Source organism: Vitis vinifera, chromosome 14 (assembly GCF_030704535.1).
Source record: "Vitis vinifera cultivar Pinot Noir 40024 chromosome 14, ASM3070453v1".
NCBI lineage: Eukaryota > Viridiplantae > Streptophyta > Magnoliopsida > Vitales > Vitaceae > Vitis > Vitis vinifera.
Genome location: NC_081818.1, coordinates 19,214,118 through 19,286,206, shown reverse-complemented (window position 1 = coordinate 19,286,206; position 72,089 = coordinate 19,214,118). Strand labels below are relative to the sequence as shown.

The 72,089-nt window shown below is 35.6% G+C and overlaps 2 protein-coding genes across 2 annotated transcripts; both read left to right on the top strand.

Moving 5' to 3' along the window:
* The first annotated feature begins 41,772 nt into the window (after positions 1-41,772).
* LOC100261629 (UDP-glycosyltransferase 89A2) lies at positions 41,773-43,589 on the top strand. The gene has a single exon (XM_002268305.5). It carries the CDS (start codon positions 41,807-41,809, stop codon positions 43,307-43,309), a length of 1,503 nt encoding a protein of 500 aa, XP_002268341.4. The 5' UTR covers positions 41,773-41,806; the 3' UTR covers positions 43,310-43,589.
* Positions 43,590-66,458: 22,869 nt separating this feature from the next.
* On the top strand, positions 66,459-68,061 carry LOC104881599 (extensin-like). Its single transcript, XM_059742717.1, has 3 exons — positions 66,459-66,842; positions 67,720-67,802; positions 67,926-68,061. Exons 1-3 carry the CDS (start codon positions 66,459-66,461, stop codon positions 68,059-68,061), a joined length of 603 nt encoding a protein of 200 aa, XP_059598700.1.
* The last annotated feature ends 4,028 nt before the right edge of the window (positions 68,062-72,089 follow it).

The window sequence follows — 72,089 nt, the reverse complement described above, 5'->3', positions numbered from 1 at the left end:
CTCCCCTTCCCTGAGTATATAACATTCACTACCAAAAGTCCTAAAATATTTAAGATTAAGTTTTCTCACAATCCATAATTCATAAGATGTCTTCTTTGTGCTAAGCCTGAGAAAAATCCTATTAGTAGTGTAGCACGTTGTATTAATAATTTCTGCCCAAAATTGCATAAAGGTATTATGTGAGTCATCACCCTAGCCATTTCTTGTAGCACTCTATTCTTTGTTTCAACTATTCCATTTTGTTGAGAAGTTCTAGGGGCTAAATATTCATGTTTAATTCCTTTAGACTTGAAAAAGAGGTCAACATCCACATTGTCAAACTCTCTCCCCATATCTCTCCTAATCCTAGCAATTGGATGACCAATTTCCATTCATATTCTATTAAATAAAGACTTTAAATGTTTTATGGCCTCAAATTTATCCCTTAGAAAACTCATAAAAGAGTATCTTGAAAAATCATCTACTACCACCAAGACATATCTCTTGCCACCTTTACTTTCAACTTACATTGGACCCACAAGATCCATGTGAAGAAGATCTAAAAGTCTAGTGGTCCTTACCCTCTTAACCTTTTTTTTTTTTTTTTTGTGAATTCTTAGTTTGTTTTCATTTCATATACTCACTACAAATGGGTTTAGGTTTACCACTAAGTCTAGGGATACCTCTAACCTTTTTAATATTCACTAAATGCACATGACCTAGTCTTTTATGCTAGAGCTTAATAGGATTAAGTTTCACCTTACTACATATTAGAGGTGTTTTAGAGTTAGAATTGATGACATAAAGTCTTATTTATATGATGACAACCTTTCTCTCTTTATTAACTTTGCATAAGTCTTGATGAAAATTTACTTTATGGTATTTGTCACACATTTGACTAATGCTTAAGAGATTTGCTCTGAGTCCTTTAACATATAAAACTCCATCTAGTTTGGGACAACCAGGGATCACTATACTACCTTTACCTTTTTACTCAAGCTAGGCTTCTATTTCCAAGAGTAACAATTCCACCATTATAACATTTAAGAGAAATAAAATATGTTTGTCTCCTATCATGTGTCTAGAGCATCCACTATCAAGGTACCACTCACTAGAAGATTTAACTTTAAGAGAATTGAACATAACTTGAAATTTAGAATTATCATTTCTCAACCAAACTTGCTTAGTCCTAGGTAGTGACTTGGAGAACCTAGATTGACTTCTAGGTTTTTGATTGGTTTTATTCCCTTTCCCATTCAAGATGTTATTTTTAAGGTAATTAAATTCAATCATAAGTCTATTCATTTGAGTTTAAAATCTTTCTAGAAACCTATAGTGTAGCATCTAAGTTGAGTATGTCCAGTTTTCTTATAGCATGTGCATAGTGATGTCATTTTAGGATATTCTACTTGGTTAGTTGTATCATCCTTACCTTTGGCAAACACAGTTTCCCCACTAAAGGGAGTTTCATCTTTGTTAATGCACCCCAAACCTCTTTTATCACCATGGGTTTTGCATTTATCAAGAATTCATTAAGCACTTTAGTTTCAAGGTAAAAAATTTCATTCACAGATGAAGAAGGCTTATTATTCTTGATATCTTGAGTAAGAGCATTATTCTTCTCAAGGAGAGAATTATGTTCAGATTCAAGAAACCTAATTTTTTCAAGTAAATTAGTCTTTTCAACACTAAGCACATCAATCATGTTTTTATGAGTTTAAAGAACATCATGATTTTTCATATAACTCTTAATTGATGTTTCATTCTCAACAACAAGATTATCCAAAAATCCAGCCCTTTGTTCATTAATAAACTCATTATCATCACTATCACTCACAGCATCCATTGATGCAACAAAAGCTAACATGTCATAATTGGAACATACCTTGCATCTTCAAAAACTATGAAAACACTTTTCTTAAAATTTGTGTCACTTCATGTTGCTTGCATAGACTTTTTGATATTTTTGGAGCTAGGACAATCTTGAGCATAGGGTCTCAGACCTTCACAAATAAAGCATTGAATTTTCTTATCTTTGGAGGAACCTTTTCCTTTCTCATTAGGTCTTTTTCTTCTTTTTTTTTCAAATTATTGGTGCTTATATAACCTTTTATTGAATTTTGTGACCCTTTTAATATTTTTAGCCATATAGGCCAATTCATCACTAGTTATATCATATGACATTTCAATATCTCTTACCTCATCCTTTGAAGCCTTAAAGACAAAGTCTTTAGGCTTTTGGAAACTAGGTAAGATCATCTCATATGATTAAATGGAGCCTACAAGTTCATCAACTCTCATTGAAGAACCTGTTCCTGATTCTCATTATTTTTCTAACTACCTTAGAATCAGGAATAGGCTCTTCAAGGTTTGAACGGAGATTTTACAATATCACTTAATTCAAAATAAAAGGAAGAAAAAGTTTAATTTTCATGCATCTAACATTCTCAAACCATATAGCAAGCATATGTAATTTCGAAATCTTTATAGTTGACATACCTTCATGAGTGACTTGACGAATATCCTACACTTCCTTTGCACATTTACAATTTGCTATCTTGCAAAACTCATCTGGACAAACTTCATTAAAAATACTAAATAAAGCCCTATCATTGGCTTCACTACCTTCATTGTTGACTTTGTCCCATACATGTTTAAGTTTAAGTTCTCTTGTTGATCTTCCTTAAGCATCAAAGATTAATGGTGGTCCCTAACCATATTTAACTAATTATCACACCCTTTCATCTTGTATTTTAAGGAAAACCATCATTCGTGCTTTTCAATGGGAGTAATTATTCCCATCCAAGTAGGGTGGACTATTCAAAGGAGCATCACTTTTTTATTGTTTTATATTGGACTTATAGGATTAATAAAAATTGGATTTCTAATCAATAGGATAAAGAATCAGTTTTTTATCCCACTCTGATACCAATTGAAAAATAAGTATTGCTCTAAATACCACGACAATAATAACCAAAAGTCCAACACAAGACACCCAAAGAGGGTGGAGGGGGGTGTCAATGGGTGATTTAAAAATTTAAAACAATATTTACAAATTATAGAAAATTTTTCTTACTCCAATAGATATCAAGGATGTCCCTAATAAATAAATGGTTATATTTAGAATTTTTAAGTATAAAAATATGATTTTTAACTTTTAGGGATACCCTGCAATTGGTTAATAATAAAATAATATAATTATTAATATCCAAAATATATCGTGAGAGGTCAAGGAAAATAATAATTTGTTATATGTATAACAACCATAACCTCCAAGTAACCAACCCAACAAACTCAATAACTAACTAACCAATCAATCAAAAAGTTTATAAAGATCATCAATCATAATATAAGCAATAGTAAAAAAATATGCAATGAGGTACAAGATTTTTACATGAAAACCCCCCCACAAATTGTGGAGATAAAAAACCACGAGGTCTAAGACCTACCAATCTAAATCCACTATTTGAAATCAAGTTACACAGATTTACCTGACCGCTTTACCTTAAAGACTTACTCTCCACTACCTGCAACTTGATTTACGTCCACAACGTAGTAACTTCCTATTTCTCCCTAGTAGATCTTTCAGCCACTTTGTAGGGATTAAGGCTTTCAACCCACAATTCAAATATTCAAATCCTTGAATGAGAGATCAAAAAAGATGTGGCACTTTAGGCTTTCTCTCTAGGAGATCTAAAATGATCTTGTCAATGAAAACCTCTCAACTAAAGTGAGATCTCTAACCTTCAAGGGGTTATTAGGGAGGTATGTATAGGTACAAGCCAAAAGAGCCTCGATTTCTTAAGTTTCCAAATTAGAGTTTGAGTGAAATTCATTTAAAATATGTTTTTAAACTCAACAGGACCGTCATGACCGCTTGAACGAGATTAACTGCTTTAGCGAGATTAACCACTTTAGAGGTCCCTGTTCTTCGAAAAAACATTTTAAAAACATTTTAAGTCCAAATATGATACTGAACCTTTTTATACCTCAAAGAAACCTTAAATGCCACAAGTCAAACCTTTTTAGATGTATTTGTGACTTCTTGGTTGGACGAACAATAACCTTTGATCTTCAATAGAAAGTAAGTCACTATTTAAAAAAACTTCTATGGTCAAACATTAATTGGAACAAAATTGTTAACAAATAAACAAGACTCAATGTCCTAATATAGGCTTTGTTAGAATACAAAGATTTTAACTTTGCCTTTATAGTAGCTTCTTACTATAGATGAGCATCAACACCTCTCATTGCTTCATTATAATTCATTAGATCTATCTCATAGTCCTCTAGGATAGACTCAAAAGAATTTCCCAAATATATGAATTTATTTGGTTATATAATAACCCTCTCACTATGACAAGGCTCTCATGTACTAGAATTACTAGGAATGGTAGGTATAGAAACCTCTAGACTCATGGTTCGTTGTGTTATTATAGGAGTGTCTTTAAGTGCTCTCTAGTTTATATCACATTTTGCCCTACTAATCATACAAAAATCTAGTGTTTGTGCTTACAAATATTTTCTAGTCAACCTAATTATAAAAGTAATGCCCTTTCATTCTTTTTGGATAGCCTACAAATTGACACTTTCATTCTTTTTGGATAGCCTACAAATATCTTGTTTACCTTTGATTTCAACACATGTGTAAGGCATCCCCAAACACGAATGTGTTGCAAACTAAGTTTATGACCTATCCCTATCTCAGTGGGGGTAAAAGGTATTGACTTGGAAGACACTAGGTTAAGTAGATAAGTTGCAATCTCTACGACAAATCCCCAAAAGGATATAGGAAGTGATAAAAAAACTCATCATAGATCTCACCATGTCTTTTAATGTTCAATTTTTTCTTTTTACTACTCTATTTTGCTATAGAGTTCCTAGAGCACTCAATTAAAATATAATCTTATGCTCCTCAAGGAAAGAATCAAAATAGGTGGACATATACTCACTACCTTGACAAATCGAATTGCCTTAATATGTTTACCTAATTAGTTTTGCGATTTTGTCGTAAATTTAATGGATTTATCTAAGGCATCAAATTTCCTATGTCTTAGGTAAATATATCTAAACCTAGAGTAATCATCTGTAAAGGTGATGAAGTACTCATACCCTTCCTGTCCATAAATATTAAAAGCTCATACAAGTCAATATACACTAACTTCAAATATTCCTTAACTCTATATCTTTTTGCATTAATGAGTCTCTCAATCATTTTACCTTCTATATAAGATTCGTAGATTAGATGATCCATTGGAATGAAAGAGTGTAATATGATAGACTTAATTACTCTTTGCATCCTATTCAAATTAATATGACCTAGGCGTTAGTACTAAAGTTGTGTTTGAGTAGTGCTAGGTTTCATTCTCTTTAGTAAGATTTGATTATTTTATTACTTGGAAATAGTGAGAATGGAGTAACATGATAAAGATTATCAACAAATGATCTTAAGCATATAAATGAATCATTCATTCTAATAATAACTTGTTTGTTGAATATTAGATAATTCTATTTACATAAACTAGAAACTAAAATCAAACTCTTTCTAGACTCAAGAACATAAAAACAATCTTTCCGTTTTAAAAGATAATTATTCTCTAAGGTAAGGGTAACGTCTTCACTTTATGCATAAAAATCCTCGCATCAGAAAGCTAGATCAGGTACATGTCCTTATCATTCAAACTTCTTCATATTTGAAACCAATGTAAAGAATTACATATATGATTAATTTGCCTAAAATCTATCCATCATTAGTTAGTGGAATCCACCACTAAATGTGATTCAACTAGAAGTGAATAATACACACTTGGCTTTTTCTTAATGAATTTAGGGCACTTCTTTGTCTACTGGCCTTTCTGTCTACAAAGGAAGCACTTGTTGTAGGGAAACTTGGATATCTTCATTCCCAACCCTAGATCATTTAGTGTGCATGAAATATATTCTTAGGACTTTGTAGATCTAATGCAATGGAAAAACATGACAATAAAAACCATTAAAAACATAGATATAGAGAGATTTAAGATATCATACCTATGATTTGTATGTTCTCGTGTCAAATCCAATCCAATGAAAAAACTTTATAGGCTTTGTAGATCTCGTAAAGCTAACAATCTTTTATCCAATCGCTTTTTTCATGGATTTTGATACAAAAGAATGATGGTATTCTCTTTAAAAGGGAAGGTTAGGGTTTTCTCTTTATAATATCTAAACAGAGATTGGGAGACTAAAACCTTAAACCCTTAAAGAGGTTTATATAGGCTTTTCCCATAGGCATAAGTGACTTGAGCCCAATTTGGGCTTTGGTCACTTAATTTTGCCCACTTGGGTCCAAATTAATTAATTAGCCAATTAAGCTCTAATTAATTAATTACCTAAGTCCAAAAAGACCATTCATATGATCTAGTACAATCTTATATTTTGCCAAATTACCTTTATTCACAAATATGAATTTAAAACCAATAAATAAAATAAAATAAAATAAAATACCCTTAAAATTGTGTCACCATGAATTTGGAGCTCAAATGGAGACCACTAAGACCCATAGGAAAATCTTGGTTTCCTTAGTATTCAAATGTAAAAGTATACTCAACATCTCACTATAGAGAGTCAACTGAACTCCAATATCCTATGTATATTACAAGGAGATAAAACTTGGGTCTATGACCTAACGTCCATTGTATGGAGACTTATCATGAACTAATGCTCATAATCTAACAAGGTATGTGTTATCAACCTCTCAAAATTATTTCTCTAATCCTTGAGTTACAAATTCTCCTATTAAGTGATTAAATGACATACTTTAGCTTATGAAGAGCATACATTAAATTCCACTAAAGGAATTATTACGATGCCATAGATTTCATGATCACATGTCCTTAGTATCACCTAAGGGGACATAATGTCTCAATCCCATGAGATATCATGGTGCTTTTATTGAGAAACATGTTACTCGTAGCCTCCATCAATAATGACCTAATCCATAGGGAATATATGACCACCTTAGGGTCTCACCTATAAGTTTAAGCCTCTTGATGACTTCATCACAAGCTTTATATTCTCTAAAGGTTGAGATTTTGTGTAGCTTGGTGAATTATTGCTACCTAGTAGCCAATGTTTAATAATACACACTAGTGTACTCATCATGGGAAACCCATTGATTACTACTCAAAATGTGCTATTTCATAGCTTGTAATTAACTCTTTTAAACACTTTTGAGTAGTAGTTATTGCCTTTTAACCCAATTAACATATTAAGGACCTTTGCAAGCACTTCTAATCAATATGTGTTAAGTTTTGGTGCTTTGATAGTTTTTTTTTTATCACCAAAGCAATCCGAGATTGAGGAGAGTTGTTTGGAATCTTTAGCAAAGCAAATTGAAGCTCAGAAACGTGAAGAACTAAAGCTTTGAAGTCCTTTGCTGCCATGAGTAAATCCGGAATGTAAGGAGAAGAAGCAAAGAGAAATCTATCATGAAGCATATTCTTGATGACAGTCATGTCAGCCACTTTTGGAGCACTTCCTGAAGTCCAATTTCTGCATGCTATATGTCGTTTCGAAGCTCAGGAAGTCAAAAATCCAATGCTTCAAATGGTGCACAATTTGGAGTTGAAATGAAGGAGTTACAGCCATTGCAAGCAGATCACTCCAAGCTGAAGGAAGAATTTTGCACAGCGCTGCGAAATCACCCTTTTGTTGCGAAATGATTTCGCAGCCTTTTTGCACAGTGCTGTGGAATTCCTCCTAAAGTTTCCCGATATATGTGACACGTTGGAAGCCGAACACCACAAGATGAAAGATCACTTCGCAACATTGCGAAATGAGCCGGTTGCTGCAAAGTGATTTCGCAATCCTTCTTGTGCCTCTGCGAAATCTCGCAGACATCATTTTCACTTGCGAAATGGTCCCTAGTGCTTCCCGATATTTGCTACCGACATTGGGAGATATTTTTCATCAGATTTTTGTTGTCTAAATCCCAAAATTCTCCTTGAAAGCCACCAATTATAAGATTCCTTAGTTTTTAAGTTAGTAAAAAGAGTAAATATCCATGTAATAATTAGTTTTTGTTTTTGTTGATATAAATAGCTCTTGAAAGCTTGTTCTAAGGGAGGAACCCTTTTGTAAAAGTGTGAAAGCAAGTAAAATTCAGGACCTTTGTTTTGCCTTACCTTCTCACTTTGTATCATTTATTTTTTCTAAGTTATGCACTCTCTGAGGAAGTTTCCCCAAAGAATGAGTAACTAAACCTTTAGTTCCTTGGAGCTAAGGTTGCCGGGAAAGGTTCCAAGTGCAAGAATGCAGAACTTTGTGGTTTCAGCCATGAATGAAGAGGAAGAGAAATCCTTTAGTGATTTCTATGTTTTTAGTTAACTTAAAACACCTTAGAGTCACTTGGGCCAACACTTGGTAAGGCAAGTGATCTCCAACCATAGAGATGCACTAGTTTACCCCTTATGAGCCTCTGGGAGGTGACTTGAAGGTAGGATTTTCTGGAATTGCCAACACTTGGTAAGCTTTTGGACTCCAAGGAGACATCCATTAGTTATCTCTTGCGAGCTTGAGAAGGGAAGTCCAAGGTTAAAGATCACCTTGAATGGTTAAGGCTTAGTGAGAGACTCGAACCGTTGCAAGTTGCATCAGTGAGAGAATTAAAGCTGAAATCTAATTAAAGGATGTATCTGTACAACACCGGTTAGAGAATTGACTATATGTTGATTCTCTCACGCGAGGAAATGAACCAACTGACCTGAGCTATGTCTTTTGCATGAGGAACCTCTCCTGTGAACCTAAATCTCCAAGGAATGTTTTCTTCATAAGTAATTTCCATTACTTGTTTTGCCGTTAGCTTAAATCTAAATCTTTTTAAACCAAAGTTTGTGTTTTATTTCTTGAACTAACCTTGAAATGAAAAGGCACCAATTCACTTTGAATTGGTATCATTTGTAATTTGGAAACCCTTCCTAGTGAACGATCCTAAAGCCGCTATACTATAGTAGCTTTGTCTTTGCTACCCTAGTATATGGAGTAATAGGTTATAAATTTTGTTGATTACTCCCTCAATTAAGGAGCACCAGCTGGACACGAATCAGCTGAGACACCAATTGGGCACGAATCACCCATCCCAATAGCCAAGACCAACCATCCCTCCAATTAGAAGGTAGTGCATTATAGCCTCTAATGGATTGTCGAAATCCATGAACTAGTCATGAACAAATCATCTACTTGAAAAGAACCCACTACTTAGATCTTCCTTGCAACTCCTAATGCACCTAAATCATGTATAAAGTAAGAGATGTAGGCTTGAATGCTCATATGATGTAATATATGGAGCAAGCATAGATTGAAATATGTTTTGAACTTTATTAAATAAATAATAAACCCTTAATTTGTTACATTATGTCATACTTTTTAGGGCTCTATCCTAACAATCTCCTACTAGCCCTCAAAGCATCATGCTACTTAAGCAAACTAGGTACATATCCGATACCTATGCTATCCCTATTGTAGGGAACCTTAAATCTCTTCATTCTAGACCTTGGATCTTATAGGTATATGCAGATCTACCCTAGACTTCCCTTGAAATTATTCTTGTAGAAACAATGCCAATGAAAAGCATTTAGAATAATAAACTCAAGAAGATAGTAATCACACCTAAATCTAGATGTTCACAATAAATTCTTCACAATAAAGAACATGCATGAATACTTTGGAGATCTCATCCACCCAAGGTCTTCTACCTGATAACTCGAACCATGATCTTAGTACTCCAAAGTGTGGGCTTTGGAAGGGTGGAAACCTAGGTGTAAACCCTTAATTTTGTCTTCCTAGCACATGTCTTATTACATACTTGTTCGATACTTTACAGTTAGCTCCTTGGTGGCCCATATCTACTCACGCTACTTACCTTTCTTGAGCCACCTTGGAGACTCTGGTTAAGGGATTGCCTAACCCCTTTATTGTGACCCTTGGCAGTTTTGATTTAGACTTAAGCTTTCCATTCCTTTTTAGGATAGTTCTTAGGTATGTTTAGGCCACTTAGACAATATCCCAATCACTTTAGGACACTTAGTTCATTAGGCACCCATTTAGGCCCGTTTAAACACTTCATCGGGCTTAACTTTTATATATATATAACTTTTATTATTATTATTATTATTATTATTATTATTATTATTATTATTATTATTATTATTGCATGCATTCGATAATTATATATATTTTGTTTATTATTATCATTGTCATTATTATTATTATTACTATTTTTATTTTTTATTTTTTATTTTTTATTTTTTATTTTTATTCTTATTTTATTTATCTACTTACTTAATAGAAAATTGTTTGAACTGTTTAGATTTAAAATATGCATACGACCCCCTTTGTTGAAAAACGAAATTATATAATCTAGTCTCTCCTAGTTCTCTTCATTTTATTTTAAAATCATGTTTTATTCTATTATTTCCATTGGTTTCTTTTCTTTTCTTTTAATTTTTTAATTTTATTTGATTTTGTTTTGCATGAGGAGACAAATTGCATGATTGGGAATGGGAGGCGCGACACATTCCTCTCATCTCTCATTCGGAGAGTCCAACCTAGTTAGGCGTTCTTTTACAATTGAAGCGGTATCCAAGATGAATCACTTTAACCTTCAGCAGATCGCCTTTGCTGCCGGTGAAGAGATGAGGGACTTTGCTTCCATCGCTGATGGGAAGGAGCCTGTTGTATGCCCGACGTGTCAGCTTGTTGAGTAACAATCAGGGGAGGATCCGCGTGAAGAACACGTGGACATGGGAGCATGTATACCACGCCTGAGGGTGAATGACAACTGGAGTTTTAGTGACTTCTAATGCTGGTATAAAAAGAAGCCACAACACCGATAGAGAGGGATGAACACACTCTCACATAATGACTTCAAGCTTCCGTTACGTAAGCATGGCCAGTTGGAACCTTTTAGCTCCACTTTCCTATGCATCAAAAGCTGAGACCCATGTCAAGCATAAGGGGGTGTTCATGTCATAGACCGGAGAAGGAAGCCAGAGAGAAAGAGCGAGAAAAGGAAAGAGAAAGTAAAAGAGGAAAAAGGAGCATCAGATCTGTAGGGATCCCTCCCCCTGATAACACGTGGCACACATCTCCTGATGACGCGTGACACACATTCTCATCTGGGTTAACCCCATCCGAATTTCCCTAAGAGTACACGTGGCGCGCTTCTCCTACCCAGACTACCTCGAGGAGAAGGACACGACACTCATAAACATGACATCCGGACGACTCCCACAAATGCATTCGGACGACCAACATAGGCCATCCGGATACGTTTGCCTAGATCATTGACTGAATTAAGCAAGTCTTGCACGTTATCACAACAGCCTGCCATGGCCCACGTTCCGCCACCTACAGAGTGAAAGGACAAGATGAAGTGACAACAAGTCACTTCCCACGATCACTTCACACAATCACCTACCACGATCTCTGTCAGCCACCTATAGGGTGATGATGGCCCTGCCACCACCTAGTGTCATCATGACAACACAAAATATCTCCCCACCATTAAAGAGGGGAACAAAGCTTCTGGTACTATATATACAAACCTTCACACAAAGAGGAAAGTAAGCTTGCGATACCTAGTAAAAGGCCAACTGATTTATCTCTCTCTCTCCAACCATGGCTGACAAAACCATCGAAGGATGCGTCCGGACACCCCGTCCGAACGCCTTTTGCAAGTGGAACGACTGAATCAAGAATTTATATTGGTTGAGATCATGCGTCCATCCATTTGGCAACTACGTGGACTACCAGGGACGCGAGGCCTCAACAAGATCCATCTCAAGCAAAACCATTTTTTTCTCTCTATCTACAAAATCCACATACAACAGAGAGAGGTAGCATTTTCTCTAGTGTCTGAATATGGGTACTGGTCGGCGAAGAGCCTTTTGCACTACCATCCATCGAGACTCTCAGGCCACTCATGGGGATAAGCAGCAGTATACCACTCCTAGCCCCAGTCCCAGCCCTAGAAGCGGTACGAAGTTGGGGTTGTTTTCCAGCAGTAGCAACACCTCCACGCCTAGGCTGCAGTCTCAACCTGTTTTAGTCCCAGTTTGTGCTGCCGAACCACTGTGGTAGCGGCTCAAACACCTTCCATCGACGAGAGTCCCAAACTCCAAGCCAAAACCACTACGCCCACCGACACCGCCAAAACCCCGAGATCGCTACTGGGCTCGAACCCGTCTTCTCCTAGATCCCCTCTAAAGTTATCCATCTTCAGAAACAGTTTCAAGCTTCGGAATAGCTATGGAATCTGCTTGCAAAGCGTGAAGACTGGTCAAGGAATGACCATTTACACAGCAGAGTGCTCACACGCCTTTCACTTCTCCTGCATAGCAGCTCACGTTAGAAAGCAAGGAAACCTCATGTGCCCAATCTGCAACACCACCTGGAAAGACGAGCCTTTACTCATGATCCATAAGAACCGAAAGCCAGAAAAAGACGAAGTTTCGCATCGGGAACACGAAGAAATGGCATAGGCGGCTGTGTCTAATGGGAAGAAAGAAGATGATATGACCATGGGACCTACCAGACAACTCATTGGGTTAACAGGTTTCTTTTATTCAGTCAATTGAAATGGTAAGTGCCATCAGAAGTTTAGAAAGTGGGATTTCCTTTAAGGTTGGAAATACATCTCCCAAAAAGAAACAAAAATATTCCATACAAAGGTGGGCTATCATATAAAATATGGCAAGGAACGGGCAGAAAGGAGGAGGACACGGAGAGAATATATATATTTTTTTTCTTTAGCAGAGAGATCGACATAAAAAGGGCACTCTTTTTTAGAGAGAGGGGGCGGAAGAGTTTTTTTTTTTTGGGGGGGGGGGGGGGGGGGGGACTTTTCTTTTGGGGAGCAGAGATCCACATAAAAAGGCAATTTTTTTTAGAGAGAAAGAGACACGGAGAAGGACAAGGGCTTTGGAGGGAGGAGAGCATTTTTTCCGATACAATACAGGTTAGTTTTCGATTTTTGATACAATATTTCTTTTTTTAGTTGATTGGTTTAATTAATTGTTTGTGATAAATTCTTTTAAATCTCGATTTTGAACAATCTTTTATTTTTCTTAGATTAAATGTCTCTCTTTTATGATTGCAATTCATTAGTTCTATGCTAGTTTATTTTCATCTACATGAAAGTTTAAATAAAGTTTATATTTTTAATTCCGATTAAGTTTAATTCTAGTTTATTTTAAATTTGAATACGTTAATGATCTTAATTCTTTAGTTTAATTGATCTTGTGAGGTAAAATTCTTATTTTTAATTTCAATTAGTTTAATCCTAGTTTACTCTTAATTTGAATACGTTATTGATCTTAATTCTTTAATTTAATTGATCTTATGAGGTAAAATTCATATTTTTAATTTCAATTAGTTACATTCTAGTTTATTTTAAATTTGAATATGTTAATGATCTTAATTCTTTAATTTAATTGATCTTGTGAGGTAAAATTCGTATTTTTAATTTCAATTAGTTTAATCCTAGTTTATTTTTAATTTGAATACGTTATTGATCTTAATTCTTTAATTTAATTGATCTTGTGAGGTAAAATTCATATTTTTAATTTCAATTAGTTAAATTCTAGTTTATTTTAAATTTGAATAGGTTGATGATCTTAATTCTTTAATTTAATTGATCTTGTAAGGTAAAGTTTATATTTTTAATACCAATTAGTTTAATTTTAGTCTATTTTCAATTTGAATGAGTTATTGATCTTAAATCTATTAGTTTAATTGGTCTTGTAAGGTAAAGTTTATATTTTTAATTCAGATTAATTTAAAATCTAGTTTATTTTTAATTTGAACGTGTTATCAATCTTGATTCTTTAGTTTAATTGATCCTGTGAGGTAAAGTCTACATTTTTTTAATTCCAATTAGTTTAATTCTAGTCATTAATCATGTGTTTCTTGAAATCTAAATGTCAGTTTTTTGGATGATAATTTTGTTAGTTTAAGAAGTCATAAATTTGTTGCCTTAGTGATTGTTGGTCAAATTTTTTTGAGGGCCACTGGAAAACCCATGAAGGTTGGCCTTTACCCTCACCACTTTAATTGACAAGATTTTCTAAATCCTTTATTTCGTGATCTTTGTTTCCTTTTGTTTTGATTGATATTTTGTTTTCTATTTTTGTTATTTTAAAAATTAATTTCTTTTATTTTAAAACAAAACTCTTTTTCTAAATAAAAAAAAACCTTTTAAGAAATTTTTATTGTTCATTTAAAGCCTCTAGAATCAAAATCTCTTTTCTATTTAAAAAATAACATGCAACCATATCTCAATCGGTTTGCATCCTTCTCAATTTTCAACAAAAATTTTGGTTTTAAACAAAACACGAATCAAAGCTTGTGGTCCCAAATAAATGGGAAAATTTTAGGCTAAATTCGTGTATATTAATTTGGGGAATTGGTGAAACCCCTACATAAGAAAATATTTTTCAAAATTTATTTTTGCTACCTCCCTACTATTTATTGTAATTATATTTACATTTTTCTTTTTAGGAATTGTATACAAGATATGTATGATAATCAATTATTCCGAATTCTGATAATTTTTGCTAATTAATTAGATAAGCATGCTAGGATTTATTATTTATTGTTTATTATCTAATCCCCATGTCTTGAGGAAGCGCATTAGGAGTTATATATGCTATCCAGGTACGTTGCCAAAATTTCATGAATATGCATGTCATTGCCCTTGTTTAATGTCATACTTGATTGTCTCGATGCTTGTTTGATCATCCTTGATAAAATGCATGTCGTGTGTCATATTTTTGAATTAACCATTGATGTTTTATGATAGCGCTTAAGAAGTGGTTCAGGTACGCACCCTAACTCTCCTTTATTGTGATTGATCTCCTTATTTAGCATGCTACTTTCTGAAAATCACCTAGCTTACTTAGTATCTACAATTAATCAATTAATTGCCCCATTTCCCCAATTTAGTCAGTAAAGACCTTTTTAGGGCTTAGAGGGGTGCTACCTCCTAGAGGTACCTTCCCAATAAGTAACCTGATCCCTGGACCTAGACTCGAGTTTTTTCAAAGACATGTTTTTTCCAAAAATTATGGAGTCACATTTTAAGGTTTTTATTTCTTGTTTTATTTTCCCTTTAAAATAAAAATAAAATAAGTGGTGGCTCCAACTTGTCCAAAACTAAATAATTTTTCACAAATAAAAAGCGAGTCTCGCCGATCGAGTGAGAACGCACGTGAAAAATGCGGGTCCACACTAGGCTTTCTTTCTCTCTCTCTAGGTGAAGACAACTATCTCTCTAAAAGTCATAAAAACCCTAACCCCTAAAGGGCTATGTATTGGGTCCCCCTAATGGGCTTAATCCTAACCCCTAAAGGGGTATGTATTGGGTCCCTTTAATGGGCTTAAGTGACTTGAGCCCACCATGACTTGGGTTACTTAATTTAGCCTAATACAGATCTTAATTGATTAATTAATTCCACAAGGCCATCTAATTAATCAATTAGCCTAATATAGCGATATTGTTCACTATCCCTTATTCAACCTTACGTGATTATCAAAATGCCCTTACGCACAAAAATGAACTAAGACTTGATCTAATCCCTCATAACTTATGCGATTGTGGTAAATGAGCTTAGAGCAGGAACAATGTGACTCATAAGAGTATTAGCTCCCTTAGAATCCAATTCTGAAGTTGATTCAATATTTCACTAAATAAAATCAATTGCACTTTAGTATCCTATGTTAATAACAACAAAACAAAGCTCAAGTTTGTAACCTACTATCCATTGCATGCACTCCCTATGAACTAGTGTCCATAATCTAACAAGGTAGTGTTATCAACTATCATGATTACTTCTCTAATCCTTGATTTACAAATCGCACTTATTATGAAATCAATTGACATACTCTAACTTTAAGGAGCATATGCCAAATTTCTACTAAAGTAAATGCTATGACCACAGTCTTCTAGATCACATATCCTTTGGATTACCCAAGGAGATACACTATCTCAATCCCATGAGATATCATGGTACCTCTATTGAGAATACCTGTTGTCACCAACCTCCATCAATAGTGACTCAATCCATAGAATATATAATTAACTTACGATCTCAATCGTAGGTTAAAGCCTTTTATTGACTTTGGCACAGGCTCAATATCCTCTTAAGGTTGAGAGTCTATGTAATATAATAGCTTGGTGAATCATGACAATTGATAACCTTACATCATGATTCACTATAGGTCCTATCCAATGTGTCTCACATACACTAGTGTACCACTATGGGAAACCTATCTCGACAACTAGGAGAAGTCATCTCTCTAATTAGGAGGTAGTGCACTACAACCTTTATTGGAATGCTCAAATTGAAAAACTGATTGTGGACAACTTATCTACTTACAACAAACCCATTGTATCCTCTATGCAACTCCTAATGCACCCATGTCATATACAACATAAAAGATATGGACAAAATACTTAAATCATTGACAATACATATAAAGGATAACAATGGGACAATAAAGTCTAACTTTGTTACATCATGTCTTGTTTTAGCAGTTCAATCCCAAGAAAATTCCACTAGCCGTAAAAGTAGATTGGGCACTACAAAAAAATCTATTTTACAATCATATCACTTTTCTATACTATCTCACAAAATAGGAAGTACTTTTCTCTATGCATTTCCTCTTCTAATGGTATCTTGGTTCTTTAGATTGTGCCATCATCCCATAGTTATCAAAATAGGATCTTAGATGATATAACCAAGAGAACTACCATTAGTTCCTATAAGGAACAACTTAAGCCAAAATGGTTTTCCTTTGTTGCTTTAAAAGTAACAAAAATCACTTATAGTATATACATAGTTAGAGGTAGGCCTATGAGAATCCGCATTAAACTGAAAGTCTAATTCCCAATACCTAATAAGTATCAACTCAACACAAAGGCTCACAACCATATGTTCCCTTGTTCTCTAAAAATACTTGAGTATATGCTTGATATTCGCCCAAAATAATAATCCTAGATTAGACTAAATATCTATTCATCATCTCAACTACAAAGAAAAAATCTATTCTAGCATATAACATCGCATTCATGAGACTACCCATAGCAAAAGTATAGGACACTGCCTCAATACGATTTCTTTCCTCAGATGTCCAAGGAGATTGATTGTGAGAAAGACCACTCTAAACCTAAAGAGTAACAAATACTTCTTGGAGTTTTGCTTCATGCACTTGACCAAATGTCTTTTAGTGTAGGAGATATAACACAATTTTTCTATTCTTGTAGTCCTAAAGGACCTTTAACCTAAGAATAGATTGTGTCCCTTCTAGATTTCTATTTAGAATTGAGTAGAAAACCAAATCATGGCATATGATAATATCCATACATTATTCAAAATGAGTAGATTGTCATCTAGCTACAAGATCTAAGAGCACCACCATACTTTCCTATGTCATCTTGTACACTTAAGACTCTTTACTATGAAAATGTCTAGTTGTTGTACCTCATAAATGAGATACATCACAATGAATAGAAGTACTTTGATAGATTTGACAATGACTACTATTAAAAAGGTTTCCCATGGTCGAAACAATATTTTGAACCATAACCTTTAGTTTCAACCTAGCCACATAAAACTCAAACTTTCTATCTACTCATTTGTTCCTCTTATAGACCAACTTACACCTATGAGTTTTATCATTTCAGGTGTTTTTTCAAAAACCCAAACTATGTTATGATACAAAGATTTTAACTATCCCTTCATAGCTCCTTGCCTATAATGATCACAAAAACCACTCACTTCTTTAATATAATCCATGAGATATGAACCTCTCACTATGATGAGTTACTAGTGTACTAGAAATCATAGAAATGGTATATGCTCAAAAACTCTAAATCCATAGTATTTTGTGCAAAAATGGGACTATCTTCAATGTATCCTCCAATCTATATCACTATTTGCTTTATTCCTTATCATATAGTCTTCATAAAAAATCTAACATGTATACCAACAAAGATCTCTTGATGATCCTAACTATAAAGGTAAGAACCCCTAAAATCCACTTGGATATCTTATAAATCGATATACCTATAAGGTAAAGAAGGTATAGCACAGTCTTCAAGATATTTCCCCAAAAGAATTTGACAAATGATAAGAAACTTGTCATCAATCTCACTATGCCCATCAAAGTTTAATTTCTTATTTCCTCCATTTTATTATGAAATGGAGTCCCTGGTTTGCATAACTGGGATATGATCCCATGCTTCCAAACAAAAGAATCAAACTTACTAAACATAGAACTTCGATTTAATCGAAGTGCCTTGATATGTCTACCTAATATGTTATCTAATTCCGCCTTAAATTCAAAGAATCTATCCTAAACATCAAATTTCTTATAAACATATCCAAACTTAGAGTAAACATCACTAAAAGTGATGAAGTATACCATACCCTCCCCACACATGAACATTAAAAAGTCTATTCACATGTTATTATACACTAACTCCAAACATTCCTTACTTCTATGTCTTCTTGGTCATTATACTATCTATACAAGATTCACAAATTGGAAAATCCTCTAGAATCAAAGAGTCCATATTTAATTAGTCTTTGGATCCTATTTAGATTATGATTAGGTCTAGATACCAAATGTTTGATTAGTACTAGGTTCAATCTTGAGATTTGATTATTCTCATTACTTAACAAAGTGATAAAGGAATACATATAAAAGAGAAGGATATCAACCCTTACTGACCTACACAATTGAACTTACGATTGAAGTTAAAGCAAGTACAATCCCATCATTTATTCTTTTCACTTGTTGAAAACCTTGTAAATAATTATAGAAAGTGGACCTAGAATCTATCCACCAAAAATAGTGAAATCTACTACTATACATTCAATAATGAGAATATGATTTGTACTTTCCTTTTTCCTTAGGTAAATTGGGTATTCATTTTCTAGTGTCCTAAAAGGTCACAAAAGAATCACTTGCCCCCAAGCTTGCTTTCTTATTCATTCTCCTGGAATTTCCTTATTTGGTGTTGTTTATCTTATTCTTAATAGAAGAACTTGAAGAACCTTGACTCTCATATGAACACCTTTATAATCTTTGAGAATCTCCTTAGTCATCTCAAAGGAAATTAGCAAGGTCTCAAAGATCATATAAACTTTGGTGTCTATAATAGTCATAAGGGTAGCTTGTCTAAGCTTACTTGCCCTTATCGCCAAGCAACCCTTGCAAACTAGAAAGAGAATGTCAAAGTCCTGGGTAATAGATGTGTGTTGCTACTACAACACATTATCCAAAGATTGAAGTATTTGACACTTAGTCTTCTAATCTGTCTAATGCCACCTTTGATATACCACTCTTTCTTTGTACTAGGTTAGTTCATAAGGAATGCCTAGCTCTGCCTAAACCAACTTCTATGCAATTAGTTACTATATCTAAATGAATAATAAATTAGTCCAAAAGAATAATTAAGCTTAGTTCAAAGTGATAAAGGGAGTGATAATCAAACCAACATGATATCTATAACAAAGAAAACAACCATGCATATGAAATTATTGAGCATTCAAGGCACAAATGTAGTACTCACAAACTACATGTCCTTTTGTAAGTTATCCTAGTATCATAAGAGTCAACCCTATAGTGGGCAAGTCATGATCTTATGACTAGTTAGACATCCTCTCATATTGATCTCCCTGCCTTTATCATAAAGGTATCTATACCTAAACCAACTTCTATGCAATTAGTTACTATATCCAAATTAATTTTAAATTAGTCTAAAAGAATAGTTAATCTTAGTTCAAAGTGAGAAAGAGAGTGATAATCAAACCAACATGATATCTATAACAAAGAAAATAACCATGCATATGACATTATTGAGCATTCAAAGCACAAATGTAGTACTCACAAACTATCATAAGAGTCAAGCCTATAGTGGGTAAGTCATGATCTTATGACTAGTTAGAGACTCTCTCATATTGATCTCCCTACCTTTATCATCAAAGTGTCTAAAGGCAATATCAACATACCTTTTTATTTAGTCCATATACTATGCAAGTGGGACTGCAATAGGTGATTCGACCACTTCATATCACATTTTTAATATATAACCATTGTCCTAGAACTATCAATGTCACCAAGTAAGGAACGCCATCCGAGGGGTGATGGCTCCCACTATTGACATATCTAGTCTTGTCCTGAAGCAAAGTCCATATTCCTTAATTCTTAGAGCCTAACCTATCTATGGGATGGTGATGAACCCAAATCAAGATGGGCTTGAGAATGGAGACCATGGGCTTGCTTAAGGCACTTTTCGACTTAATCTTTTGAATTAATTAATTAGAGCATTTTAAAATCCTTAGTAATTACCTTGATAAATAAATTATCTACTTTGAGAATTTCCAAAGCTATTTATTTCCTAATCGGAAACCTAGTGTAATAGAAGAATGAATTCTCCTTCTCTTATACAAATCTAGTTAATAAATATTTTATCTAGGAAATACCTTCATAGAAATTTATAACCATCAAATTACTAAGCCTTTTAGTAATAACCTTTTAATGATAAGTTATGTCTAATGAAAATTTCTAAGATATCTATTTTCCAAATTGGAAACTCTAATGTAATAAGGAAATTACCGATTTATGAGATTTTGAAAATCTTGAGAGTAGCTTATCCACTAAAGGAACTTTTGATTCTCAAATTCAAAAGTCTTCATAAATCTACTTTCCTTATTCTTCACATCTTTCCAACTTAATAAATATTATCATGGAAACTTCATAATAATTTATTGCATTAAATACTACCAAAAACACAATCTTTAGTTATTTTCTTAATGGATAAAATATTCTCTATAAAGAGCTTCCAAAAGTGTTGATTTTCTTAAAAAGAATTAATCAATCCATCTGGCAACATATTTTCATAATATTTTATATTTTCATTAAATTACTGATACTTTTCATAAATATTTTGGTAACCTTAATTTCTTAAAATAAATTGTCTGTCATGATATTACCAAATATGTCATTTACTTCTCAAACTAGAACTTGTTTGCTAAAAGAATTGTTCTCTTATTTCTTCATCTTTAGACTATCCATATACGAAATGGTTTCTTTCTTTTCTTAGGGGAAAAGAGCTTAGAGGACCAATGACATGTGTAGTTTTTTAAGATAAGCCCTTGAAAGCATGACATGATGTCAAAAGCTCTCGGATTTAATTATTTTTTAATAAAGTTCCAGTTCACTTTTATCTATCATATTTCCATGAATTATATCTTGTAAGCACTTTGGCCTACATCTTTTGCATTGTACATGACTTGGGTATATTAGGAGTTTCATGAAAGATCCAAACCATGAGTTCCTTACAAATAAATCACTTGTTCATAGTCAATTCATGGGTCTAGGCAACCCATTAGAGGTTGTAGTACACTACCTCCTAATTGGAGGAATGACTGGTCTTGGCTATTAGGATGAGTTTCCCATGGTGAGTGCACTACTATGTACAGTTACACATTAGACAAATTACCTATGGTGAGTCTTGACTTTAGGCTATCAAGTAATTATGACCACTAAATTGCTTCATTTTGTTGTCTCTCAACCTTAAGAGAATATTGAGTTTGTGTTGAAATTAGTAGTGACTTTTACTAAGTGTATCATATATCCTCTATGGATTGGGTTACTATTGATGAAAGTTGGTAGCAATAAGTATTCTCAATAAAGACAACATGATATCTCATGTGATTAAGACAAAGTGTCCTCTTGGGTAATCCTAAGGAGGTGTGTTCATGGAAACTATAGTCATAGTAGTTCCTTAAGTTGAACTTGACATTATGCTCTTGGAGAGGTAAGATATGTTAGTTGAGCATACAATAGGAGGGACCTATAACTCAAGGATTATAGAGGTAGTCTTGAAAGACTGATAACTTTCACCTTGTTAAACTACGGACCCAATTCATAGGGAGACTGAACGCAATAGATATTATGTCATAGACTTGAGCACATGGTGTCTTGTTGTTATTTAAAAATGATACTAGAGTTTAGTTAATTCTTTGTAGTGGGATATTGAATCAACTTCAAAATTGGATTCTGATGGAGCCAGTACTCCTATGAGTCCCAATAGTCCCTACTTTGAGCTCATATGCCTTGTTGGCATGGGTTATAAAGGTCAGATTGGCTCTAGGTTTAACTTTATGCACAAGAGCATTTTAGTAATTACTCAAGGTTAAATAAGGGTAAGTGAACAATGCATCTGAATTAGGTTAATTGATTAATTAGTAGGCTCTGTTGGGTTAATTAATCAATTAGGACTTGTTTTGGGCTAGACTAAGTGACATAAGCCCTTAGTAGACTCAAGTTACTTAAGCCTACTAGGGAAGCCTATAAATACCCCTTTAAGGTTTAGGGTTTTCCTAGTTTTTTTCTAGAGAGTCATCTTCCACCTCTAAAGAGAGAGTCATAGCCTCTACCATTTTTTCCACCCTTAGTGAAAGAGTGTTAAGATCAAGGTTCAAGTCATCGGGTGGAAGACTATGGTTTACAAGACTTCCTACAACTTCATTCTTTATTTTCATCACATGGATTAGATTTAAGAACATCATAATATAAGGTATGTTTTTTGTTAGCAATTTTTGAATCCTTATAACATTTAAAAATGTAATTTTTCCACTATGTATAGGATTCAGAAAAGCCTATGATAGTTTTGCATGTTCCTAACCTGATTTGAGCTTAGGAAGTGAAAATATTCGGGTTTTTCCGTTCATACTTCTCACTCTCTCATAAGAGTAGATCTTGGAGAACTACCTATCCATCCAAGTGGATAATCCAAAAAAGAATAGCAATTTTATCTTTTAACAATAGCCAATTTTAGGAAAAATAACATTAGAAAATTAACCTCTCATGAAAATTTATTTTCTTAAGAAAAATCCAAAATCACTTTTCAAATATGTTGGTAGGCTTTCTTAATCATGAATTTTCTTCTATCATGGATTTTTCCAAAATTAACTTATTTCTTTAAATTAGAATCTTATGCATAAAAGGGAAAAACTTGTTTTATAAAGACTTAGAAAAAAATAAAACTACTTCCTTAAAAAAAAGTAAGTCTTAGATACCTTTCCCACTTTTCTTTTCCTAAAATAAAAGATTTCCTAATAACTTGCACATTCCAATTTGATAAGTTATCCAATTCTGAAAAATCACATGAAAATTCACTTACCTTAAGAATACTAAAATATACACATGCTATATATTATACAAAAACAACATACCAATCATAAAAGAAAATTAAAAACAATAACTCTCATGGCTTTAGGGATCCTATTACATATTTGATAATTAAATTTAGATAATAATCCAAATTACCAAATTAACCTTGCAATAAAAAAAAGGTTAGTTCCACAAAAAAATCCTAATTTATTAAAATAAAAAAAACTTTTTTATTATACTACTCTTTCTTTACTGCCAACTTGTCATTCCCAACACTTGAGCACCCAAAATTTTTTAGGGCCACTAGAAACAACTTACTATTGCTAAAAACACCGCTTGATCGATCAAACTGCTTGAGTGCTCGAGACACTCGAACACTTATCTCAGAACTTGAGTGCTGCATCATTTTCCTACATATCCGAGGCTGCTACAACTTCCTTTTTTGATCGTTTTCTTCATCAAAAACTTCCCTTGGTTAGATTAGGAGTCATGATGGCCATGATTAACATCCTGGATTACTTTCTTGCCTTCTAAGGTTATAAGATTGGTAAAAACTGGATTTTAACAATAAAAATATTATATTCCATTGAAGGAGTTTACAACCAATCTAATAAAAACAAGATTTTTAAAATCAATAAAAATCCTATGCTCCTAACATAGAGCTTAAAAACTATTCTAGAAAACAAACAATCCAACAATGAACAATCATCACTATTATAACAATCAAAATAAATTCATGCACAAATTTAATCATCCTTGAAGCCATGGGATAAATAGAAAAAACCTTGCAAAATAGAGTTAGCAAACCTTCAAGCAGATCTAACATGCAAAACCTGTCTTAGGGCTTTGATAATAGTTGTAGGAAACCCTAGATCTCTCTATTCCCAAACCCTAAATCATATTAATCTACCTTAGACTTCTCTAGAAATTATTCTTGTAGAAAAAAGGGCAATAAAAACCATTTAGGATAATAAACTAGAAAATATAGTAATCTGACCGAAATTTCTCTATTGTACCAAAATACTTAGCCTTTTTACGTAGTAACTCTGGTCAAGAAAAACTAGAGAAAGAGTCACTACGGCTTTTGTAGTATTCCGGGTATCGTTCTCAAGGACTGACTTATGAAAATTGTCAATACTAGAATAAATGAATTGTTTTTGTTTAAATCCTTAAGTGAAAAACAATATGTGAATAATGTGAAACTAAGTAAAAGAAATTAAATTAATAAGAGAAAATGAATATTGATTTTAAATTCAATTGATTCAAGTTTGGGGTTTTCCACAATCCAACCTAAGGTATAGAAATTATAGAAAACAAGGGTATTTTAAGTAATATGATCTTAGGGTTTTGGGATCCTTGGTCACTCGCGTTCAAGTTGAGTTCTATAACTCAAAATTGCATCTGAAACCTAATTTTTCCTTTTTAAAACAGATTCCTAAAACCATCAAATGAATGAGATTGATTATCAATTTAAGATTTGGCTTTTTAACTATTCCTACTCCTTATAGCTTTGTTTAGGGGGAAATAACGGTAGGTAAGATGAGGATAACTAATGATCAAGAATTACCAAGAATTACTAGTATCAAGTAATAACCTACCGTATCATTCCCTAAACGAACTCACAAGGATAGGATAAAAAATTGATAAATTGTCACTCAACCAATAATTAATCTCATTGTTATAATAATTCACCCATTGTCCCTATAGGTTTCCTAGACCTTAGGTTTTCATGCTTCAAGCCCCAAGTTGGATCTTAGCCTCTCATGGGGGTGATGTCACATTCACAATCCATAGTAGGGTAAAAATCCATAATTTGAATCAAAAGAAACTAAAAACAATATATTCAATAAAGAAGAAAAAGAAAACAAACCAAAGTTCTCGTCTTCTTCCTCCTTCAATGTCAAAAACTCCAGAAAAAAATCCAAGATTCAAGATCCCTCAAACCTAGAATTGAGAGAGTTTATATAATATCCTCACTTACCTAACATGTGGCACACTCTCATTGGCCACTTATTACAAAAATAATTTCCTAAAAATGATTAAAAAATAATAAAATGGTGATTTCTAGTCATGTGGGGTCCACCTAGGGCGGATGGAGTGCTTTAGATGCAATTCCCGAGGTAGAGGAGGCGGAACATCAAAGTGGCAGTGGGTGAATTCGGAATTGGTGTCATTTCGAAGTGGATTTCGAATTCATAAGTTGAATTTCGAAATCATAAGTTGAATTTTGAAATCATTTCGAAATGACCCTCCAACTTGGTGCAGTTGTCTTCAAATGGCCATAACTTCTTCATTTCAGCTCCGATTTGCAAACCGTTTGAAGTGTTGGACTCCTGACTTCCTGAGCTTCTAAACGATATATAGTATGTATATAATGGACTCCAGAAAGTGCTCCAAATTTTTCCTCAAAGTCAAAGTATATAATGCCATCAGATTTTTGAGTTCTAAATTTCCATGCAACTAAATCTTGCTTCATGCCTCATTTCCCATTCTTTCTTGCCTTCTTTCTTACTCCATAATGGTCATTTATCATCCTCCAACCTCATGATATCCTTGTTTTTCCTTTCCTTGCATTCGATGAATCTTGACTCACTTATTTCCTCATTTAGCCCTTTCTTGATCTTTCAAAATCTAAAGTCATTCAATTCGCACAATTTTCTTCCCTTGAACCTGAGATAAATCTCCAAAGTATAGATTAAACTCATGGCTAGGGCCTTAGCATTGATTTAGGTCAAGTTGGGTGATTTGGATGTCTTTTGGTGTACAAATCATATCGAATATGTACCATTAGAGCACATATTTTGGCTCCAATCATCCCCCTCAACCTAAACTTTGCTAGTCCCTAGCAAATGAAAAGAATAAAGAAGAATGAAAAATACGTAATGAGATTCATGAAACCATATTAACTCATAACATGTTTCACACACAAGATACCCAAGTAGACAAATTTCCTAGAATTGAGCAAGATGACACAAGATATGCAATTTCTTAGTTTTCTCACCTTATCTTCGTATACATAAATGTGCATCCATGTTTAGCATTCCCCTTAGTGTCTCTTGATTTTCCCTTGATTGGTTCTTTCCACCTAAACCTCATGTGCTTAATTTTGGTGTCCCCTCATAGTATTTTTCTTAAGACTTTTTCTTAAACTCAAATTTCATCATTCTTTAAGTTAAAGAGGAGGAAATTTTATTTTGATTTTTCTTTCTTAGTTTAGGAAATCTCCTTCTATATGGCTTAATAGGGATCCACCGGCAACTCCCGAGTTTTCACCCAAGGTACCAGGTATTGAGGACCTTTATAGGCCACTTACCCCTTAGGTGTCACCCTAGCTCAAGGTAGAACAAGGTCGAATTTCCCAAACAATTTTTTTTTTTTCCATTTTTCATTTATTTATTTATTTTTTTTTTTTAACTGAGTTTAGCTTATGTAACGAGCAAGATACCGATGACTCCTAACCAGTTGGTTTCGGGCACCAGGGCTTGAAGACACAAGGCCATTACCCTCTCAGATAATTGCTCAAGCTTAAATCAGTCATTTTCAATTTTTTTTTTTTTTTCATTTCCTCATTTTATTGCTTAAGAACAACTCTTTTTAAGCTAAAGAAATTATCTTAATCAAGATACCATAAGGGTACACGTGTTTTGTGTGTGCTTTGAGTCTTAAATAGAAAATAACAATCAAAGCAAAATTGAAGGTATTCCAAGGATTCAACCTAACTATTTTTACACTTAAAGGTATATAAAGATAAGGTAAGTGAACTAATACTCTTGCTCTAACTGCATTTTTTCTCAAATTCCAAAGAAATAATACTACTTAAAGCATTCTCATGCCAAATAAACCATGAGTTACCAAGGCAAATCAAGAATCTCATTAGCTAACCAAAGATGACATGCAAACTTTTGAAAAAAATTAGGGCTAATAGGCTAATAAGCCTTCCCCCCTCAACCTAAATTACACATTGTCCCCAATGTGTAGAATAATAGGTCAAAAGAAAGGAAAAAAGAAGATATTACCTTAAGATCATCGAATGAGAAGTTTGTTATGAGGACTTCATATAAACTAGTCTTGCACAAAAGCAACAAGGTGAGTAGCAAAAGTATGCATAGAGAAAAACATAAGTGGTGAGAATCGAAAAGAGAGTATAAGGGTATCAGTATGCTCCAAAAATACCATAGTGTATACAACCATATCGAATAAGGAATATAGAACAATGATCATCAGGCGCCAATGATAGGAGTGACAACTCCATCTATTGCCTCTAACATAGGTGTAGTAGCCTGATCAGTAATCTCCACAATAGGTGTAATGGCCTCGCCAAGATCCCGTACCATAGGGGGTTCATCCCGAATAATGATGTCCATACCAGTGTCAGTCGCACGAATGAAGATCTCACCATCAACTTGTCCTGCAACACCCGATGTCTGTAAAATAGGCATGGTCTCATGGGCTACTGTCAGTGCTCTAGTGTTAGAGCCAGAACCAATCATCTCTATGCCGCCATCAACCTCTAGGCTGGTATCAGCTGGTGTAACAAAATCTCCTCTCTGTGTAGATGGAATAACCAAGGAAGTGAGCTGCTGTACAGAAAAAGTGAGGTCATCCATCCGAGTCTCCAGCTTACTTAGGCGAGCATCAATGCGGGAGTCCATAGACACAAATAACTCCTGAAGTGTGTCCAAACGAGCCATGATTGATAAGGTACTCGAGGTAGCATCAGCAACCTAAGGCTGTGAAGGTCTAGGAAGATTAGAGACTGGTACTGCTGGTGTAGAAATAGGAACAGCAGGCTCGGGGGCGCCCGAAAGAGGTGGTGGAAGAGAAATAGGAAGCACTGGTAAGCTCGTATCAAAAGTAGGCGCAGACGGGAGCGGGCTCTCTGTAGTAGATGGGAGTGGAACAACGTGCAAATCTCTCTTTCATCTAGTGCCATGGGTAGTCAGCTATGACCCGAAATGAATCACCCGAACCCACTGATCAATAACATAAGTGTGAGAAGCCATACGACGATCAGACTCGGGTAACTGGTGTCCACGACGAAGCAAGTAGTATGAGAGCAACCGAGGCAAAGGAATGAGATAGCTTTGAGCTGAAGCTAACTGTTTCTCCTTCACCTTCTGAAAAAAATAAATGATGGTATCCATGATGAGTTGAGCAGGACTCCACCACTCACCTGTGTACATGTGATATAACCCCCATAAGACTGAACCAGAGCGCTCTGTAGAGTGTCCAAATGGAAAAATATTGGTCTTAATGACCTGATCTACAAACCATAAGATCTGTGGCATCTCAAGGCGAGTGATGGCTGAACGACAACAAGTACCCTGAGGTGCTAGTATACGTGCAATCCTCGGAAAGGCTGGTCGTGACTGAGGTGCAAAGCGTGCTTCAGGAGGAGCGGATGATGGTAAACCAAAAGCTGTAGCAATGGTGTCACTGGAGATAATATCAGCTCATCCCCTGATAGAAAAATGCAGCTCTCGATACCCCCCTCTCCAATCCTCAAGGGTAGAGAAGAACTCTCGTACACTAGCGGCATAAAAATATGGGGGAGGATCCATCAATGCGAGAAAATAGTATCGATCAAGGAGACGCATGGATTGGGCAGTGGGCTCATAAGTACTAAAAGCCTGTATGTCATAAGAGAACTCTTGACCAAACTCCCGACGAGATAGGTCCACCCCAGGGGCATCAGCACAAACTCCTAAAGATGGAGGACATGTTGGGCTCGTAGTAGGAGGAGATGTCCGTGGATGTGGAGGAGTGGTAGTAGGCTTAGTGGTTGAGCGATCAAAACGGGCCTTCGTCCTAGCCTCTACATGCTTGGCTTCAGTCCTCTTAGTGGCTGGACGATCAAAACGAGCCTTTGTCCTGGCCTCTACATGCTTGGCTTGACTAGTGACATGCCTCTTGGTAGGCTCACTAATCACTACACCACTTCGACTTTGCATAAGAGGTCGGGCACGCTTTTGCCTTGGGGAATGCCTAGCCTCATTGTCATTTTGAATAACAACTTTCCTTTTATTTCTAGCCATCTGAAATAAATGTTGAAAAAAAAACAAACCAAACTTAATGAAGGGAAATAAATAAATAAATAAATAAATAACTCATAAGGGTTAAGAAAACAATCTAAAAAAAAAAAAATTAGATGTTCATGAAATCTATGGATTCATGTGAATCGGTGGTAGACCATTCCTAAAATGCGGGAAAATATTCAAGATGTCCAACAATGATGAAAACATGAATCTTTGAAGCCTTAGATATAATCCAAACAATACATAAGTTCAAATATCTCTAGAGCATATAAAACATAGATTAGGCAACAATTATGCAAAACTCATGGAAAAATAAGAACTTGGCTCTCAAAGTATTCTAGGATGTTCAACAAGCACTAAGAGTCATGTAAAAAGAATCAAACATTTTCTCCAAGTATAAACCAAAAATCTTAACACCCTGAATTTCCAAGCAAACCAAACAGACTGTATGAAACCAAAATCAATCTTGTTGCGCTCCGCTTGGATTTAATCTCTCCAAGTATATTTAATCTCTTCGATTTATCTATCCACCCGAAACAATAGAAACCCTAAACAATGTTGATGAAAGTTGGGTAACACCGCATTTTATATGGAGAACCACCGCCCAATGAAACCGTAAAAATCAAGAACAATCCATGAAAAATAAACAAGAAACGAGTATGAGTGTGATGCGTACCTGGAGTGCGACAAACCCACGACGAAACCCTAAAATTGCCGTTAATGGAAGCTAGGACGACGGACAAGGGAAAAGGAGACAAGGGGGAGAGGAGATGAAGTGGTTTGGAAGTGGAACCGACCGTTTGGATGATTTCGGAATGAGCTCGAAATAGAAATTAGGTATTTTGAATTGGATTTCGGTTAAGAAGAGTCATTTCGAAATTTAACTTTTGAAATCGAAAATAGCCTGATTTCGAATTCATTAACTGATGGTAAAAAAAATGCTTATTTTAAAATCTGACCATTGAATTCGAAAACTATCTTATTTCGAAATGACTCACTGTAAAAAAAAACATTTCAAACACCTCATTTCGAAATGAATAAAAATCATTTCTAAATCGGGTAAATTTCGAAGTCACCTTCTAAAATTCAACAAAATCTCAATTCTAAAGCAAAAGTTTCTATTTCGAAAAGCCCACCATTTCAAATTTGCTAACTGTAGCCTCAATGCAGTGTAAAAAAAAACATTTCGAAATTTCCTTAATGATTTCGAAAATAGTTCCATTTCGAATTGACTCACTGTTGATTCCCACTTCTATTTCAAAATAGCAACTTTGTTGGATTTCGAATTTATCTTCATTTCGAAATAACACACTGTGAGTGCTGAAGTCCATAGTAAAGCATCAAAATTGCTCATTTCGAAATTCAAAATCCATCTCAAAATTCATTGTATTTCGAACTCATTGTTTGTGAGTTCAAAACACCTATTTTGCCATTTACTAGTGATTTCGAAATCAATCTCAATTCGAATTCACTTTCTGTTGATTTAAAATTGCAATTCCAAAACAAAATTTTGAATTCGAAAAGATCATAATATTGAAATCGCCCATTACTAGTCTCCAAAAATGTCATCTCCATTTAAGACTTCAAATTTAAAGACAAAGGAATTTAACCCTTCATCATAAAAATTTAGGATTTCTCTCCCAAGGGCTACTCAGTTTTGTATTTCATTCTTTGTATTCAAAGTTCACCAATGGTCTTAAATATAGATCAACATACCTGTAGGAGCCTTGCAACCTTGAACACATGTGAGGCTTACCTTTTCACTCCCTTGAAGTTTGCATTTACCTATATCACTCGGATGTTTGCAAGCTAAGTTGCTACAACTCATAAACTCATTAGTAAGTTAAAACAACTAAAAAAAATAAAAAAAAATAAAAATAAAAAAATAAAAAATGCTAACCATATTGCTAATGACTAATTGAAAATGCAAAACTAAATAAAGGAAAATAAATAAATAAAATAAAACAAAATAAAAGTTTACCTACTGGATTTTCAGAAAATGCTTCAACCCTTTTGAACATCCCCATCAAGAAAATGGAGATTCTCCTCTTGTGTCTCAAATCTTTCAATGAAATGCTTTAGGCGCTGACCATTAACTTTGAATTCATTACCTGTCCTCGGATTTTGAATGGTCACGGTGCCATAAGGGAAGACTTCCTTTACCACATAAGGGCCATTCCACCTTGACCTAAGCTTTCCTGGAAAAATGTGAAGCTTGGAGTCGTACAACAACACCTTTTCACCTTGCTTGAACTCCCTTCGTAAAATAAGCTTGTCATGGTAGAATTTGTGTTTTTCCCTTGCATTACGTAGGCATTCATAACTCTCATTTCGATATGCCTCAAGTTCATTCAAATCATATTTCCTTTTAGCTTCAGCTTGATCCGAATCAAAGTTCATCTTCTTTATAGCCCAATATGCACGATGTTCGAGTTCTACAGGCAAGTGACATGCTTTACCATAAACAATTCGGTACGGTGACATGCCAAGGATAGTCTTATAGGCTGTCCTATATGCCCAAAGTGCATCACTCAACTTGGTAGACCAATCTTTTCTTGTAGTATTGACTACTTTGGTGAGGATTCTCTTAATTTCCCGATTTGCTAGCTCAGCTTACCCATTTGTTTGAGGGTGATATGGGGTGGACACTTTATGCCTCACTCCATATTTCTGCAAAAGAGTGGAAAAAGGCTTATTACAAAAGTGTGAACCTCCATCACTAATGATTGCTCTCGGAATGCCAATCCTAGAGAAAATATTCTCCTTTAAAAATTTGAGCACCACTTTGTGATCATTGCTCTTGCATGCCACTGCTTCTACCCATTTAGAGACATAATCCACTCCCACCAAAATATAGAGATTACCAAAAGAAGGAGGGAATGGTCCCATAAAGTCCAGGCCCCAACAATCAAAGACCTCAACAACACAAATATGATTTTGAGGCATTTGATACCTTGTGTTGATTTTCCCCAGTTGTTGACATTGTGGACAACTTTTGCAATGAGTGTTACAATCCTTGAACATAGTTGGCCAATAGAATCCACTCTGTAGAATTTTTTCTGAAGTCTTCCTTGAAGCAAAATGACCTCCACAAGCTCCTTCATGGCACATTCGCAATATGTCTTGTTGTTCATCCTCTGGAACACATCTCCTCATAATTTGATCCGGGCAAAACTTATACAAATATGGATCATCCCAAGCGTAGTGTTTTGCCCGCGAAAGAAAATACTTCTTTGTTTCCATGTTCCATTCTGATGGAAGCTCTCCGGTTGCCAAGTAATTGACTATATTTGCGAACCAAGGCAACTTCTCCACTGCACAAAGTGCATCATCAGGAAACTCATCATTAATTTGTGCTTCCTCGAAATGTGACTCTACTTTAACTCGGGAAAGATGATCAGCAACCACATTCTCTACCCCTTGCTTATTCTTGATTTGAATGTTAAATTCTTGAAGGAGAAGGATCCACCTGATAAGTCTTGCTTTGGCATCCTTTTTGTTGAGTAGATATTTCAAGGCCGAATGATCAGTAAAAATTACTATTGAAGTTCCCAGAAGGTAGTTCCTGAATTTATCAAGTGCGAACACCACTGCAAGGAGCTCCTTTTCAGTAGTTGTGTAGTTCTTCTGAGCATCATTGAGGGTTTTACTAGCATAGTACACCACATATGGTTTTCCATCCTCCCTTTGACCTAGTACAGCTCCCACTGCATAGTCACTAGCATCGCACATCAACTCAAATGGAAGAGACCAATTTGGAGATCTCACAATTGGTGCAGTAGTGAGGAGTGACTTTAGCCTCTTGAAAGCTTCTTGGCATGCTTTAGTCCATATGAATTCTGCATCCTTAAGTAGTAAAGCACAAAGAGGTTGAGCGATTTTTGAGAAGTCTTGTATGAACCTTCTATAAAAACCTGCATGTCCCAAAAATTGTCTCACCTCTTTAACAGTAGTAGGCGAAGGTAGCTTTGAGATGAGCTCAATTTTTGCTGGATCTACCTGAATGCCCTCTTTAGAGATGATATGACCAAGTACTACCCCTGAGGTTGCCATGAAGTGACACTTCTCCCAATTTAGAACCAAATCATTCTCAATGCACCTTTTCAAAACTTTTTTCAAATTTAAGAGACAATCATCAAAGGTCTTCCCATAAACAGTTAGATCATCCATGAAAACTTCCATGATTCTCTCTACCATGTCACTGAAAATACTAAGCATACACCTTTGAAATGTGGCCGGTGCATTACAAAGACCGAAAGGCATGCGCCTATAAGCATAAGTGCCAAATGGGCATGTGAATGTGGTTTTCTCCTGATCCTCCAATGCAATGGCAATTTGAAAATAACCTGAATAGCCATCCAAGAAGCAATAATAGTCATGACCAGCTACCCTCTCCAAAACCTGATCTAAGAAAGGTAATGGAAAGTGATCTTTCTTGGTGACTGCATTCAACTTCCTAAAATCAATGCATACTCGCCAACCTGTAGTCAACCTTGTAGGAATGAGCTCTCCTTCATCATTCTTCATCACAGTTATCCCGCTTTTCTTAGGTACTACTTGAGTGGGGCTCACCCAACTACTGTCAGAGATGGGATAAATAATGCCTGCATCTAAAAGCTTCAATACCTCATTTCTGACTACATCTTGCATAAGGGGATTTAGCCTTCTTTGTGGCTACCTTACTGGTTTTGCATTCTCTTCCAAATAAATATGATGCGTGCAAATCAAGGGATTTATCCCTTTCAAATCTGAAATGGACCAACCAATCGCTCTTTTATTCTCTTTAAGCACCTTCAAAAGTTTCATTTCTTGCTCTTCAGTTAATGTAGCTGAAATTACCACAGGTTTTTCTTCATTTGCCTCTAAATAAACATACTTTAAACCATGTGGCAGGGGCTTTAACTCTGGTTTGCTGATCTCAACCTCTTCATTTTTGCTTTCTTCATCATTCTCAACACTGTTCAAAGATTGAATCGTATATTTTTCTTTCCATTCTGTAGCAACTTGAACACATTCTTCCTTAACGATTGTAGAGAAAAATTCATCTATATTTTCTTCCATTAACTTTTCTGTGTGTTCTTGCACCAAAGCCTCTATAAGGCATGCTTCCTCATTTTCCACATCATCATGGTCCATTGGTTGCTTGCATAAATTGAAGACATTCATTTCCACTGTCATGTTCCCAAAAGATAATTGCATCAATCCATTTCGACAGTTAATGAGAGCATTGGCTGTAGCAAGGAAGGGTCTCCCAAGAATAATTGGAACAGAATTCATACCCTTTTTCAATGGTTCTGTATCTAACACCACAAAGTCCACTGGGTAGTAGAACTTTTCAACTTGCACCAAAACATCTTCGACTACTCCTCTAGGTACTTTAATCGAACGATCTGCTAAAGAGAGTGTAATGGTAGTAGCCTTAAGCTCTCCCAATCCCAATTGCTTATAGATTGAATATGGAAGCAAATTCACACTAGCTCCCAAATCTAACAAAGCCCTTTCCACGAATGAATCTCCAATCTGGACTGAGATGGTAGGACAACCTGGATCTTTGTACTTCACCATTGCCTTATTCTCAATGATGGCACTGACTTGCTCGGTGAGGAATGCTTTCTTGCTTAATTTAATCCTTCTCTTCACAGTGCATAAATCTTTAAGGAACTTTGCATAAGCAGGAACTTGCTTGATCATATCAAGGAGTGGAATGTTGATCTTCACTTGCTTCAAAACTTCCAAAATCTCTAAAGTCTTATCCCCCACTTTGTGTCTCTGCATAGCTGAAGGGAAAGGCAAATATTGGAAACACTCATTTTATTTTTGCTCACAATGACTTCCTTATATTTTTCAGACGCTCTCTCATTTCTAACATTTTTCTCCACAGTTGGTTCATCTCTAGCAGGAATATCTTCTTCACTTACAGGTAACTTGGGTCCTTCGTATTCTTTCCCATTTCTGAGTGTGATAACGGCATTGCAATCTTCCTTTTGCACTTCAGAAACTTCATTTACTCCTCTCGGATTTTTCTGTGGTTGAGCTGGGAATTTTCCTTTCTCTTGAGATAAACTTACAGCAAGTTGGCTCAAAGTGGTTCGAATATCTACTAGTTCTTGAGATGTTTGAGCATTTATCCTATTTTGATCTTCATTACGCTTGTCTTGCTTCTGTATAAACTCTCTCATCATGTCTTCCAGGCTTGAGTTAGATGATGAGGCTTGATGTTGCTGTTGAAAATTCTGAGATGGCATACCTTGTGGTTGAAAACCTTGCTGCCCATTAGTCTGATTACCCTGAAATCGGTTTCCTTGCTGCTGAAACTGGCCATTGTTACCTCCCCTCCATGATAGATTTGGATGATTCCTCCAACCCGGATTATAAGTGTTGGAATATGGAGAATTGCTAGAATATTGCTTGTATGTCCCTAAGGCATTGGCTTGCTCCGTAAACATATCTTGCACTGCAGGTAGAGTGGGACAAGATTGCACACCATGTTCCGTAGACTTACATATCAAGCACAATTGAGTTATCCCATCATTGACTATTTGTACCTCTTGAACTCCCTTGGCTTCCAAATCATCCAACCTTCTCATAACGGTTGTTAACTTTGCTTGGACATCTAAACCCTCTGGTAAGGTATACACTCCACTAGCTCTTACCCTGTTCATTGTTCTATCTCTAGATGGTTCCTTGACGATTGGTTCATCCCAACTTCTAGATACCTCAGCAACATAATCAAGGAATTGAAATGCTTCATCGGGGTTTTTATTCATGAAATCTCCTCCACACATAGTCTCGAGAAGTTGTTTCATTGGTGGTGCCATGCCTTCATAGAAATATGAAACTAGCATCCAGTTGTCAAATCCGTGATGGGGGCAAGCCGCAACAATCTCCCTGAATCTTTCCCAACATGCAAAAAATTTCTCATCCTCCATAGCCTTGAAATTCGAGATCTCTTTTTTCAATGCATTGGTTCTATGTGTTGGAAAGAATTTCTGCAAAAACACTGATTGTAAATCACCCCAATTTCTGATACTATAGGGCCTAAGACTATTTAACCAAGTCTTAGCTTTATCCTTCAATGACAAAGGGAATAGCTTCATGCGAAAGATCTCCAAAGGAGTGTTGGCTTCTCGAAAAATTGAAACGATGTCCTCAAATTCCTTGATATGAGAGTATGGATTTTCATTTTCTGTCCCCCTAAAAATGGGTAGTTGAGATACCACTTGAGGCCGAATGGTAACATGATCATGATTTGGAGGTAGCATAAAACACGATGGTGTGCTCAACCTGGGAGGATTTAGAAGCTCTCTCATAGTTCTTTGGCCCTGCACAGGTGGTCGTGGCATGTTGTTATTATTGTTGAATTCTTCAGTGTCCTCCATATTTGGTTGAGATTCCTCAGTTGTTCTTTGAAGTCTACCTGAAATATCTCTTTCCCAACCAAGCATAAAATAGAAGAAAAATATGTATAAAGATAAAAATAAAATAAAAGAACTAAAACAAAGCAATGCACTATATCCTAGATATGACGATTGCCAATCCCCGGCAACGGCGCCATTTTCTTGACCGAAATTTCTCTATTGTACCAAAATACTTAGCCTTTTTACGTAGTAACTCTGGTCAAGAAAAACTAGAGAAAGAGTCACTACGGCTTTTGTAGTATTCCGGGTATCGTTCTCAAGGACTGGCTTATGAAAATTGTCAATACTAGAATAAATGAATTGTTTTTGTTTAAATCCTTAAGTGAAAAACAATATGTGAATAATGTGAAACTAAGTAAAAGAAATTAAATTAATAAGAGAAAATGAATATTGATTTTAAATTCAATTGATTCAAGTTTGGGGTTTTCCACAATCCAACCTAGGGTATAGAAATTATAGAAAACAAGGGTATTTTAAGTAATATGATCTTAGGGTTTTGGGATCCTTGGTCACTCGCGTTCAAGTTGAGTTCTATAACTCAAAATTGCATCCGAAACCTAATTTTTCCTTTTTAAAACAGATTCCTAAAACCATCAAATAAATGAGATTGATTATCAATTTAAGATTTGGCTTTTTAACTATTCCTACTCCTTATAGCTTTGTTTAGGGGCAAATAACGGTAGGTAAGATGAGGATAACTAATGATCAAGAATTACCAAGAATCACTAGTATCAAGTAATAACCTACCGTATCATTCCCTAAACGAACTCGATAGGATAAAAAATTGATAAATTGTCACTCAACCAATAATTAATCTCATTGTTATAATAATTCACCCATTGTCCCTATAGGTTTCCTAGACCTTAGGTTTTCATGCTTCAAGCCCCAAGTTGGATCTTAGCCTCTCATGGGGGTGATGTCACATTCACAATCCATAGTAGGGTAAAAATCCATAATTTGAATCAAAAGAAACTAAAAACAATATATTCAATAAAGAAGAAAAAGAAAACAAACCAAAGTTCTCGTCTTCTTCCTCCTTCAATGTCAAAAACTCCAGAAAAAAATCCAAGATTCAAGATCCCTCAAACCTAGAATTGAGAGAGTTTATATAATATCCTCACTTACCTAACATGTGGCACACTCTCATTGGCCACTTATTACAAAAATAATTTCCTAAAAATGATTAAAAAATAATAAAATGGTGATTTCTAGTCATGTGGGGTCCACCTAGGGCGGATGGAGTGCTTTAGATGCAATTCCCAAGGTAGAGGAGGCGGAACATCAAAGTGGCAGTGGGTGAATTCGGAATTGGTGTCATTTCGAAGTGGATTTCGAATTCATAAGTTGAATTTCGAAATCATAAGTTGAATTTCGAAATCATTTCGAAATGACCCTCCAACTTGGTGCAGTTGTCTTCAAATGGCCATAACTTCTTCATTTCAGCTCTGATTTGCAAACCGTTTGAAGTGTTGGACTCCTGACTTCCTCAGCTTCGAAACAATATATAGTACGTATATAATGGACTCCAGAAAGTGCTCCAAATTTGTCCTCAAAGTCAAAGTATATAATACCATCAGATTTTTGAGTTCTAAATTTCCATGCAACTAAATCTTGGTTCATGCCTCATTTCCCATTCTTTCTTGCCTTCTTTCTTACTCCATAATGGTCATTTATCATCCTCCAACCTCATGATATCCTTGTTTTGCCTTTCCTTGCATTCGATGAATCTTGACTTACTTATTTCCTCATTTAGCCCTTTCTTGATCTTTCAAAATCTAAAGTCATTCAATTTGCACAATTTTCTTCCCTTGAACCTGAGATAAATCTCCAAAGTATAGATTAAACTCATGGCTAGGGCCTTAGCATTGATTTAGGTCAAGTTGGGTGATTTGGATGTCTTTTGGTGTACAAATCATATCGAATATGTACCATTAGAGCACATATTTTGGCTCCAATCATAATCATAACTAGATTTGGATGTTCCCAAATCAATTACTTGTAGGAACATGTCTGAATAGTTTGGAGGTTTCGTTCACCCAAGATTTTTTTCCTGATGACTTGAACCATGATCTTGGCACTCCAAAGTGTAGACTTAATTGATTAATTAACCATATAGAGTCATCTAATTGATCAATTATTCCTATTTAGAGATCTTGTTCACTATCCCCTATGCAACCTTGTGTGATTAATAAAACGGCCTTATACATTAGAATGAACCAAGAGTCAATCCAACCTTCATAATTTGTGTCATCGTGATAAATAAGCTCAGAGCGATGACCACTAGAATTCATAGGAGTATTAGCTCCCTCATAATCCAATTCTAAAGTTGATTCAGCATTCCACTAAAAAGAATTAATACCACTCTAATACCCTATGTAAATAACAATGAGACAAAACTTGAGTCTATGACCTACTATCCACTGCTTGCAGACTCCCCATGAATTGGTGTTTGTAATCTAACAAGGTAGTATTATCACTTATCAATTGATATTGATCCTCTTTGTGATACATGAGACTTGTTTTACGCTTGTTATTGAGCTAACCTTGTTTCTATAGAAGATGCTTGCTACCCAGGTATGCTTTCTATCACCCACTTTCCAAAACCCATGAATATGCAAAATATTATGAGCAATACCCATATTTGATGCCATATTTGATTGCCTTGATGCTTGTCTAATTATCTTTGATGAAAATGCATGTTGTGTGTCATATTTTTTAGTTAACTTTGATGTCTTATGATAGTGTTTGAGAAGTAGTTCAGGTACACACCCTAACTCTCATTTATGATTGTGATTTGATTTTTTATTTGGCATGCTATTTTCAAAATCATCTTAGCCTACCTAGGCATCCTTAATTAATTGATTAATTGCCACATTTCCCTCGACTTGGCCAATAGAGACCTTTTTAAGGCTTAAAGAAGGGCTACCTCTTTGAGGTACCTTCTCAATAGGTAACCTGATCCTTTGACCAAAACTCGAGTTTTCTTCGAAGACATGCTTTTCTAAAACTTTGGAGTAATTTTTGTTAGGGTTTTCTTTCTTATTTTATTTTCCCTTTTTAAAATAAAATAAAATAAGTGGCGACTCTGACTTTTCCAAAACTACTTTTTCACTAACAAAAACAAGTATCGCCATTGAGTGGGAACACACGTGAAAAATGTAGTACCACACTAAGGTGTCACTAAGTAAGCTAAGTTAAAGTGCAACTGAGTGAGCTAAACTAAAAATGCAACTAAGTGAACTAAACTTAAAATGCAACTAAGTGAGTTAAACCTAAAAATACAACTAAGTGAGCTAAACCTAAAAATACAACTAAGTGAGCTAACCTAAAATGCAACTAAGTGAACTAAACCTAAAAATGTAACTAAGTGAGTTAAATCTTAAAATGCAACTAAGTGTGCTAAACCTAAAAATAACTAAGTGAACTAAATCTAAAATGCAACTAAGTGAACTAAACCTAAAATACAACTAAGCAAACTAGATCTAAGGTGTAACAAAGTTTACATTTGGGATCCATAAAAATCCCTCAACAATGAATCTTCAAAGGTGGCTCAAAAATAGTCTCAAATGAGTGACAACAAACCACCATGGGATGACTATTAGGCAACAAAAAGTGAAGGTAAAACACATACAATAACATGTGTTACTATGACAAAATGAAGGGTCCACAACCATAGTAAACTTATCTTTGGTTTTTCTTTACTAGAGTTATCATGTATTAGGTTGAGTAATAAGGATAATAAATATTTATCAGCCAATATGATCTTATTTAGGTTGGCATGGGTCTTCCTTTGATAGCCATAGTTGAGAGATAATCAACTTAACACTTGAGTCTCTTTTGGAATGAGTTGCAAAAAGGTTTGAGATGATTGAGGTAAATATTAACAACTTAAGTTTGATTTTTTATAGCTTAGTAAATTTGTGCATATTGATGATCAATTCTTTGATCTTGAGGACTCTTAAAAGTTAAGCATTTTATTCTAAATCTAATAGCTTATAGTTGCTTAATTATATTTTATTATTTTGAATTGTTGAAAGTTTTGAAGATATTTTTTTTAAAATGATTTTAATTCCTTTATTGCTAAGAGACTAAGTAATGTTTAGGTTGAGGAGAGTGATTTATACTAAAAACAAAACATATTTTCTATAGTCAAAATAGAGTTTTCTTTATGCTTTTGCTAAGAATAGGAGTGAGATTGTGGGTAGCTCTAATGTGTCCATGAATTAATTGCCATCACCAAATAGTGGAAGGAGAAGCAATCATACAAGTTGATAGTTCATAGGAGGTTGGGAGGATTGATAAAAAAGATTATAGTAATCGATAGTAATGTGGTAATATTTGCTGCAAACTTGGCACTATGACCTACCACCACCATTTCTCGAAAAATTGAGAGCAAAGAAATTAGCAAAGTTGGCACTATGTCCATGAATTACCTTTCCCTAAATTATCATTGTTCTTGTTATAGAGACCATGGTTATGATGACCAAATTTTTACTGATTGAACTGCTATCGGGCTTTATTATGGTGACCTTCTTGAAACTTTAAAGCGTCTGGACGTTTAATTTTGACCTTTGATTTTTATTATAGTTGTCTTCCTTGTGATTGCAAAGAAGTTACACGTGCTTGAATAAGATTCACCTCATTGATGGTATTTTTGTGCTAGAAGTTGTGCTCATAAGTGAGCAATATATTGTGAAATCTCTTGTAGACTCAAGGGTTCATGTCTAGAAGTTATAGAAACCACCAAGGAGTTGTAATAATTCCTAATCCTCCAAACAACTAAAGAATATGATCTTGTTTAGAAATCAATCCTTCGTTCACAGAGACAGATTATTCTTTTAATTATTTGTTTATTCAATTATATATATAGTTGTATTTGTAAAATATTTTTTCAAATTAATTTTAAAAACAAAAAAGAGAATTAATTTAAAAAATAGATTCAAAATCACGTAAAAAAACCGATATTTTAATATTTTGTTTGGGTGCACCCAAATTTCAACCAAAATTCATAACTTCGTCGTTTTTCAGAGGAGATAAGGTTGGATGGGGCCAAGTCTGGAATGGCGCACGATCCACAACCCTCTCTTGCTCATACGTCATAACCTTGGACAGTAGATAAAAGAGGTGGACACCAGCAGAATAGTTGCGGTCATGGTCAACTGTCTAAAAGTCTGCAACGGAGTCGCAATAAATGTGAGGACTTGGCGAGGCAACCGGTGGAACAAGGAATCCATAACTCCAGAGTCCAGAGCCATGTCTGGTTGTGAGCAAACACCCATTCACATTCTGGCGTTCCCATACCCTGCACAAGGCCACATGCTCCCGCTTCTAGATCTAGCCCATCAGTTACTTCTCACTAACCTCAACCTAACCCTCACACTGGTCGTCACTCCCAAGAACCTACCCTTCCTCAACCCTCTCCTCTCCGCCCACCCCACTTGTATCGAAACCCTTGTCCTAGAATTTCCTCTCCACCCCTCCCTCCCACCCGGGGTTGAGAACGTTAAGGACATCGGCAACCTCGGCAACGTTCCCATCATCAACGCTCTCGCCAAGCTTCACAGCCCTATTCTCCACTGGTTCAACTCCCATGCTTCACCACCTGTTGCCATCATATCTGATTTCTTCCTCGGCTGGACCCACCACCTTGCCCACCAACTCCGTATCCCCAGAATCACCTTCTACTCCTCCGGCGCTTTTCTCGCCTGTGTCTCTGACCACCTATGGCTCAACGCGGATGCACTCCTCTCTTCGCCTGTGGTTTCCTTTCCTCATCTTCCCAAAGCGCCATCCTTCAGTGCCGACCATCTCCCTTCTGTCTTCCGTCATTACAGAGGATCCGATCCCGAGTGGCGGTTCGTGAGGGATTGTATGACTGCCAATACCTTGAGTTGGGGGCGTGTGTTTAACACGTTTGGTGCGTTGGAACGCGAGTATGTGGAACATTTGAGGAGCCAAATGGGTCACCACCGGGTCTGGAGTGTCGGGCCGCTTGTTTTGCCAGGCGGGTCTGGATCCCTGAATCGTGGAAATTCGAATCCGGATTCGGCTGCTACTGATGCTGTGCTAGGTTGGCTCGATGGTTGCCCAGATGGGACGGTTGTGTACGTCTGCTTCGGGAGTCAAAAACTGCTGAAACCCAATCAAGTAGCGGCTCTAGCATCTGGGCTGGAAGGGAGCGGAGGTCGATTCATATGGGTGATGAAAGCGGGTAGTTTGCCGCCGGATGGGTTTGAGGAGCGAGTGGGTGAGAGGGGAAAGGTTATAAAGGGATGGGCCCCCCAGGTGTCGATACTGAGTCACAGAGCAGTGGGTGGGTTCCTGAGTCACTGCGGATGGAACTCTCTGATGGAAGCCTTGGTGTGTGGAGCCATGATTCTGGGGTGGCCCATGGAGGCTGATCAGTACGTGAACGCGATGCTCTTGGTGGACCACTTGGGAGCTGCGGTGCGAGTGTGCGAAGGCGACGAGACCGTGCCTGACTCGGCTGAGGTGGGTAGGACAATTGCTAAGGCCATGAGTGAGGACTTTCCCCAGAAGAGGAGGGCCAAGGAACTGAGAGACGAGGCTTTGGGTGCAGTGCTACCCGGTGGCACCTCTTCAAGGGATTTGATTGGGCTAGTACAAGAGTTGGTCCAACAACGACAAGTTTAACATTGTTGATCATATATTTATTCCATCTCATTCAAAATGGATCCTTCCTCCAAGGGTCAAATCGTCCGGCCCATGGCACAATATCCGAGGGCCTGCCGGGGCCACTACCATTGAAATATTGGCTTGTAAAGTAGGTTGGTACGTTTGTAATCCCGAATAACTTGACTCGTTTCTTCGTTTACGAGTTCTTTCCCTGCATAATAAACCTGTTCAGAATAGGGAATTAACATAGTACGAAGTGATTTTACCGTGAATCAATTGGCTCTATATAGCCTTTACCACTGTTAAGTTCTACGTACCGAGTATGTGCTTCATGCTCATGGGGTGCCCTGTTAAGAGTACTCTGTGCGCGGCAATACTTACGACATGGTTATTTCGTTTCTTGGCAATGTGAAAAAAGCAAGTCACTCCCTCTCCGAATACATAAGAAATCATATAAATTTTAGACCAAAAAAATAAAAAATAAACCTTAAAAATGACAAAAAACAAACAATAATTGTGATGTTCAACAATAATATAAGGTGTGTTAATAAGAAATATGATTTTTGAAAGCATATATTTAATTGAGAATAAAGGAAAATCATCTTATATTTATATTATGACATAGAGTTTATATAATAATAATTGTAATTATGAATATGTCATATATATATATATATATATATATATGATCTGTTGACTGCACACTGCCTCTTTAATAATGGGAAATTAATTTCAATTTCATTCATATGCATGTTTGACATCTTCTTTGTATCTAATCTAAAATATTGTGTGACATTTGTAAAGAATAACTAAATATACCATTGTCATCACAAATGAACTTGAACCCATATTATGATCTTAAGAAACCTAACCATTACCCATGACAAAAGTAGGATAAGCATGAGGCTCACATGTTGGGCTTAATGGATGTTGACTTTGTTCATGTTGTTCAACATCCCCTCCATTATAGTCATCACTATTACATCTCTCTATCATCATCCTTATAATCTCCCTCTTCCCTTAAGGCAAAATGATCGGAACTATCCCATCTTCTTCGAGGTAAAATAATCAAAACCTAAAGCAATAGCACAACTATTTGGCCAACATTTATGAAGTTAACATTAACACGAGGTTATATTTATGGTGACATTGCCTATTCAAATGAATTTGCTTTGCCTTTGTTATAATAAAATTATGAACATGTATGACAATTTGTGGATCAAAATTTTTATCATCATTATCTTATTGTAAGGGTGGATTTCGATCATCATCATCTAAGTGCAACGGATGAACCCATTAGAACTACTAGTCCTCTTTTTCATCTTCCTCGACTGAAATCTCCAAGAACTCAAAGAAATCTATCTTTGTAACTTTATCATGCACAACCTTCGTATTGCATAACTTTAGTTCATGTTCTAATACAAAAAAACTAAATGTTAAAGCTTGGATGGGTGAGACGGTTCCATTCTTTAGTTTGGATTAAAAATGAATGTGCTTTAATTTCTCTCATAAGCTAAAGATTATGTAATTAATGTTGTAACAAAATCTTAATGTTCAACTTCCTGAACCATTCAATTGCAAATAAATAAATAAAATGAATATATACTTTGGACCTACACTTTTTACATATATTACCACTCGATAACAAGACTCTTTTATAAATAATAATAATAATAAAAAAAATTGTCTTGGAAAAATAATGTTTGGTTTGTCTTTATGACTTTATTGTTTGCAAACTTCACATCTCATAACTTTAATTTCATATTGTAATACAAAAAAAAAAAAAAAAAACCTAAATATTGAAGTTTAGGGTAGGTGAAATGATTTCATTCTTTAGTTTGAATTAGAGTGAATGTGCTCCAACATACATATTACAGACTCATATTTTTCACATGCGTTCACACTCGATGGCAAGACTTTTATATAAAGAATAAAAAAAATTATCTTTGAAAAATAATTTTAGATATGTATTTGTGACTTTATCATTCGCAAACTTCATATTTTTCTAATTTTAGCTTTATATTGTAGTACAAAAAATTAATTATTGAAGCTTGAGGGTAGCTGAAACAATTTCATTCTTTAGTTTGAATTAGAACGAATGTGCTCAAACATGATTGCATACTATGAACTGCATTTTTTACATGTGTCCACATTTGATGGAAGATTCTTTCATTATAAAGAATAAAAAATAAATAAATTATTTTTGAAAAACTATTTTAGGAATGTCTTTGTGACTTTATCATTCACAAACTTCATATTTTCTAACATTAGTTTCATATTGTAATACAAAAAACTAAATATTGAAGCTTGGGGTAAGTGAAACGATTTCATTCTTTAGTTTGAATTAGAGTGATTGTGCTCCAATATAATTACATACTATGAACCCACATTTTTCACAGGCATCCATATTTGATGGTAAGAATATTTTATAAAGAATAAAAAAATATCTTTGAAAAACAAATTTTGGTATGTCTTTATGACTTCATCATTCATAACTTTAGTTTCATATTGTAATACAAAAACTACATATTGAAGCTTGGGGTAGGTGTAACAATTCATTCTTTCGTTTAGATCAAAGTGAATGTGCTCCGTTAATTTCTCTCACAAGTTAAAGACGATGAAATTTGTGACAAAGTCTTGATTGTCAACTTCCTCAATATAGGAGCTTTGTTCTCGTACATGAACCACCATTCAACTACAAATAAATAAATGACATGAATACATATGGACCCATATTTTTCGCATATATCCCTACTCAATTAAATTACTCTTTTACAAAAAATTATATATATATATATATATATATATATATATATATATATATATATATATATATTGTCTTTATGACTTTCTCATTTGTAGACTTCATATCTTGTAACTTTGGTTGCTTGTTGTAATAAAAAAAAACCTAAATGTTGAAGCCCGGGTAGGTGAGATGATTTCATTCTTTAGGTGGGATTAGAGCAAATGTACTTCAATTTCTCTCACAAGCTAAACATATTGCAATTTGTGACAAAATTTTGATGACTAACTTTCTCAATATAGGAGCTTTGTTCTCATATCAATCACCATTCAATTACAAATAAATAAACATGAATACATACCATGGACCCACATTTTTTACATGTGCCTCCACTCTATGGCAAAACCTTTTTATCAAAAAAGAAAGGTCTTCTATCTTCGAAAGATCATTTTTAGAATAGTCATTTGTTTTATTTTATTTTTTGATAGAAAAAAAATAAACTAAGAAATCTAAAATACTAAAGTAACTCCAATGATAGAAAAACAAGACTGACTGTGAACCACAATCAAGATTAGGGGTCAAATTATTTATCAGAAAAGTATGAAACACCTTTCTAACCTTAAATTAATACACTCCATTTAAGGAAGCTTAATATTCGATAATTTAATTAACAAATCCGATGCCATATAAAATAATGATAAAAATGTAATACAAAATATATGCAAGTCATGAATATGATGGACCTCAAATAAAAGAAGATTATGTACAATGTTGAAGGAAATTGAGGTGAATGAATGAAATCAAACTTAGTTTGACACTTCCCTTATTTTTTGTTCCTATAATTCACCAAAAACCAAAAAAAAAAAAAAAAAAGGCAAAATGTTGGATTATTAAAAATGAATTTGGACTATATTAAAAATGTTGGATTATTTTTTGTTCCTTTGTTTCACCAAAAAAAAAAATGAATTTTTTGGATTATTAATTTAAAAATGTTTTTGAAGCAATCAAAATTTTAAAAAACAAAAAAAAAAAGTCAAACTTTATTGCAACAAAATTATTAATGTAGAAATTCAATTATAGACATTATTTTACTCAACCAAATTATTTTTATCCAAATACAATTCCCATACAATATTACACATTTGTTTAAATATCAAACTAAAATTTCTTAGGAAAAAAAAAACTTTACTTTAGATTACTTGCAATATTTTATATTTCTACTTGTAAATATTTAGAAAAGATAAAGTTACTTCAATTAAGGCGCAGTGGATCAAATAAATAAAAATTCAAAATTTGAATGTAGTGAATAACAACTGAAAACATATAACAATGCAAACTTCATTTTTGGAAAACAATTTTTAGAAAAAGTAAAATTTTATTGCAAATAAATAATTAATAAAAAAATAGATATTGGGAACAAAAATAAATCTATTTATAATAAAAAGTTATCTACACATGACCATAATGAAACAAAAGGAATAAAGAAAAAAATTAATACATGAAATATTTTCTTCAAACCAAGTTATCTTAGTGTACTCCTTCATTCAAGATTTTTATATAAAATATAACACAACAATTTAGACATTGAATCAAATTTTATTAAAAAATAAAATTATATTTTAGAAAAAATAAAATTGTGTGTGAGTACTTAAGTGGAATTAATAAAATACCAAATGAATTTTATTAATCTTTAATTAAAAGTGAATCTAATCTAATCTAAAATCTCACTTACAATAAATTTTTAAATAAATGTCTTCCATTTTTCTTACCAATCACATCCTAATCTTCTAATGACCTCTTGTGTATTTCTTTCAATTTTTAAAATTTTTAAACCTTCTCTTTTTAACCCAGAATCATAGCTAATCAATCCTAATTCCATTCTCCCCCCACTTGTTTTTTCTTTTTTACTTCCTTATTTTATTTTGTCAAACCTCCAATTACTTCTCAAAATTCACATTTCTTTCCCTTTTCTCATTAATCAAACACATTTTTCCTTCTTAATCTCCTCTAATTTTCCTCTCTCAATTCCCAAATTTTCCTCTTTTTTGTTTTCAACATTCAATTTTTATACAAACCTACATTCTTCGGTCAAATCAATTTCAAGATTAAAAAAAAAATTCTCCACCAATAAGAGGGTTTTAGATTAATCTCCTATGGCTTTTCTCTCTCAATATTCATATCGCCCCTCTCTTATCTTTTCAAGTAAATGAGCCTACAATTAATCCTTAAATCAAGTCAACATGGGGCTCTAATTGTCTTTTACTTGGGCTTGAAGGCTCTAAACAAATGGGTCTACATCAATGACAACTTTGAGGGTTTACAAATAAGCCCCTCCTCGGTCAAGCCCATAAGTGAAAATGATTGTGTATGCACAAAAATGAAACAAAATGGGATCTATTGAAGAACAAGAAAGACTACCAAATAATCCTAATAATATGTATACTCATCACTCAAGTTTTCAAATAGTCTTCTAATAAGCTAATTAGGAGTTTAGAGCATATGAAAAAGATACCTATGGGGAAAATATATTGTGAATGATATCACATATGATAAAAGATAGAAGTCAAGGCAAAAAAAAAAAAAAAAATGGAGATAGAATTCTAGGGAGATGAGAGACAAGGATCAAAATGTGAGAAACAAAGATAAATCCAAGGATGTTGTTAGGATATTGAGTCTTGTTTATTTGTTGGCAATTTTGTTCCTTTTAATATTTGGTAATAAAAGTCCTTCAAGGGTTGTTGTTCGTCCAATTGGAAGTCACAGGTACATCTAAAAATGTTTGATTTGTGGTAAATTAGGCTCCTATGAGGTATAAAGAGGAACAATATCTTTTAAATAAACAAAAATTGATTTTCTATTAAAGTGCAATGAAATAAGGGATGCTTGAGCGGGTGGCAACATTCAAGCATTGGGACCACTCAAGCGCCTGAGGTGCTCAAGCGGTGGTTAAGTGCACTCGAGCGCTCATGAATTTCCTGCCAAGAATTGGAGATATTTTTTAGAATTTCACGCAAATTAGATTTGGAAACCTATTCATACTGAACCTCTTTAGGTTATTTTCCTATAAATACCTCATTAGAATCCTCTAAGGGTTAGAGATTGGAGAGATTTCAAAAGAATCTCCTAGAGAGGAAGCCTAATTTACCACACCGTTCTTGATATGCTACTTGGCTAATGATCGAAGAAGATACATCGAGTGAAGCCCAAGAAGAACTAGCATGACCTCAACTACTTGGCTAACCCTCTTAGTAATGGTATCTTGTTTTCATCCAAAGATACTATGTGAATAGATTGTTTAAAAATATTTTCAAGGCTTTTTCTATAAATAAATAAATAAAAAGTTTTTTTTTTGTTTTGTTTTTGTTTTTGTTTTTTGTTTTTTTTTTTTGTTATGTTTTGTTTTTTTTTTTTTCTACTAAGTTCGTCTTAAATCTCTAGAATTTAAAAAAAAAAAAATCTCTTTTTGAAGACATGCAACCGTGTTTCAATCGACATGCACTTTTCTTATTGACCTTCTTTGTTTTCAATTTTACTCACATGAATCAAATCCATGGCAACAAATAATAGAGTAACTCTTAGTCCTCATAAGCTTCATCATGATTATGAAGGATTGGGAAACATGAATTTAATTTGTGCACATTAATCTAGACCATGGTGGATTCCAACATACATTCAGTTTTTCCAAATGAGAGCCTACTACCACTTTGATTAACTCACTAACCTTTGAAATGAAAAATTGGAATCAAGGCACTTTAATTTTTTATAAAAAATATTTTGATGTTTTTATGATGTTCCTAACTTCCTAAAATTTTCAAATAATAATAATAATAAATAAATTTGAGCTTAAAATCATTTTTCAATTGAGATATTTAAATTGATTTTTGCATAGGTCCAATTTTAACCCTATTCTGGACACCTAAACTCATTTTTCAAAATTAAATTATTTTTAAAATTTTTAAATTTTATTTGGTATTTTTTCCTTAATCTATACTTCTTAAAATTAATTTTTGGACCTTGTTTTGTTGAAAATAAATTCTCAAAGTGGGAGAAATAAATTTTTTTTCCTGCACTTACTACATTGACCATATTCTATAGTTAAGGAATGTTTGGCTTAATGTAAATATACTCCTTGTGCACTTTAATCATTTTGTTATTTTTCCTATAACCAAGATATGCTACTTGGTTAAGGGTTTCATCTTTTCTTTTGACCTTCTTCTTGTTTACTTTAGGCATATTACAAACATGCCTATAAAATCTGGAGGTCTCATACACCCAAGATCTCCCGCCCAATGACTCAAAGCACGATCTTAGCACTCCAAAGTGTGGGTAATGGAAAAGAGGAAACTTTAGCTCTTTTTTTTCTCTCTCTTTGGAGATGGAAGATGACTAAGTGAAAGTCATTAAGAAACCCTAACCCATAAAAGTGCATTTATAGGATTACCCATTGGGCTTAAGTAACTTAAGCACATCAAGGCTTGGGTCACTTAATTTAGCCAAAAACGGGTCTTAATTGATTAATTAACCACATAGGGCTATCTAACTAATCAATTAATCTAAATCAAAGACCTTGTTCATTATCCACTATGCATCCTTACATAATTACCAAAATGCCATTATGCACAAGAATGAACCTAGAGCCAATCCAACCTTCATAAACCATGCCATCATGGTATATGAGTGCAGAGTAAGGACCATTAGGACCCATAGGAGTACTGGCTCCATCAGAATCCTATTTTGAAGTTGATTCAACATTTCAATGAAGAGAATCAACTGCATTCCAATACTCTATGTAAATAACAACGAGACAAAGTTTAGGTCGTGACCTATTATCCATTACATGCAAACTCTCCATAAATTAGTGTTCATAATTTAACAATGTAGTATTATCACCTATCAAGATTACCTCTCCAATCCTTGAGTTACATATCCCAATTATTATGTGATTAATTGACATACTCTAGCTCCAAAGAGTATATGTCAAATTCCACTAAAGGAATTATTATGGCCACAGATTTCATGATCATATATTCTTTGGATCACTTAAGAGGACTCACTGTCTCAATCCCATGAGATCATGCTGTCTCTACTGAAAATACTCATTGCCACCAGCCTCCATCAATAGTGACCCAATCTATAAAGATATATGACTACTTTAGGGTCCCACTCATAGGTCAAAGCCTCCTGTTGATTTTGGCACAGACTCAATATCCTCTCAAGGTTGAGAGTCCATGAAGTATAATACTTTGGTGAATCATGACAATTGATAGCCTTGCATCATGATTAAACGTAGGTTTTGTCTAATGTGCATCACATACACTAATGCACTCACCATGGGAAACTTATCCCTACGACCAAGATAAGTCATCCATCCAATTAGGAGGTGGTGGTACACTATAGTCTCTACTAGATTGCCCAAATCTATGAACCAATTGTGGACAACTTACCTATTTACAAGGAAGCCATGACTTGTATCTTCTGTGCAACTCCTAATGTACCCAAGTCGTGTATGTATAATATAAGAGACATGAGTTGAATTCTCAAATCAATGTCAATACACCAAAAGGATAGCAAAGAGATAGTTAAGTTTAACTTTGTTACGTCATGTCTTGCTTTCAAGGGCTCAATTCCAACAGTTCAAGGGAATACGACTTACTGTCTAATTCTATATTTCGAAATTGATCACTTAGAAGAGATCTAGTCATACCTTTATTCAAATTAAAGTACACATCCAGTCAATTCGATCTAAGATCTCTAGATTTATATTTAACACAACCTCATTGATCTACATACAACACAACCTGACTTTCCCTTAATTTGATATCATTTTTTTTTTTTTTAACTGGAGGCATTATACAACATGATCATTATTGATTTTTCATTTTATTTCATTCATGGTTGCCTTTGTATCCATTTTAGGGGTGTTTCCAAATGTTGCAAGTGAGTAGCTTACATTTAAGAGCAAATATCTTGGAAAGTGTATGAGAGTTATGCTTAACCAATGATTCAAGAATTTGCACTGACTCACTTTAAGAAACAATTATAATGATCTTAATCAAATAAGACATGTGGATAATAAGATTTGAGCATAACAAAGGATCATTCCAAAGTAAACAAAGTCTACTTTATGAATTAAACTTAAGAAGTCTCCCTCTTGATCAAGCACAAGATGCAACTAAGGTTGAAATTCACCATACAAAGCATTTAATTATCAAGAATCAAGTATGTGAATAATGATTAACAAATATCTAAGAATCAATCTACATCAAATCTTTTGGACATAGTATATTTATCCAGTTCTCAAACTTGAGATATTATAAATCATGTTAATATATCAAGTAAATAAACACAAATTTGATTTGGGAATGTCCAGATCATAAGTATTTTTTTTTCTCTAGATCTTTATCCTAATATAGTTTTTATGGTCATATGTTTATGTTGCGTTAGATCTAGAAAGCCCTAAGGATAGTTGCATGCACCCTATGAGATCCAAGGATAGGGTTTCTAACATGAACATCAATACTTATGTTTCTATTGTTGAGAACCCTGGATTACTCTGTTCTCATGCCCTAGATTATGTAGGGTGCATGCAAATCTATCATAGGCTCTCTAAATCTATCGTAGCAGATAAACAGGTATTAAAAAAAATACCATAGAAAACATAGATCTAGAAATTAAAGTCACATACCTTTGATCCAGATGTTCCCAGATCAATTCCAATCATAGTAGATAACTCCAAAGTCGTAATGGATCTTGTAAACACCGTGATCTTCCACCCAATGACTCTTCCTTATGTTTAGGCCCTGAGATGGTGGAGATCTCAATGATGGAGGCTAAAGTTTTTTCTTTAGACTAAATGGGTGAATGACAAGACTTGAAAACCCTAACCCCTAAAGGGGTATTTATAGGTTTCCTATTAGGCCTAAGTGACTTAAGCCCACCATAGGCTTGGGTCACTTAATCTAGCCCAAAAAGATTGCTAATTGATTTATTAACCATACAAGGCCTAATTAATCAATTAGCCCAATCTGGAGATACCACTCACTTATCCCTGTGCAACTTTGCATAATTACCAAAATACCCTTATGCACAAAAATAAATTAAAAACTCATCCAAACCTCATAAGTCGTGCTAACAAGGAATATGAGCTCAAAACATGGACCATTGGGACCCATAGGAGTATTGGCTACCTTAGAATCAAATTCTGAAATTAACTCAACATCCCATTACAGAGAGTAAACTGTACTCCAATATCCTATGTATATTATAACGAGACACCAAGTGCTCAAGTCCATGACCTACTATCCACTGCATACAAACTCCCTATGAACTGGTGTTCATAATCTAACAAGGTAGTGCCATCACCTATCAAGATTACCTCTCAAATCCTTGAGTTACAGATCTCACTTATTATGTGATCAAATGACATATTCTAGCTCCAAGGAGCATATGTCAAATTCCGCTAAAAGAATTACTGTGGCCACATATTTAATGATTACATGTCCTTTGGATCACCCAATGAGACACATTGTCTCAATTCCATGAGATATCATGATGCCTTTATTGAGAATACCTTTTGCCACCAGTCTTCATCAATAGTGACCCAATCCATAAGGATATATGACCACTTTAGGGTCTTACCCATAGGTCAAAGCCTCCTGTTTATTTTGGCACATACTCAATATCCTCTCAAAATTGAGACTCCATGTAGTATAGTAGCTTGGTGAATCATGACAATTGATAGCCTTGCGTCATGATTCACTATAAGTCCTGTCTAGTATGCATCATATACACTAGTACACTCACTATGGGAAACCTATCCCAATGGTTAAGACAAGTCATTCCTCCATTTAGGAGGTGATGCAATACAGTCTCTACTAGAATGCCCAAATCCATGAACTAACTGTGGGCAACTTATCTACTTACAAGGAACCCATGACTTGTATCTTCTGTGCAACTCTTAATGTATCTGAGTCATGTACAATGTAAGAGACATGTATTGAATGATCAAATCAATGTCAATACACCAAATGGATAGCAAGGGGATAATTAAGTTTAACTTTATTACATCATGTCTTGCTTTTATGGGCTCGATCCCAACATTTATGTTGGTCCTCTTATACATTGATGGTTATGCATTGAGTTTTAAAACTAAAATTATCATTAACTCTGACATATGAACTTGAAACCTCATTCTTAATGGATTGATGTATAATATCTGAGAAACTCACTTGATTTATTACTAATTAAACTAATCTTTGAAAGTTCTTGAACATGATGATCTACCCAAGTTGTTTGTTTCTGTATTTCATCTCTAAACTTAGTTATAGCAATTGGTTTCTAATTAAGCTTGTTTAGTTTCCTTATTCCCTTAATAAATTTTATTCTTTTCATTGTAATTATATGAGGCTTCAAGCGCTCAAGTTTTGTTGCCCATACTCAAGCGCTCTTTCTAGTGTTACAAATGCTTAAGTGTTGTAAATTATATCTAGCATTGCTTCAAGTGATTAGACTACTCAAATGCTCTAAGTCATGTCCAATGCCATTTCCAACACTTGGGTTGCTCGTCGGATAAACTACATCAAGTTGTTTTGAGCACTCTAAGTCTCAATTTCTTTGTCGTTTGAGGTCAATTTGCTCAGTTTCTTGAGTTTTTGTTCACATAGTAATGTTTTGTACCTCGTTTTTAACATTCCTAGGGATTTAGTTTTATTTTGAATTTTTTTTAAAAGTTATTCTCATTTTTTGTGTCCTTTCATATTTCATTACCTTGTTATGGTGAGTCATCGTCATCCATGTGAGGTAACTCCTCCAAGGTCACATGAACCCATCTATGGCATCTTACTATTGGGTCATTTCAACCTAATAGCTTCTTTAGTGCAGTGTTTCCACTCCTAAAAGGCACAATCGCTTCTATGCCTTCCACACTTGTCACATTAAGATCAAGCATCTGGTCAATCTTAAAGCTTTCTAGGATACTCCTCTTCCCATCATAATCTAAGAGCAAGAGTGGAGGACTCTCTTTTCACTCCTAGGGACTTACTATCCCCATCTAGTGCAGATGTTCTACGCGAACATGCGCTCGATAGATACCAAAGTCACTTTTTGAGTGACTATACACAACCAATCTTTTCTTGTTTCTTCTCGTTCCATTCAATGTGTACTTGGCATGTTGTGACTTAAGTCTCACCTTCCATTTTTCTCTTCGAAGGTTCAAACTCTCATAAGAGGGAAGCTTGATTCCATTCAAACCTTTCTTTATGGTGTTCCTCACATTTTTCCTTCTTACATCTTTATCGTTGGCTTCTCCAAGCCAACATAGTTTCTTGCTATGTTTTTCACCTACTCTTTCTACTCTTCGACCTATTTGACCCAAATCTATCAATCGCTTGCTTAGTTACATCATTCTTTTTTACCATTAGTTTGATATTAGTCAGGTGATCTTGGACGCGATTACTCCATATCATGATCCTTTCTACCAAAGAAATGACCTTCTTTTTCCTCTCCTCATCTTCTGTGTCTTGGAGAACGTAGGTTTTGAGATTGACCCAACCTTGGGGTTCCAATCCTCTTATGTCTACTTAGATAGGAGCTTTTAGGCCAAGCATTATAGTCACGTCTATGGACCCATGACATCCCCAGCTCACATGGCCCTCAGGATGTGAATCTAGATGTAGTATAAGAGGCATTATCAAATGAGGATGAGCTTCGAGTTGTGGAGCAGGATGCAGTTCTAGAGGCAAATTTTCTTGAGCTTGCTCCTCACACTCTTTCCAATTGTGGTCATGCGAGTTCTTCGCGAGCTACCCATGATCAATCTTCTTCCATTGACCGAAATTCCTAAGAGACTTTGGATTCCATGGCCCGACTTCATCCAAGGATCGACTCACAAGAAACTCAACTCCATTAGATCCAAGGTTAGCTTGACTATATTATATCATGGATTCACTGTTAGGGCCCCTTGAGCTCTATCCATCCTCTACCACCTTTGGATGTTTAGATTTTTATGTTTTTTTTAATGTATTTATTTTGATATGGATTTTGTTAGTTTATTGCATATCTTTTGTATCAAGAATCATATTTTTTTTGTTATATATATGATGTCTCTTTATCTTTCTCGTGTGTGCTTTCTTGTTCATATGTCATATGCTTTACCATTTTGTGACCAAAAATGGGAGATCATTAACCATATTTCACTCACTTAAATATGGGGAGTATATTACTTTTGAGAGCTAATTGATAAAAGGTAATTAAGAAATTAATTCTTTGACAAAAGGAAAGATATTCTTTAAAGGAAGTTAGTAATTTTTTAATCATTTAATTCAATTCATTTTTTTATTCATTTAAATTTTAAGGAAAATTAATTGAAATATTGAATGAAATTAAACCTGAGACATTGAAGGAAACCAAATTAACTAATAAAAGCATACCTTAGAAGTTTTAAAAATATACTTGACATAGATGCTTCTTGCAAAATATTTCTATTTGAATCGTCTATCTCTCTAGAACTATTATGAGTCATAGAAGCTTCTTCTCATAATCTTCACTCCCTATTTTTTGGTTGGAGATAAACCTCTAAACTTTATTGTTGAGCTATTGTGTCTTATTATGTTTCTATTATATTTAGTTGATTTGCATACATACATACTTCTCTTGAGCTTAGCTTTATACATTGGTGTCGCTACAGGGATTTGTTCCTTTTTTATGCTTTCACAATGCATTAAGCAAAATCTCTAACTATCCTATTATGTTGTTTTGATTATATCTTATCCCACACATTGCTTTACCTTTGGTATAGTTTTCTATATGTGTTGGTTATAGGGTTGGAAGATAAGTACTATAAGATGATGCAAATCATTCCCTTAGTTTAATTTTAATTGATCGATAATGTGTGTTATATAAACTCCGTTAAGAGAGTTTGAGTGGGTTTATGTAATAATATTTTGTTACAAACCTGCCAAAGAGAGAGATTGTTAGAACATTGAGTTTTGTTTTTATGTTGACAATTTTGTTCCTTTTAACGTTTTGCCATAGAAGTTCTTTTAGATAGTAACTTGCTCTCCAGTGAAGATCAAAGGTTGTTATTCATCATATTAGGAAGTCATAGGTACATCTAAAAAGGTTTGGCTTAAGGCAAGTTAGACTTTTATAAGGCATAAGAGAATTAACTTTGTTTTTTAATTTAAAACGCTTTAAATTATTATTTTGAAAAAAGGTAGGATTGCTTAAGTGATCTAAAGTGCTCAAGCACTGAAGACTGCTCAAGTGTTCCACACAGCTCAAGCGCCCGAGGCGTCAAAGTTGTTCTTCAATTGGCTTGACGATCATGTTGATCATGTCGAGATTTTTTCACGCAAATTTGGTTTAAAAATCTTCCAAAACTGAAACTCTTTGGGTGTTTACCTATAAATACGTCATTATAACCCCTAGAGGATAAGTGATTTGAGAGATTTCAGAAGAGATCTTATTTTCTTTAGAGAGGGTTTCTTTGGAAAGAAAACCTAAAAGCCACAAATTCCCGATCTTTCATTTAAGGATTCAATCTTTGAATCTTAAGTTGAAAACCTCCATCCCTTCAATGAAGCTGAAATGTATTTATTGGAGCAATCAGAGGTTGTTGCGTCACAAACGTGGATCAAGTTGTAGGTATTGGAGAGTAAGTCTTTAAGGTAAAGCAGGTAGATAAATCTATGTAACTTGATCTCATATAATGGATTTAGATTAATAGTCTTAAACCTCATGGTTTTTTTATCTCCACAATTAGTGTGGGGGTTTCCCACATAAAAATTCTTTTGCCTCATTGCTTATATATATTTTTTATTAGCTTGTTCATATTGCATATCTTTAATTGAATTGATAATCTTTAACTACTCATAGGGAAAAATTTGGTAATACATGTAAATCTTTATTTAAATTTTTATATTCACTCATTCACCCTCCTCTGGGTATTACCCTACTGGGCTTTGGGGTTTTCTCAATAACTATACACACTAGTGCACTTACTGATTACTACTCAAAAAGTGCTATTTGATAGCTTATAATTAATCCTTTTAAACACTTTTGAGTAGTAGTTTTGGCATTTTAACTCAATTGGCATGTTAAGGACCCTTGAAAGCAATTTTAATCACTTTGTGTAAGTTTTGGTGTTTTTGTTAGTAATTTGATCACCAAAGCAATTCAAATTTGAGGAGAGTTTTGAGGAACCTTGGGTAAAGCTTGGAAGTCATTTTCCAAGAATAAATCCGGAATGCAAGGAGAAAAAGTAAAGAGAATCTACCATGAAGCATATTCTTGATGACAGTCGTAGCAGCCATTTTTGGAGCACTTTCTGGAGTCCAATTGATGCATTCTATATACCATTTCAAAGCTCAAGAAGTCAACAATCCAATGCTTCAAACGGAGTGCAATTCAGAGTTGAAACGAAGAAGTTGCAGCCAGTGGAAGCCAATCACTCCAAGCTGAAGGAAGCATTTTGCAAAGTGCTGCGAAATCACCCTTTTGTTGCGAAGTGATTTCGCAGCCTTTTTGTACAGTAGGGTGTATTTCCTTCTGAAGTTGCCCAATATATGCCGCAAGCTGGGAGCTGAGAACCTCAAGGTGGAAGCCAACTTCGCAACCCTGCGAAGATAGCATGTTGTTGCAAAATGATTTCGCAGCCCTTCTTGAGTGCTTGCGAAATCTCGCAGACACCATTTTCTCTTGCGAAATGGTTCCTGGAGCATCCCGATATTTGCTACCGACATTGGGAGATATTTTACATCAGATTTTTGTTGTCTAAATCCCAAAATACTCCTTGTAAGCCACCAATTACAAGATTCCTTAGCTTTTAAGTTAGTAAAAAAGAGTAAATATCTATGTAATAATTAGTTTTATATTATGTTCATATATATACCTCTCGGGAGCCTGTTCTCAAAGAGGATATCCTTTTGTAAAGTTTTGGGTAAGCAAGTAAAGTTCAGTTCTTTGTATTGCCTTACCTTCTCACTTTGTATTTTTATTTTCTTACTAAGTTATGAACTCTCTGAGGAGTTTTCCCCAGAGAATGAGTAACTAAACCTCTAATTCCTTGGAGCTAAGGTTGCCGGGGAAGGTTCCAAGTGCAAGAATGCAAAGCTTTGTGGTTTTAGCTATTAATGAAGAGGAAGTGAAATCCTTTAGTGATTTCTATGTTTTTAGTTAACTTAAAACACCTTAGAGTCACCTGGGCCAACACTTGGTAAGGCAAGTGATTTCCAACCATGGAAATGCACTAGTTTACCCCTTGCGAGCCTCTGGGAGGTGACTTTAGGGTAGGATTTTCTAGAATAGCCAACACTTGGTAAGCTTTTGGACTCCAAGGAGACATCCATTAGTTATCTCTTGCGAGCTTTTGACGGGTAATCCAAGGTTAAAGATCACCTTGAATGGTTACGGCTTAGTGAGAGGCTTAAACCATTGCAAGTTGCATCAGTGAGAGAATTAAAGTGAAATCTAATTGAAGGAGGTATTTGTACAACACCGGTCAGAGAATTGACTATATGTTGAATCTCTAACGCGAGGAAAGGAACCATCTGACCGGAGCTATGTCTTTTGCATGAGGAACCACCCTAGTGAACCTAACTCTCCAAGGAATGATTTTCTTCCTAAGTTATTACGAGTACTTGTTATGTTAGTTAGTTTAAATCTTTACCAATCAAAGTTTGTGTTTTATTTCTTAAGCTAACCTTGAAATGAAACAAGACCAATTCACTTGGAATTGGTATCATTGATAGCTTGTTAATCCTTCCCAGTGAACGATCCTAGAGCCACTATACTATAGTAACTTTTTCTTTGCTACCCTAGTATATGATGTTATAGGTTATAAATTTTGTTGATTACTCCCTCAAACAAGGAGCACCAGCTGGACACGAATCAGCTGGCACACCAATTAGGCATGAATCAAATGGCGCCGTTGCCGGGGAAGGTGTCAAGTTTATAGTGATACCATTTTTGAGCACTTGTGATTTTCATCACAAGTTGGTAACGTTTCTTTCACTTTACTAATTCTCATTCTTTCTTTATTTATTCATAATCCAAGTTTATCTTTTAGAATTTAGCCTAGTTTAATTTATTTGTTGTAGCCCTGTTTCTGTTGTTGTCCTTTATTTTCATTTAAGTTGCAGATAGATACTAGTTGTGTATGCCAAAGTGGATACGAAACAGTGAAGGAAGGCTTGTTAAGTGTGATACACCTCAGAGAAAAGAATTCGAATTAAGCTTGAATATCATGGAAACTACACCTGAAGATCAGCATAGCCACCAAGGTCGTCAAGACAACCTTAATGAATTCAGATCAATGAGGGACCACATGCATCCACCTCGTATGAGTGCACCATCATGTATAGTGCCCCCTACAAAGCAGCTAGTGATCAGACCGTATCTTGTTCCACTTCTACCAACTTTCCATGGGATGGAAAGTGAGAATCCGTATGCACACATCAAGGAATTTGAAGATGTTTGTAATACATTCCAAGAGGGAGGAGCTTCAATTGATTTGATGAGGCTTAAATTATTTCCTTTTACTTTAAAGGATAAGGCCAAAATTTGGCTTAATTCTTTAAGGCCAAGGAGTATTCGTTCTTGGACTGACTTACAAGCTGAATTCCTCAAGCAATTTTTTCCCACTCATAGAACAAATGGCTTGAAAAGGCAAATTTCAAACTTCTCAGCTAAAGAGAATGAGAAATTCTATGAGTGTTGGGAAAGATATATGGAAGTTATAAATGCTTGCCCTCACCATGGCTTTGATACTTGGCTATTGGTGAGCTATTTTTATGATGGTATGTCCTCCTCAATGAAGCAACTCCTCGAGACAATGTGTGGAGGAGATTTCATGAGCAAAAATCCAGAGGAAGCTATGGATTTCTTGAGCTATGTAGCTGATGTTTCAAGGGGATGGGATGAACCAACCAAAGGAGAAGTGGGTAAGATGAAGTCTCAAATGAATGCTTTCAATGTAAAGGCTGGGATGTATACCTTGAAAGAAAATGATGATATGAAAGCAAAGTTGGCAGCTATGACAAGAAGATTGGAGGAGCTGGAGCTGAAAAGAATACATGAAGTGCAAGCTGTTGCTGAAGCACCAGTGCAAGTGAAGCTGTGTCCTAATTGTCAATCATATGAACATTTGGTGGAAGAATGCCCTACAATTTCTTCTGAAAGGGAAATGTTTAGAGATCAAGCAACTGTTGTTGGACAATTCAGGTCCAATAACAATGCGCCTTATGGAAATACCTACAACTCAAGTTGGAGGAATCATCCAAATTTCTCATGGAAGGCCAGAGCAACTCAATACCAACAGCCGGATCCACCATCTCAACAATCTTCAAGTCTTGAACAAGCAATGGCTAATCTCAGCAAGGTAGTGGGAGATTTTGTTGGAAACCAAGAAGCCACCAATGCTCAAATCAATCAAAGAATTGACAGAGTGGAGAGTACTTTGAATAAAAGGATGGATGGAATGCAAAATGATATGAACCAAAAGTTTGATAACATCCAATATTCAATTTCAAGGCTTATAAATTTGAACACACTACAAGAAAAGGGAAGATTTCCTTCTCAACCTCACCAAAATCCCAAAGGTGTTCATGAAGTGGAAAGCCAAGAGGGAGAATCATCGCAGACGAAAGATGTCAAAGCCTTGATCACTCTAAGGAGTGGTAAAAAAAATTGAGAAGCCAACATCCGAGCCACATGTTGAGAATGAAGAAGAGATAAAGAAAGGGAAGGAAATGGAATATAAAGAGAGTGAGATTAGTGAAGAAAAGAAGGACTCTGATTTAACAATGAATGCAATTCCAGAGAAGGAACTTATGAAGGAAGAAATGCTGAAGAAATCAACCTCTCCACCTTTTCCTCAAGCATTACATGGGAAAAAGGAGATTAGAAATGCAGCTGAAATCCTTGAAGTATTGAGACAAGTGAAAGTCAATATTCCACTACTGGATATGATTAAACAAGTTCCAACGTATGCAAAATTCCTTAAGGACTTATGTACTATCAAAAGAGGGTTGACTGTAAACAAGAAAGCCTTCTTGACTGAGCAAGTAAGTGCAATCTTACAATGTAAGTCTCCTTTGAAGTACAAAGACCCGAGAAGTCCTACCATTTCAGTCATGATTGGAGGAAAGATAGTGGAAAAAGCCTTGTTAGATTTGGGGGCAAGTGTGAATTTGCTTCCATATTCCGTCTACAAGCAATTGGGACTTGGGGAATTGAAGCCAACAGCAATCACTCTATCTCTAGCAGATAGATCAGTAAAAATTCCAAGGGGGGTAATTGAGGATGTCTTGGTTCAAGTGGATAATTTCTACTATCCAGTAGATTTTATTGCTCTTGATACAGATCCTACTGTAAAGGAAGCTAATTTAGTTCCTATCATCCTTGGAAGGCCATTTCTTGCTACCTCAAATGCAATCATCAATTGCAGGAATGGGCTGATGCAACTCACTTTTGGCAACATGGCACTGGATCTCAATATTTTCTATATGTCTAAAAAGCAAATCACTCCGGAAGAAGAAGAAAGTCCAGAAGAGTTGTGCATTATTGATACTTTGGTGGAGGAGCACTGTAATCAAAATATGCAAGACAAGTTGAATGAAGGTCTTGTGGATTTTGAGGAAGGTTTGTCTAAATCTCCTACTGTGCTTGCTACTCTACAAAGTTGGAGAAAGATAGAAGAAATTCTACCTTTGTTCAATAAAGAAGAAGAGGCAGCTGCTGAAAAAGAAACTCCAAAACTCAATCTGAAGCCTTTACCTGTGGAGCTGAAATATACATATCTTGAAGAAAATGATCAATGTCCTGTTGTGATATCTTCATCTCTGACCAATCATCAAGAGAATTGTTTAATGGAAGTTCTCAAGAGGTGTAAGAAGGCAATAGGACGGCAAATATCCGACTTGAAAGGCATTAGTCCTTTAGTTTGTACTCATCATATATATATGGAGGAGGAAGCAAAGCCAATTCGTCAACTTCAAAGAAGATTGAATCCTCATCTACAAGAGGTGGTGCGAGCTGAGGTGCTGAAGCTACTTCAAGCAGGAATCATTTACCCTATATCTGATAGCCCTTGGGTGAGTCCTACTCAAGTGGTACCAAAGAAGTCAGGGATCACAGTGGTTCAGAATGAAAAAGGAGAAGAAATTACTACACGTCTCACTTCAGGTTGGAGGGTGTGTATTGATTATAGAAAGTTGAATGCTGTAACCAGGAAAGATCATTTTCCATTGCCATTTATTGACCAAGTGCTGGAGAGAGTCTCTGGACATCCGTTCTATTGCTTCTTGGATGGGTATTCAGGGTATTTTCAGATTGAAATTGATGTGGCAAATCAGGAAAAGACCACTTTTACATGTCCATTTGGAACATATGCTTATAGGAGAATGCCTTTTGGTTTATGCAATGCACCTGCTACATGTCAAAGATGTATGTTGAGTATTTTCAGTGATATGGTGGAGCGAATTATGGAGGTTTTCATGGATGACATCACCGTATATGGAGGTACATTTGAGGAATGTTTAGTTAATTTGGAAGCAGTTCTTCACAGATGCATTGAAAAAGACCTGGTGCTCAACTGGGAGAAATGCCATTTTATGGTACGTCAAGGAATTGTCCTTGGCCATATCATCTCTGAAAAAGGCATTGAAGTTGATAAAGCAAAGGTGGAGCTTATTGTCAAATTACCATCCCCAACAACTGTAAAAGGAGTAAGGCAGTTCCTTGACCATGCAGGGTTCTATAGGAGTTATAAAAGGTTTTTCAAGTCTTTCAAAACCTCTTTCTGAGCTGTTAGCTAAGGATGCTAAGTTTATATGGGATGAAAGATGTCAAAAAAGCTTTGATCAACTGAAGAAATTTTTAACAACAACTCCAATAGTGAGAGCCCCTAACTGGTAAATTACCTTTTGAACTGATGTGTGATGCCAGTGACTTTGCTATAGGAGCTGTGCTTGGCCAAAGGGAAGATGGGAAGCCCTATGTGATTTACTATGCAAGTAAAACACTGAATGAAGCTCAAAGGAACTACACAACTACAGAGAAAGAATTGTTAGTTGTGGTATTTGCTTTGGACAAATTTCGTGCTTATTTAGTGGGGTCTTTCATCATTGTCTTCACTGACCATTCAGCCTTGAAGTATTTATTGACAAAGCAAGATGCAAAAGCAAGGTTGATTAGATGGATTCTTTTGTTACAAGAATTCGATCTCCAAATCAAAGATAAGAAAGGAGTGGAGAATGTGGTAGCTGACCACCTTTCGAGGTTAGTTATAGCACATAATTCCCATCCCTTGTCTATTAATGATGATTTTCTTGAAGAATCACTCATGTTCCTAGTGAAAACTCCTTGGTATGCTCATATTGTTAATTATTTAGTAACTGGTGAAATTCCAAGTGAGTGGAATGCACAGGACAGGAAGCACTTCTTTGCCAAAATTCATGCTTATTATTGGGAAGAGCCCTTTCTTTTTAAGTATTGTGCAGATCAGATCATAAGGAAGTGTGTCCCTGAAGATGAGCAGCAAGGGATTCTATCTCATTGTCATGAGAATGCATGTGAAGGCCACTTTGCCTCTCAGAAAACAGGTATGAAGGTGTTGCAATCAGGGTTTACCTGGCTATCTCTTTTCAAAGATGCCCACATCATGTGTAGGAGTTGTGATAGATGCCAACGGCTTGGAAAGTTAACAAAAAGAAATCAAATGCCTATGAACCCCATTCTAATAGTTGAGTTATTTGATGTATGGGGCATTGACTTCATGGGACCTTTCCCAATGTCTTTTGGTAATTCTTACATCTTGGTGGGGGTGGATTATGTTTCTAAGTGGGTTGAGGCAATCCCCTGTAAACAAAATGATCACAGGGTGGTTCTCAAGTTTCTTAAAGAGAACATTTTCTCAAGATTTGGGGTGCCCAAAGCCATAATCAGTGATGGAGGTGCTCATTTTTGTAACAAACCTTTTGAAGCTCTGTTATCCAAGTATGGAGTGAAGCATAAGGTGGCTACACCTTATCATCCTCAAACTTTCGGGCAAGTTGAGCTAGCTAACAGGGAAATAAAGAATATATTGATGAAAGTAGTGAACTCCAGCAGAAAGGATTGGTCTATTAAGCTTCATGATTCATTGTGGGCATATAGAACAGCTTATAAGACTATTCTTGGCATGTCTCCCTATCGTCTAGTCTATGGCAAAGCATGTCATCTCCTTGTGGAAGTTGAATACAAAGCTTGGTGGGCAATAAAGAAGCTGAACATGGACTTGATCAGAGCCGGAGAAAAGAGATATCTAGACCTTAATGAGATGGAGGAATTAAGAAATAATGATTATATCAATTCCAAAGTTGCAAAACAGAGGATGAAGAAGTGGCATGATCAACTCATCTCCAACAAGGAATTTCAGGAAGGACAAAGAGTTTTATTGTATGACACAAGACTCCATATCTTTCTTGGGAAGCTCAAGTCAAGGTGGATAGGTTCGTTCATTATTCACCGAGTATATTCCAATGGAGTGGTGGAATTATTGAATTCAAATGGCAAGGATAGCTTTAGAGTCAATGGATATCGTCTTAAGCCATTCATGGAGCCATTCAAACCAGAAAATGAGGAAATCAACCTCCTTGAGCCTCAAAAAGCCTAAGCAAAGAAGGGTTTACTGGACGTGGTTTTACCACAGTCCAAAATTTTTTGTAGATTTTGTAAATTTTCAAGTTTTTCCATACATTTGATCTTAGTTTTTTATCTTAAATCATGTTTTTAGGTGTGTTTTAATCTTTTTGAATGATCCCAGGTGGAAGAAATTTCAAGGAAATTGAAAGGAAAAAAATCGGATCAAAATCGGAGCAAAAGCAGAGTGAAAACAGAGCTCTACGAGATTTCGCAGCCTAAAGAAAACTTCTGCGAAATGAGCATTTTGTTGTCAAATCATTCCGCAACACTTTGGGATTCTCTGCGAGAATTTTCGCAGCTGCGAAGGCGAGTTTGGCACACGAGTGCCACTTCGCAGCACAGGAACCCCCATTTCGCAGCTACGAAACGGCTGCGAAGCGGTAAAGCCCAAATTTCGCAACAAAAGTCTCATTCCGCAGGGTATTTCGCAATTGCGAAAGCGATTTTGGCACACGTGTGCCACTTCGCAGCATAGTGACATTAATTTCGCAGCTGCGAAATGCATTGCGAAGTGGCTGCGAAAATGGCGTTTTGCTGCGAAATTGGCATTATTCTGCGAAACTCAAACTGACCCTTAGTCTTCCGTTATTCCTATTTATACCGGTCATTTGAGCTGTGAAAAGGGTTTCAAAATCAGAGCGCGCCATTCTCGCAGGCTGTTCATCTTCTTCCTCGAGCCTCACCGCGCAAGTCTCCGGTCATTTTCTCCGATCCGCAACTCCGGCCAAATTTCGGTAACCCGAAATGGCGCGAACCAGAGGGGCCAAGTCTTCCTCTCCTTCAAGTCGCAAGCAAAGCTTGCGAAAGGAGCCAGTTCCAGATCCCGTTTCTAAGCCTTCGCAGCCAAGAGCAGTTCCTCCTCCAGTGAAGCCCGCGCCGCCGGCGAGGCGTTACCTTACCAGGTCAGGGGGTCGGCCACTACAAAAGAGACCCAGGGTTGAAAGCTCAGAACCCATTGACTTGACTGAGCAATCTCTAGAGCCCTCGTCGGTTCCAACTCCAGTTCCCTCGCCGATTCCCTCGCCAATTCAGCCTCCGGTGCCATCTCCGGTGCCGCAAGCAGAACCACAGGAGCCTCAGCCACCAATTCCAAAGCCCCAAATTCCAGCTGAAATAGCTCCGGAAGAAGTAATCAAGAGGCCAATGCTAACTCAGCCCCCAATTGAGGGAAATTTGGATTGTAGAGCTCGTCCATTCCACTCCGAGCTGTGCTTTGACATAGCCGCATTCCGATTGCAGCCGGAGCTTGCACAGTCATTCAACCTGCTGAGGAGATACCACATGGAGCACCTACTGACTCCGAGAGACTTTTTCTACCCAAGGGTAGCCATGGATTTCTATCAATCCATGACAACCAAACAGGTCAGGAATCCAACTTTAATTCATTTCACTATTGATGGGAGGCATGGCATATTGGGAGCACGCCATATAGCTAAAGCCTTGCGGATTCCCTATGAGCCAAGCCATTTCAATGATTTTAGAGCTTGGACCAGTCATACTGAGCTGGAGATGGTGCACACCCTGTCCAGATGAGCTGCTACGCGATCACATCTGTTGAGGGGGGAGCTTCCTCCAATCATGTTTCTGATTGATGTATTTTTGCGTCATAATCTCTACCCTCTGCAGCATTGGACTCAAAGAAGAGAAGTCCTCTTAGAAGCCCTGTACAAGATGTCTGAGGGATTTTTCTTTGGGCCTCATCATCTAATTCTGGCAGCCCTTCTCTATTTCGAAGAAAGGTACACAAAAAGAAGCTTCAGAGGGCTGATGTCATTCCCCTCCTCTTTCCAAGGCTGCTATGCCAAATTCTGGAGCACTTGGGGTATCCTTCTAAGCCTCAATTGGAGCGCAAGCGCATTTGACGTGAGCTATTCACTCTTAACAAATGGAACAACATGACAGCTTATAGAGTTGATCAGCCTGAGCGCCCACAACCAGCTGCAAGGAGAGCATCCCCATGACACATACCTGAGGGTATAACAGTTGCTGTTCCTGCCATTCCCAGAGCTCCACCAGCTACTCCAGCTTCATCTCAGCATCCACTTCAGTTGAGCCGAGGATGGCCATACCCATTTCTGAATATCGAGAGTTGTGCCGTGCATTGGAGACCCTCACAGCATCTCAGAGCAGTCTTGCTCAAGAGATGGCAGCCATTAGAGCATGCCAAGAGCAGATGTTGGCCACTCAGGCTCAACACACTGCCATCTTAAGGCAGCTCCAGCTTCATTTCGACCTGCCACCAGCTGTTGAGCCCTCTACATCTACCACAGCAGAGCCACACTCTCATCCTCCAGAGCCTCAGGCCCCATCTGAAGCACCAGCTGAAGAGGCAGACCCATCTGCCTAGCCCCAGCACCACCCACTCATCAATATATATATATATATATATATTGCTTTTCTTTTATGTATTTCATTTTTTTTAGTTGGAAAGAAATCCCATTATTTTGGTACTATATTTGGGATTGTTTGTATTGCTTTTCTTTTACATTGTACTCAAATAGATTAAAAGTAATACAAGTTTAATATTTCTTGTTAACCTTTAGCATTAAGTTATCCTTATTTCCTTTTCTCACATATTCTATTCTTTTTTAAACATGTGATTTCTCCAATCAATATGCGAAATTGATATCACTCAGGAGGTACCACTTCATCCCTTTAATTACAATCACTCATATCACATTGAGGACAATGCTCAGTTCAGTTGGGGGGAAATGAGGAAGGAAGTTATGCTAAATAAAATGAAGTATGCTAAGCCTTTTTAGTAATGCAATTATTTTGGTAAATTAGTTGTAGTTTTTGCTTTTTACTCTTTTTACTTTATTCTCCATGAATCTTGAGGAAAAATTTTCAAATTAAAACAGGAGAAATTGAACTGTTGCTTTTCACTTGACTTAGAGTATGGATTATGCTCACTAAAGTGGTTCAATTGTTGAAGCTTCTATTGAAATTGAATTTAGTTCTTCCACTTTAAGCTATTCACACACTGCACATTAGATTCCGATTATAACATGAAAAGCTATTTCCCTCTTGACTTAGGATAATTTTGGGACTTGGTATATTTGACCTCATTTTATAAAGTTGAAACACCTTGCAAAAGGCCAATGAGCCTTTGAAATAAAGAAAGTTGTTTGCTTGCCTTAAAACCCGAGCAAGGTCTGAGGGGTATATGGTGAAAATCTTTGAAGCCTGGTGCCCTAAGCCTTAATTGGTTGGGAGTCACCGACCTCAATGCTCGTTACAAGGGTGGATAGGTGGAGTTAGCATGTGGTAGATGCTTGGGTATAAAAAATTCATTCTCAAAAGTCCGGGGAAAAATCCGAGGAGTTAGTGGTTGAAAGATCCTTAAAACTTGATGCCCTAAACCTTAATTGGTTGGGAGTCATCGATGGACCCCCATTACATGGACAATTCAGAAAGATTACCCCATAAAGCCTCCTTAAAAAAAAAAAAAAAAAAAGTGTGTTCTTTCTTTATTGATTTTGGTCAGTTTGCTAAGTGTTGAAAAAAAAGATAGGTTGGGGGGAGAGATTAGTTTAGCATATTATTCTCGGAAGCTAAGGAACCAGTACACATAGATTTTTGAGGAAGAATAAAGTTTGGTTCTTTGAAAGTGGAAATGATTTTAAAACTTCAGTTTGCATAATGCATTCCCTTGTTTGACAGTGTTTAGCATAGTTTGTTATAACTCTTGTTGAAATTTGATTTTATATTTCTTTAAGGTTTCATGAGAGAATTAGATCATCATGCCACTTGAGAATTGTTTTTTATCAGCATGATGTTGTACATTATAGGTTAGTTTGCTTTTTATTTTCAATTTTTCTTTCCTATATTGCTAAGGGACTAGCAATATGTCGGTTAGGGGGAGTGATTACTACTCAAAAAGTGTTATTTGATAGCTTATAATTAATCCTTTTAAACACTTTTGAGTAGTAGTTTTGGTCTTTTAACTCAATTGGCATGTTAAGGACCCTTGAAAGCAATTTTAATCACTTTATGTAAGTTTTGGTGTTTTTGTTAGTAATTTGATCACCAAAGCAATTCAAGTTTGAGGAGAGTTTTGAGGAACCTTGGGTAAAGCTTGGAAGTCATTTGCCAAGAATAAATCCGCATTTGCAAGGAGAAAAAGTAAAGAGAATCTGCCATGAAGCATATTCTTGATGACAGTTGTAGCAGCCACTTTTGGAGCACTTTCTGGAGTCCAATTGATGCATTCTATATACCATTTCAAAGCTCAAGAAGTCAACAATCCAATGCTTCAAACGGAGTGCAATTCAGAGTTGAAACGAAGAAGTTGCAGCCAGTGGAAGCCAATCACTCCAAGCTGAAGGAAGCATTTTGCAAAGTGCTGCGAAATCACCCTTTTGTTGCGAAGTGATTTCGCAGCCTTTTTGTACAGTAGGGTGTATTTCCTTCTGAAGTTGCCCGATATATGCCGCAAGCTGGGAGCTGAGAACCTCAAGGTGGAAGCCAACTTCGCAACCCTGCGAAGATAGCATGTTGTTGCAAAATGATTTCGCAGCCCTTCTTGAGTGCCTGCGAAATCTCGCAAACACCATTTTCTCTTGCGAAATGGTTCTTGGAGCATCCCGATATTTGCTACCGACATTGGGAGATATTTTACATCAGATTTTTGTTGTCTAAATCCCAAAATACTCCTTGTAAGCCACCAATTACAAGATTCCTTAACTTTTAAGTTAATAAAAAAGAGTAAATATCTATGTAATAATAAGTTTTATATTATGTTCATATATATACCTCTCGGGAGCCTGTTCTTAGAGAGGAGATCATTTTGTAAAGTTTTGGGTAAGCAAGTAAAGTTCAGTTCTTTGTATTGCCTTATCTTCTCACTTTGTATTTTTATTTTCTTTGTATTGTCTTACCTTCTCACTTTGTATTTTTATTTTCTTACTAAGTTATGAACTCTCTGAGGAGTTTTCCCCAGAGAATGAGTAACTAAACCTCTAATTCCTTGGAGCTAAGGTTGTCGGGGAAGGTTCCAAGTGCAAGAATGCAAAGCTTTGTGGTTTTAGCTATTAATAAAGAGGAAGTGAAATCCTTTAGTGATTTCTATGTTTTTAGTTAACTTAAAACACCTTAGAGTCACCTGGGCCAACACTTGGTAAGGAAAGTGATTTCCAACCATGGAAATGCACTAGTTTACCCCTTGCGAGCCTCTGGGAGGTGACTTTAGGGTAGGATTTTCTAGAATAGCCAACACTTGGTAAGCTTTTGGACTCCAAGGAGACATCCATTAGTTATCTCTTGCGAGCTTTTGATGGGTAATCCAAGGTTAAAGATCACCTTGAATGGTTACGGCTTAGTGAGAGGCTTAAACCATTGCAAGTTGCATCAGTGAGAGAATTAAAGTGAAATCTAATTGAAGGAGGTATCTGTACAACACCGGTTAGAGAATTGACTATATGTTGAATCTCTAACGCGAGGAAAGGAACCATCTGACCGGAGCTATGTCTTTTGCATGAGGAACCACCCCAGTGAACCTAACTCTCCAAGGAATGCTTTTCTTCCTAAGTTATTCCGAGTACTTGTTATGTTAGTTAGTTTAAATCTTTACCAATCAAAGTTTGTGTTTTATTTCTTAAGCTAACCTTGAAATGAAACAAGACCAATTCACTTGGAATTGGTATCATTGATAGCTTGTTAATCCTTCCCAGTGAACGATCCTAGAGCCACTATACTATAGTAGCTTTTTCTTTGCTACCCTAGTATATGGTGTTATAGGTTATAAATTTTGTTGATTACTCCCTCAAACAAGGAGCACCAGCTAGACACGAATCAGCTGGCACGCCAATTAGGCATGAATCACTTACCATAGGAAACTCATCTCGATGGCCAAGACCAACTATCTCTCCAATTAGAAGGTAGTATACTACAACCTCTAATAGATTGCCTAGACCTACAAAGTGGTTGTGAACAAGTCATTTACTTGCAAGGAACCCATGGCTTGGATATTTCACGCAACTCCTAATGCACCCAAGTCACATATAATGTAAGAGATGCATATCAGAATGCTTATAAGATATAATGCATGAAATGAAGAAGGATAAAAGTGAATTGGAAATTTTATTAATAAAGAATAAAATCTAAAATTTTATTATATCTTATCATGCTTTTAAGGACTCTATCTTAATAGGTTACTCATCCTCTAACCATGGTCTCAAACATAGTACTTTTTTAGTTGATCCACATTGGTTAGCTCCAAAAATAGATTTCCATCCAAATCCATCAACCATGCAACCTCCTATGAGATTAACTCTTTAATAATGTAAGGTCCACTCCAATTAGGCCTAAACTTGTTGTGGGGTTCTCTAAGTAATCCTTTGAGAACCTCAACACTAAATCACCTTTCTATAACTA

What these genes read in the sequence shown, in the direction of transcription:
- LOC100261629 (XM_002268305.5), top strand. Translation starts at nt 41,807, where the DNA reads ATGGTCAACTGTCTAAAAGTCTGCAACGGAGTCGCAATAAATGTGAGG.
- LOC104881599 (XM_059742717.1), top strand. Translation starts at nt 66,459, where the DNA reads ATGGCGCGAACCAGAGGGGCCAAGTCTTCCTCTCCTTCAAGTCGCAAG. An exon ending in CTGAAATAGCTCCGGAAGAA is followed by an intron (nt 66,843 to 67,719) that starts GTAATCAAGAGG and finishes TGCCATTCCCAG; the next exon opens with AGCTCCACCAGCTACTCCAG. An exon ending in CCCATTTCTGAATATCGAGA is followed by an intron (nt 67,803 to 67,925) that starts GTTGTGCCGTGC and finishes TGCCATCTTAAG; the next exon opens with GCAGCTCCAGCTTCATTTCG.